This window comes from Vulpes vulpes, chromosome X, assembly GCF_048418805.1.
Source record: "Vulpes vulpes isolate BD-2025 chromosome X, VulVul3, whole genome shotgun sequence".
NCBI classification, from domain to species: Eukaryota; Metazoa; Chordata; class Mammalia; order Carnivora; family Canidae; genus Vulpes; species Vulpes vulpes.
Genome location: NC_132796.1, coordinates 39,961,624 through 40,033,712, shown reverse-complemented (window position 1 = coordinate 40,033,712; position 72,089 = coordinate 39,961,624).

Sequence of the window (72,089 nt, the reverse complement as noted above, 5' to 3'; positions counted from 1 at the left end):
ATCAATTCTTTTTTTAAATAAAGATTTTATTATTTATTCATGAGAGACACAGAGAGACATAAGCAGAGACATAAGCAGAAGGAGAAGCAGGCTCCCTGTGGGGAGCCTGATTCAGGACTCAATCCCAGGACCCTGGGATCACTACCTGAGCTGAAGGCAGATGCTCAACCACTGAGCCACCCTGGTGCCCCTTCCCTTACTAATTCTATGAAGATTTGTTATATGGTTGAGACCATAATGAATTTTCAGTTCAGTATTTTGATTTATATTTTATGTGCTTTTCCCTCCTCAATGAAAAGGAATTCTTTAGAAGGGGAAAATGTTATATATGTATAGAATGACACATCACTCTGAAAACAGAATCTATTTTCAATGCCAAAAAAATTAGCAAACAAGGTTTAAACATCAACAGGATATAAATTGGGAAATTTAGAGAGGAAGGAAATGATACCACAAAATGCCAAATATTTATGTACTGGACTCTCACAAGTGACTTTTCACATATTTATTTTTGCATCTCTCCAGCAGGAACTAGGCATGACCACTGAGAAGCTCTTTATTGAAGGACAGGAATGAGTGTGTTTTGATCCTAATTAGAAACAGAGTTTTGTCTGCCTCAGTGAGAGGAGAAGCTAAAGTAACACAGCGGTCATTGTTCCTGCTAATTTGATGTTATGATTCAACGTGGTGTTGGAAAACTGCTCCCATAGGGCCAAACCCAACTTTGGGGGAGAAAAAAATCCCACATTTTTCTCTACCCTCTTAGGTTCAGTGCTTGGAGGCCTGCAAATTAATATGACGAAAGGCAGATTATCATTGATTTACATAGGTATTCAGTAGTTCACAGAAAAATGTGACTCAGAGAGAAATTAGAATTTGGAACTTCTATGTCATCTCAGTGGGGTATGGGGAGAAGCAGGGGTCCTTAAGAGAAGAGATGGGAGATACGGTAGTGTTGTGGCAATGGCTTTTTGGGTGTGGTGTCACCTTCTCCTGTCCAAGAGAAGAGAAGATTAGAGTTGCTCCTGGGAAGGGGATTTATGACAATGGAGCTCTTTGGGAGATTGGTTTTGGCATATAAAGGATCCTCGGAACTTAAATACCTTCAACTCAAAATAATTCTTATGCCAAAGTGGCATATTTTGGTGTGATACCACGATCCCTTTCATGGCCCGCTTTTATAAACAATGCTTTATTGGAATACATCCATGCCCATTTATTTATACATTGTCCATGGCTGCTTTTGCCATAAGAGTAACAGAGATCTTATGGCTTACAAAGCTGCAAGCATTTACTATCTGGCTCTTCTCAGAAGAAGTTACTGATCTTTGATTTAATTATATATAGTATAGGGGATCCCTGGGTGGCGCAGCGGTTTAGCGCCTGCCTTTGGCCCAGGGCGCGATCCTGGAGACCCGGGATCGAATCCCACGTCGGGCTCCCGGTGCATGGAGCCTGCTTCTCCCTCTGCCTATGTCTCTGCCTCTCTCTCTCTCTCTCACTGTGTGCCTATCATAAATAAAAAAAAAAATTAAAAAAAATTATATATAGTATATAAGTAGATATACTCCACATTTTGTCCCTGAAGATAAAAAAATCTCATACAGATAAAAACATTGTGTAGAGAAATGTACTGTGTGGCCTGGCTACTGTCAATAAACTTCAGTTTAATACATAATTTTTTTTTTTTGAGCTTCTACTATGTGCCGGGCCCCATGCTCGGAATATACCCCTTACCTCTGCGCTCCAGGAGCTTTTCTAGCAGGGAGAACCAGAGACAGGAATGCTTGCAATCTGAGGTAGCTAGTGGAAATGTTAGAACAGAGAAGAGCTGAACAAGAGAAGAGAGACATAGTCAGGGGACAAGATTCTGTGAGGATCACCAGGGAGGGATGGTGAAGGAGGAGTGATTTAAATGATGCATGGAAGGAACTGATAGTACATGGACAGGTAAGGATGGGAGACCAGAACATTCCACACAGGGAGAATACCATTCATTCCCTCATTCATTTAACAGATCTTTATGGCGCACCAGATGAAATTTCTGTCTTCACAGAACTTACACGTCAGAGAGGGAGAAGTGTTTTGAAGCAAAAACTTAAAATGCTCTGACAGGGGGATCCCTGGGTGGCTCAGCAGTTTAGCACCTGTCTTCAGCCCAGGGCCTGATCCTGGAGACCCAGGATCGAGTCCCACGTCAGGCTCCCTGAATGGAGCCTGCTTTTCCCTCTGCCTGTGTCTCTGCCTCTCTCTCTCTCTCTCTCTCTCTCTGTGTGTGTGTGTGTGTCATTAATAAATAAATAAAAATCCTTTAAAAAATGCTCTGATAGGAAAATGGCAGGTGTTTTAGGGAATGATTGCCTTGTCTTCTGTGACCACAGAGGATACAGGGGGTGGGGTGTATCAGGAAACCATCTTGTCTGGAAAAATAAACAAGATCAGATCATGAAGGGCCTTTAACACCAAACTGAGAACTGTGTTTTGCTTTGCCTTTTGCTTTTCCATTTTGTTCCTGTTTCTGCCTTGGCATAAGGGCTTGAAGATGATCTGTGTGCTTTATGTTAATAGACTGATGTGCTTTGGAAGATAAACTCTGGCTAAATCACAAGGAAGAACAGGGTGGTGGTGGGGTTGAGGGGTGCAGAGAAGGAAGCCACTTCAGAGGCCAGAGTGAAGAAGTATCTGCAACAGAAAGGAAGTGGGAAGAAAAAAGATTGCAGAGCTAAAATGACAGTACTTAGCAATTAATTGACAGATCATAGGGATCATTCTGAGGATTTTTAAACCGGAGAGAGAAGTTATTGCTACTCAAAAGACTGGAAGCACAGAAAGGGAAAGTTGAGGTGCGAGTTATGATAGATTACTTCCTTCTGCCAAAGGACAGTCCAGAACTTCACGGTGCCAAGATGTGAGCCACATCTGGATAAGTCCACTAAACTTATTATTTTAAAAACACGATTCAAACTAGCTATTTCCGGGTCTGGTTTTGAGACTTCTCAGCCTGAAAACATAATTTCAAGCACCGTCATGATCTCTTTAATAGTTTTGAAACCTACATTTTCCCATTCTAATTTATTTTTTATTTTTTAAATTTGATTTTATTTAAATGTAATTAACTAGCACACAGTGTACGATTAGTTTCAGAAGTCGAGTTCAGGGATTCATCAGTTGCATATCACACCCAGGGCTCATTCCATCATGGGGCCTCCTCAATGTCCATCACCCAGTGACCCCGTATCCCCCACCCACTTCCCTCCATTCTAATTTAAAACAAAAATATCAGCTATATAACACTCTTTATAAATGGGACATATTAGCAAATAAAAATGTAGCACTGAATCCTTAAGACATGGGAATTAATATTAGACTGACAGTGAATTTTGTTTTTCATACTGATAGTTTGGCTTTCTCTAGACTAGAGGAAACTCTGTGACTTTTATAATGACATTTTCTATGAGTTAACCCTGCTCTTGTCCTTTGAATGACTGAGGAAGAACAGTCCATGGAAGCCCTGGGAGTGAATAGTCAATCCCTGACGCTGGAAGACAGAGTTGTGTAAAATGAGGCATCCGAAAGACAAGGACTGCCCCCGTCCCCAGACTTTGTCACTCTCTAGCTGCTAGCCTCTCTACACCTAGTTTGACAGATTAGTTAGTTAGCCTCTCAATGCCTCTGTCTCCTCATTTTAGGATGGATATAAAGACACTGCCATGAGAAGTAAATGATTAAAATGCAGGTAGAAAGCAGCTGGTATGTGGCCTGGCCTGTGGTCAATGTCAGCTATGATTATATTTCTATGGGAGGCAGTCATCCCTTGGTTCTTGAGCAGGGCTGATGATGCAGGCTGGTAGTCTGTGCACCTCTGCTCAGTCCACCCAAAGGATTCCCCCTTTTTTTTTTTTCTCACCTCATCAATGTATTGAAGCAGGATCTTGGTATGAACGCAGGAAATTCCTTTTATACATGTTACTTTTTGTATTCTCATTTTCTCTTTTAAGGATACTACATTTAGCTCTTCTGTCTCTTTTTGGCAAATTGCTTAGGTATGGGAAATACTTTGTTTTTCTTGAAAAGTTTGAGTTTTTACTTCCTACATTCTTCCTTAAGCTCAAGGTGAATTTGAGGCTGGATGGGATCTCTAATAGGCTGATGCTTAATGAAAGTCTGTGGTAAATTTATATGTCTTCCCTATGGAGATTTTAACAATTTGAATACGATCATCTCTTTCCACTCTTACTTTCTACCTTGGAAGTTTGGAGTTAGCCTTCTAAGTGTATTTATATCACCAGGTGATACAAAAAGTCACGCTTTCCACATTCCATAAGAACATTGTTATGTTATTCAGAATTTTCCAGAGAAACTGAACCAATACAACAGATAGATAGATACATAGATACATAGATATAAGAGATTTATTATAGGAATTGGCTTATATGATTTTGGAAGCTGAGAAGTCCCATGATCTGCATCTGCCTCCTGAGAACCAGAAAAGCTGGTGGTATAATTCTGTCTGAATCCAAAGGTCTAAGAACAAGAAGCACCCATGCCCAAGGGCAGGAGAAGATAGATGTTTTAGCTCAAGCAGAGAGTGAATTTGCCCTTCCTCCCCTCTTTTGTTCTGTTTAGGCCCTCAGTGGATGGATGATGCCCTTGTATTGATGATGCTAATTTTCTCTATTCAGTCTACTGACCCAAATGTTAATCTCTTCCAGAAACACTCACAGACAGACACACCCAGAAATCATGCTTTGCAAACTAATCCCCTAGCCCAGTCAAGTTGACTCATAAATTCAGCCATCACAACTGATCTTCCATCTGAAGGACATCCTGCTTTCAATTGTGTTTTTTGTTGGGGGTGGGAGATCCTTTAAACTAAGTAGCAGAGTCAGTATAGAAAATAATGCCTTTGCTTGTTCCTTCACCAGCACGACCAGCACAAGGAAAGTGATGGTTAAATACATAAGAAAAGGTACCTGTTTTGTTAGGTTGTTTTTTTTTTTTTAAAGATTTATTTATTAAAGAGAGAGAGAGAGAGAGATTGCAAGCAGGGACAGGGGAGATTGCAAGCAGGGACAGGGCAGAGGGAGAAGCAGACTCTCCCTTGAGCAGGGAGCTGAACACAGAACTTGATCCTAGGCCCTGGGATCACCACCCCAACTGAAGGCAGACACTCAACCAACTGAGAGCCACCCAGGCGCTCTGTTAAGTTGTTTTTAAATGCACTGCCTTCTAGTTTCTTGGCTGCTTTTGTCCTGCTTTCCATGGGATTTGGGAATCTGCAAGCAAATATGCTGGGGCTATTTGCTATGGGCAGGTACTTGTACTTTTGGCCTTGTGATATAGCAGTGTGGGAAGGCAGATAAAAGTCTTGGGTCCTGAAACTCCTTTCATTGGAAACTAGATAACTCTGGTCCATGCTAAAAAAAAAAAAAAAAAAAATCAGAAAAAAAGAGGATGCTGAGTGCTGGAATTATGCCTTCAATTAAAATATATCATCTTTTCACAATTGGAGAACTAATTGACATGGACAGTCATATAGGTGTCAGTTGACTGTCAAAGTAGTTACCCGTGTGTTTTCATCATCATGTTTTCAGAGAACTGGCAAATTCTATCATTCTGGGGAGTTTTGGGCCTTTTTGAGTAAAAGATGAAAAAAGATGTGTCTAGAGTGATATCTAGAAGGGTTTTCATGTCTCATGCCTACTTTAAATTCAAAGCACAGTATGTTTGAGGATGGTTAGCTGTGAGGCATAAGTTCTAAACTTTGCTCCCTGCCCATCTCTTATTTCTGTACTATTTTGAGCATGTTCTTCACTAGGAGTTCTTGGTACAATTAGGGACAGAAAGTGATTCTGTTAATCTCACTTATTTAATTAAAGCATGTTCAGATTTTATACAATTCTCATAACTGAGTTTTTTAAAAAGATTTTATTTATTTATTTTTAGAGAGAGAGCAAACGAGAGCAGGGGGAGGGCAGAGGGAGAGGGAGAGAGAGAGAATCTCAAGCAGACTCCATGTTCAATGCAGAACCCGATATGGAACTTGATCTCAGGACTCTGAGATCATGACCTGAGTGGAAATCAAGAGTCAGACACTTAACCAACTGAGCCACCCAGACACCCCTCATAATTGAATTTTAAGACCAACATTAGCTGGTCTATTATAGCAATTGTATGTATTAATTTTCTCTCCCAATTTGATTTCATTTGCATTTTTTCTCTCTTATGAGTATTCTTTGAGGATAACATCACTACTAAGAGTTCTTTTGTTCTCCAGGCACCTTTGTATGAATTAACTAAACTTATGTTTAACTCAACAAAACACATCTGCCCATTTGTTTAATTGTATGAAAATAGCTTTTCTTAGTGAGAAAGAATTCTTTTCTCATCTCTTTGATTTAACATCAAACTTTCTTGTTAATTTCTTTGTTATTATGTAAGGGTCTAATTAATGACTCACAAAAGGTTATTCATGGAAGTGAAAAAAAACTGACCTTGTCAAAGATGCCTTAATTGGAGGAAAATGTGACATCTTTCCCACACGCAGTCATGGTTTGGACATATTGGTTTATGTTCCCTGAGACCCAGTTTTCTTCTTTTGTTTTTAAATTTGAGTTCTATGGTCTGTGAATTGCCATCTCAACGCATGCATACATGACACATAAGCATACACACTCACACAACACAAACCAGATTACCTGGTTAATGAAATTAAGCAGCTGGACTAGTAGGTTTTTCAAAGTTGAATCAGGGTGTCTGACACTTGGGGGAAAAAAGGCTGGTATGTGATCATTTTGATGCTCAGAGCCAGGCATGAGGGAACTCGGTCCTTAATAGTGAGTCCAACTCTTCCTGCCATGTCATAGATGTCAGTAGGAGAAAGCTTTCACTCAAGGGTGCTGTGATTATGCCTCAAGCAACTGTGGAACAGTGGTACTGGGAACCAGAAATAAATATGCTCTTCTTGTAGTCATTTATTGCTTTCACAGAAACAATATATCCGATGGTTAATTGAGTACATAAGTCCTTATTTATAGAAGACATCGTGAAGCAGTCTCTCAAAAGAAGCATTTTCAAAAATTGAAAAGGTCGACACTTGTAATAAAAGGGAACTATGCTAAAATCAACTGCACATATTTTTGTAGATATTTGACTTAAATATTGACATTTTGGAACACTAAATATAAATGGAGAACAACAATTGGCAATGTTGCTGATTGAAGTTATATTTATATATTTCTTTTTTCTTTTCTGTTTTTTTTTTTTTTTTTTTTTTTAGAGAGAGAGAGAGAGAGAGAGAGCAAGCTGAGAGGGAAGGGCAGAGGAAAAGGAAGAGAGAATTTTAAGCAAGCTCCACACCCAGCACAGAGCCCAACATGAGGGTCTATCCTAAGCCATGACCTGAGCCAAAATCAAGAATTGGACACTTAAGTGACTGAGCCATCCAGGTTCCCGACAGATCATATTTCTATTTCTATTATTAAATTTCAACTATATTTTTATTTTTATTTTATTTTATTTTTTTAAAGATTTTATTTATTTATTCATGGACACAGAGAGAGAGAGAGAGGCAGAGACACAGGCAGAGGGAGAAGCAGGCTCCATGCAGGGAGCCCAATGTGGGACTTGATCCCGGGTCTCCAGGATCACACCCCAGGCTGCAGGCAGCGCCAAACTGCTGCGCCACTGGGGCTGCTCTCAACTATATTTTTAAAGATGAAGTCTCTTTAGTTTATCTTACTAATACTTAATGATAACAAGCTAATATTTCATATTTGGGAGAAATTCATGCTCTTATACTTCTGTAACACAAAGCAATCTTCTGTTTGTGTATCAAATAAATGGCAGATTATTATGTGGCAAAAATATTATTACCTTTCACAGTTCATTCAACCAATCAATAATACTTTCTGAGCACCTACTATGACAAGGCTCAGGCCCAGGAGCATTAAAGAATACAGTCCAGAGTTTTTTCTGTTTCCTTGAATGTATCATGTTTTCTATCTTGATTCATTTACTTCTGTCCTGTCCACCAAAATGCTCTCTTCTCATTCTCTAAATCCTACTCATTTCCATCAGACCTAGGTCAAGTGTCTTCTTGGAAAATCCTTTTCAAACTACTTCAGGGCTCAGTGATTTCTCCATTGTCTAAATTCTCATGCAGTTTGTTAATCGTGGGCAATGTTTCTTCTACCTTGGTATATTTTTGTTCTGATTCATTTGTCTTAATAGAAAGGAAAACCCTTGGGCAAGGTGAGCATGAGGTGAGGGAAAGAGACAATGTTTTATATTTGTGTTCCTCACAGTGACTTGCTTGAAGTGCATTGTCCCTGAGAAGTGATTTGGGAATTCAGAGAAGACAGTGATGCCTGGAATAAGGTCAAGGAAGGGTTCAAAGAGGTGAGATTTGATCTGTACTTAGAAGGGTAGGTAAGATTTAGGTAAGGGGAGAAGGTGGAGGTCATATTTCAAAGGAGAGTTGAGTGAAGGACAATTATGAGTGAAATTGAGGACTTAGCATCAAACAGAAATGTATACTCTCCAAACTGTTAAAGCCTGCCAAGGAGATGGATGAGTTATGGAGCCTACTGGTGTTTTAGCTTCCTGAAGCACACAGCAGAGTATTTAAGCCCAGAAAGTGGGGGAGAACAAGTGATGCCAAATGCAGCGATTTCTTATTGGCTGTTTTTCTTATAAGACTTTACTGGTATATACTTTTTCTCTACCTCTCTTTTTCCATCATGATTTAAAGAATTTTTTAATGTGGGCTATTAGGTAAGAGATTCAGAGGTTTCCTCTTTCATCATGGGAAAAACTAGGAATGACCCTCTTATAAAGATTAAAAAGTCCTTTGACTGAAATATCCTAGAGGAGAGGTCAGGCTTTAGTTAGGGGCACACAAACATAGAAACAATCATTGACCAGTAAACAAGCTTTCTCATTCAATCCTACTGGGAAAATTAAAGTTTTCATATCAAAGGAGAGTGTGAAGTTTTACTTTCCTCTTGACTTGAACACCACAATGAAGCATGCCTATGGGCTGTTTGGAATAGGGAAGTTGACAATTAAGTAACAGGATTAGGAGAAGCTCTGGGATTTGAGAAACTGAGGAATTAATGAATCGATATTTTTCCACTCACTAAATTAAGGAAATTGCTACATATATTTGGCAACACGAGTGGAGCTGTGAATTCCTTCATCCTGGAAAAGTTCTGAAAGTAAATAATTATGGGCTTCATCCATGTAGCATAAAATTGTATTCAGTTGGACACTACCAGTGAAAATTTTTATGATACTTGAGAGTGAGAGGTTAAATATTTAAGAAGATAAAAAGACATCTAATATTTTCAATGCTTGTCATTAGGGATGTGCAAATTACAAACATGTATTATCTCATCCTTGAAGCAGAGCCCCTAAAGATTTTTCCAACTCAACGTTTTTTAATATAGTTCAATTACATGGAAGTAATATGTTCCGTCCTTCATGTGTTTATTTATTCATTCATCCCACAAATATTTATTGAGCACTTAACTATGTGCCAGGCACTGTTCTAGCAGCTGGGGATATAGTGGTGAATAAGAAAAAGAATGTATTCTTATGAAGATTGCTTCTAATAAAGATAACCACCAAGTAGAAGAGAAAACCAATAAATATATAACATAAAGTTAGTGTTTTATGTTATTGTCTTATAAAAAAGAATAGGGAAGCCCAGGTGGCTCAGCGGTTTAGCACTACCTTCAGCCCAGGGCTTGATCCTAGAGGCCCAGAATAGAGTCCTATGTCGGGCTCTCTGCATGGAGCCTGCTTCTCCCTCTGCCTGTGTCTCTGTGCCTCTCTCTCTCTCTGTGTCTCTCATGAATAAATAAATAAATAAAATCTTTAAAAACAAACAAACAAACAAATAAATAAATAAAACAAAAGTGCCTAGGTGGCTCAGTCAGTTAAGTGTCCAACTCTTGGTTTTGGCTCAGGTTATGATCTCAGGGTCATGAGATCAAGCCCCACATTGGGCTTGGAGCTGAGAGCAGAGTCTTCTTGAGATTTTCTCTCTCCCTCTGCCCCTCCCTCCACTCTCTCGCTGTGTCTCTCAAAGAAATAAATATATCTTTAAAAAAAGAATAGAACAAATTGAGGGGGTAGAATATCATAAGACAAGAGTACAAGGATAATTTTTCGTAGAATAGTGAGGGGGAAACTCTTTGAGGAGGTTATACATGAGATGAAAAGACAGAATTATAGAAGTTCTATTGAATATTTCATAATTATGTTGGAGAAAGCCATATAATTTATAGTATTGAGTCTTAACATCTCATAATTTAGTATATCTGTTCAATCAGATTATCTTTGATGAAGTTTCATACTTTGTTTACTATAGGTCTTGTCCATTTCTTGTTAAAATTTTCTTAGGTTTGGTTGTGGCTCAGGTTGTGATATCAAGGTCCTGGGACTGAGTCCAGCGTCAGGTTCCCTGCTCAGCAGGGAGTCTGCTTCTGCCTCTCCCTCTGCTCCTATCCCTGCACATGCTCTGTCTCTCTTGTTTGCTCAAATAAATAAACAAAATCTTCTAAAAATTATTCTTAGGTTTAAAATAGGTTTGTTTCAGGGCAGCCCAGGTGGCTCAGCAGTTTAATACCACCTTTGGCCTAGGGCCTGATCCCGGAATCCTGGGATAGAGTCCCGCGTCAGGCTCCCTGCATGGAGCCTGCTTCTCCCTCTGCCTGTGTCTCTGCCTCTCTCTCTATGTCTCTCATGAATAAATAAACACAATCTTTTAAAAATTTAATTAAAAAGGTTTCCATTTTAAGTGGAATATTTTGTCATTATACTTTCTATCTGATTATAGTTAGCATAGGAAAGCCATTAATTTTTTGATATTCATCTCATATCTTGTATATCTTGTATAAGACAGTTACTCAACTTATCAGGTCTGCCTTGGGGGGAAAGAATAATATCACATTTTTGTGTTGACTATATTCTCTAGAACAAAATGGAATAATAAGTTATTATGATCACCTTTTTTTAAAAAAGATTTTATTTATTTATTCACGAGAGACACACAGAGAGAGAGGCAGAGACACAGGCAGAGGGAAAAGCAGACTCCATGCAGGGACCCGATGTGGGACTTGATCCCGGGACTCCAGGATCATGCTCTGGGCTGAAGCTGGTGCTAAACCACTGAGCCACCTGGGCTGCCCTATTATGATCATTTTTTTAAAAAAATTCTGACATTAAAAATCTATAACATTCATTTTGCCAATATGTGGGATGCTCATGGATGCTTTCTTGTATAAATCCTTTTTTTCAAGTTCAGGAAGTTTCTTTTTATTATTTGTAGGCTAAGAGGTGTTTAGCAGGAATGAGTATTGAATCTTACCATATGCTTTTTGGTGACTTTTTATGCTAGTATATGATTTTTTCTCATTTAATCTATTTATGTAAAGTATTAGATTAACTTTTCTTAATGCTGAATACCCTTATTTTTGTGGGACAAACCCTTTTGGATCAAAATGCATTAATTTTGAAATGTGATTGGTAATGTTATCTCCATTGTTATCTATATGTTTTTCAAGATTGATTGATTGATTGATTGATTTATGACACACAGAGACAGAGAGATGCAAAAACACAGGAAGAGGGAGATATTGTTATCTATATTTGTTAGTGAAATTGGTATATAAATTTTGCATGCACGCATGTGTGTGTGTGTTGTGTGCTCACTTTGATTTTGATGTCAGTCCCATTTGTGCTATCCATACAGAATGAGCTGTGCAACTTTCTGGATTTAGATTGGAACCTTAAAGTGACTGTCCTTGAAGTTTTGATAGAACTTTCTCTTAAGTCACCTTTGTGTGGTGTCTTTATTTTGGATAGGGTAGCCCTTCGAATAACTTGAAATTTTCCTATGGTCACTAGATAATTTTGGTGGTGTGCTGCATCTTCAGTCAATATTTGTGATTTGAATAGGAAAGGATATTTGGGAACATACATAACAGAAAAAAGATTAGTAGCCAGAATATATAAAGAATGTTTCCAGTGGTTATTTTCTTTAATCTGGTTTTATTAGTTTGTTACAACCCTTTTATCTTTATTTAAATATTGATGAGAGGCTGGAATTAATTATACCAAATTCACAATTATGATTTTTCTCTGTGGGGAGGAAAGAAAAGGGGGAATGGAGATATGCATCTTACCCGTTTTGACATGATGGTTTCTTTGGGTTTTATTCATAAATATTTCATAATATATTCATAAATAACTCAGTTTTTATTTCTGTTTTTTTTTTTAAGATTTTATTTATTCATTCATGAGACACACAGAGAGAGAGAGAGGGAGAGAGAGAGAGGCGGAGACATAGGCAGAGAGAGAAGCAGACTCCATGCAGGGAGCCTGATGTGGGACTTGATTCTGGGACTCCAGGATCACACCCTGAGCTGAAGGCTGACACTCAACCACTGAGCCACCCAGGTGTCCTTTCTTTCTTTCTTTCTTTCTTTTTTTTTTTTTTTTTGGTGTCCCTTATTTCTGTTTTAACTTGAGTCATTTAGTAGTTTTTTAAAAGTTATTGATAATTTCTTAGTGCATAGCTCTTTATTGGCTGTTCAAATTTTTGTACTTGAATTTTGTTGTTAATATCTAATTGTATTTCATATATGAAAGAATAGGTCTATATGATATTGATCTTTTGAATTTATTGAAATATTTTGCGCTGTAATGCATGATCTGTTTTAGTTATTGCCCCATTAGTTGAAAAAAGTAAGCGGTCTATTTGTTGGATTCTGTGTTCTACATAAGTTTGTTAAGCCAAAACAATCGGGTTCAGATCCTCCATACTGAAGTGTATTTTAAGGCAGTATCTGTCAAAATATGAGTGAGCATGTAAATTACCCACAAGGATTCACTCATTAGTTCAACAAATATTTATCAAGGACCCGCCACATATTGGTCCCTGTTTTAGGTACTGAGGGTATAGCAGTGAATTAAACCAAGATTGTACTTTCAAGGGACTTACCTTCTGGTTGGAGGAAAGACAATAAATAAACAGGGTGCACGTGGGTGCCTCAGCTGATTGTGTGTCGGATTCTTGATTTCCTCTTGGGTCATGATCTCAGCATCGTGAGATTGAGTCTCTCAGAGAGAGATTCTCTCTCTCTCTCCCTCTCCCCCTGCCACTCCCTCCCCGTGCTCTCTCTCTTTCCAAAATAGATAAATAAATCTTGAAATAAATAGACAGAAAAAAAATATCCATAGTATTTCAGGTGATAAGAAATGGGAAGAAGAAAAACAGAGCAGATACAGAGATAGAGAATGACAAGGATGGTGGAAGTGGGGGATGGATGCTCTTTTAGAGTAAAAGAGCAGGTCTCTCTGATGAGGTAACATTTGAGCAGAATGGACAAAGGGATAGGGAATCCAGCGCCAATAGCTGGGATTCAGGGATCCAGAGGGAGCCCAGGAACCAATTATGTCAAATATCAATAAGAAAATCCGAGTAAGTGCTTTTACCTCATCTGTTTGTGCAGAGCCCTGAACTTGCTCTCAGGGACCTTGCACATGAGCAGAGATTTGAATGCGGGCAAGGCATGTGGTTATCTGGAGGAGGATGTCCTAAGCCAAGGAAAGTCTGTGCAAGGGCTGAGGTGAGAATGTGTTTGTGAGATAGCAGGGGAAGTCAAAGGAGCAGTAGGCACCATAGTCAGGTAGAAGTAGTCCAAGGACTTGAATGTCAAAGTAAAGTCATAGTAAAGCTTTGGATTTGTGCTTTTGTCAATTGTTTTTCTGCATCAGTTTTTACTTTACATAGTTCAGTTCTTTAAAATATTTTTTTGATTTGTACATACAAACTCAAGACTGATATAGTTTCTTTTTCTTTTTATTTTCTTTTTCTTTTTTTTTTTTTTTTTTTTGGAGATGGATGGAAGGAGAGAGGGAGAGAGAGAGAAAGAGAGAATCTTAAGCCGACTCCACTCCCCAGACTTGGGATTCCATCTCACGACCCTGAGATCATGACCTGAGCCAAAATCAAGAGTCAGATGCTTAACCAACTGAGCCACCCAGCTGCCCCTGATATAGCCTCTTTGTATATCATTCTTTTTATTAGCACAAAATACACTTCTTTGTCGATTAAAAAAAATTCCTGGACAGCCCAGGTGGCACAGCGGTTTAGCGCCGCCTTCAGCCCAGGCGTAATCCTGGAGACCCAGGATCGAGTCCCACGTCAGGCTCCCTGCATGGAGCCTGCTTCTCCCTCTGCCTGTGTCTCTGCCTCTCTCTCTCTCTGTGTCTGTCATGAATAAATAAATAAAATCTTTTTAAAAAATCCAGTAGAATTAGCATACACTGTTATATTAGTTACTGTTTTTGTACTTGAATTTAATTTTGTCTGATATTACTATTGTTTATATTTTCATAGAAATGTCATAACATATCTTTGGAAACTCATTTATTTTCAGTATTTTTTTTGCCATTTTGCCCTTTAAATATCAAAAAGCCCAGCATTTGTTTGTTTTAATAGAAGAATTTAAGCTTTTCACTATTATTATGATTGCTGGTACACTTAGATTTTTTTTAGTCATCTTATTTCTATGTACTATAATATCCTGTTTCATGGGATGCCTAGCGGCTCAGCAGTTGAGCATCTGCCTTTGGCCCAGGATGTGATCCTGGAGTCCTGGGATCAAGTCCCACATCAGTCCCTGCATGGAGCCTGCTTCTCTCTCTGCCTATGTCTCTGCCTCTCTCTCTGTGTGTGTCTCATGAATAAATAAATAATATCTTTTAAAAAATACCCTGTTTCTTCTGATTTCCTCTTTCCTTTGCCCACCTACATAATGTAATACCATCATAATCTGGTGTCTCATTGTCTTTTTGACCCCATCACTAGTAACTCCTGCCTTGGCTCGGCTCTAGATATACCAATTTTGCCTGTGTCTCAGGGCCTTTGCATTGACTAGCGTCTGGGATACTCTTCCTCCATACATGCATTTGACTTACTTTTTCCTTCTTTAGTTGTTTCCTCCTGATATAGGAGGAAAAGGTGATATACCTTTCACTGAGGTCTTTTGTGACCACTATATTTATAACAGCACTCTCAAGACTCTTTATACCATTTCTTGCTTTATTTCTGCCCATAGCACTTTTTACTATCTAACATATGATGAAGGCACAGATGTGTAATCTGATTTATTCACTGCAGTGTAAGTTTAGCATACTGCCTGGCATGAATTTCCACACTTAGTAAATATTTGATGAATAAATGAATGATTGATTGAACAAATGAATTTTATTCAATATGCATGTTTTGAATAGCAGCTAGATATTGACAGTATTCAGAACTAGGGAAATAGAAATTACCGATGAAGGCACAGTTTCTGCCTGAAGGGCCTTGTGTTTTAATAAAGGACACCAATGTGTTTTTTTATCACTATGTGATAGAAATAACTGTACACTATGGGGTCCAATAGGGCATTAGCACTACAGGGATGGGAGAGAATTCAGGAAGCCTTCTGAAGAAGATGATATCAACATTGAGTCTTGAAATATGAAAAAAATATTAGCCAGATAGAGAAGGGAAAGGCACCACAGGCAAATGAACGTTATTGTTTTTTGCTTATGGTGTGGTGGTGGTGTGGTGTGCTGTGGTGGTAGTTTTGGTGGTAGTTACTAAAAAATGAGAGATTTATGGGGTCCCTGGGTGGCTCAGTCAATTAAGCATCTGACTTGGGCTCAGGTCCTGACTCTCCTTCTAGTATATCATTGTAAGATTAGTTGTAGCCTACCACTGCATCATGATGCCTATGTCATTCCCCTCACTTTATCTCATCATGTACACATTTTATTATCTCACATCACAAGAAGAGTGTGTACAGTAAAATAAGATATTTTGAAAGAGAGACGGCATCCACCTTTTATTACAGTATATTGTCATAATTGTTCTATTTTATTATTAGTTATTGTTGTTCATCTCCTACTATGCCTAATTTAGAAATTAAACTTTATCATAGGTGCACATGTATAGGAAAAAGTATAGTATACATAGAGTTTGCTACTATCTGCAATTTCAGGCATCTCCTGGGGGTGCTGGAACATATCCCCTTGCAGGCAAGGAGCGACTACTGTGCTCATTTGTTCAACACTAATATACATGTAAAGTATTTTTGGAATTGCTAAATCCCTGTGAGAAATTTATCAACTGGAATACAGTGTCCATGTATGGTCCTTTTTTTTATTTAGCCTTAGATTATCCAGACAAAACCCTGTTTTCACAAGTGAATCAGAAATGGTTGAACACATAGATAAATGGGGAGAAGAGACAAGTCTTGCTTACAAAAGAATTCCAAATAATGTAGATAGATACTCTCTGCTGCAGGAAGTGGAGCTTAATGCCCCATCTCCTAGGGTAGGCTAGACTTAGTGACTCATATCCAGATTAGAGAAAAGGAAGAAGAATACTTTACAGCGGGAGGACATAGGAAACACTACACTAACCAAGTGATGAAGGTTAACGTTACCAGTAATAAGTGCTGTTGATAACATATGACACCTGATGTGCTAGAAAGACACTTTATCTCTGTGGTATTCTTCCCCCAAACTCATAACACTGATATAAACCTGAGAAAACCATCAGCCAAAGCCAGATTGAGGGACGTTCTACAAGACACAAGGCCAGTATTCCTCAAGAGTGTCAAGGTCTTGAAAAACAAGGAAACACTGAAAAACTATTAAGGACTAGAAGAAGATACTGGGGAGACATAACAACAAAATGCAGGGCAGCCCAGGTGGCTCAGTGATTTAGCACCGTCTTTGGCCCGAGGTGTGATCCTGGAGAACCGGGATCAAGTCCCACGACGTGCTCCCTGCATGGAGCCTGCTTCTCCCTCTGCCTGTGTCTCTGCCTCTCTCTCTCTCTCTCTCTCTCTCATTCTATCTCTCTCTCTTTCTGTGTCTCTCATGAAGGGATAAATAAAATCTTTTTAAAAAATGCAACATGGTACCCTGGATTGGGCCTTGGAACAGAAAAAAGGATGTTAATGGGGAAACTGGTGATATCCAAGTAAAGCCTACAGTTTAGTTAATAGCAACATACTAATGTTGGTTTCTTTTTGACAAACATATTCTGGAAACAACGGGGAAAACTATGAGAGGTATACAGGAACTCTCTGTACTACTATCTTTGTAACTATTCTATAAATTTAAAGTTATTCCAAAATAAGCTATTTTTTAAAAAAGTTAATTAGGTCAGCTCCTTTTTCCCTCACAATCTTCAGTGAGGGTATGTTATACATTTGTAATATTCTGAAATTTATTTGTCACAGGTTCCATCCTATCCTGGAATGCTTTGACATCTTGGTTGATTTTTTAAAAAGTTATATATGATAAGGTTTACTTTTTGTGCTGCAAAATTCTGTTTGTTTGTTTTTTTTACAAATACATAGAATCATGTATCCACCACCCCAGTACCAGACCAAAGAGTCAGTCCCATCATACAAAAATTCTCCTGTGCAATCCATTTGTAGTTAACTAGTCCTCTACCCCAATCTCTGGCAACTACTGATCTGTTTTCCATCCTATTGTTTTACCTTTTGCAGAATGTTGTATAGATAGGATCATATAGTATGTAGCCTTGGATCTGTTTTTTTTTTTCACTTATCAAAATGCATTTATGATTCATCCACGTTGTTGCATGAATCAAGTGTGTTCCTTTTATTGACAGAATTCCATTGTATAGAGTAATGTAGTTTTGTTGTTGTTGTTGTTCGCTTATTTGCTTTTTTTGTAATCATCTGTTGACAGATATCATAGTTGTTTCCAGTTTGGAGTGATTATGAATAAAGCTGCTTGCAACATTAACATACAGATTTTTTGTGTGTGAAAGTTGTCTTTTTGTTCACTTGGGTAAATATTTAGGAGCAGGATTGCTGGGTCATATGATAAGTGTATTATGATTTTACATTTATAAGAAATGACCAAATTATCTTCCAAAGCAACTATCCCACTTTGCATTTCTACCAGCAATAAATGAGATTCCTATTACCCTGTACCCTTGACAGTATTTGGTATTGTGGTCGGGGACCCCCCAGACCACCCTTAAGTTCTATAATTCATTGTAAGGACTCACAAAACTCAAAAATGCTGTTGAACTTATGGTTATGGTTTATTATGGAGAAAGGATATGGATTAAAATCAACCAAGAGACACACATAGGGCAGGGTCTAGGAAATGAGAAGCTTTCAGTTGTCCTCTTCCGGTGGTGTCATAGACAGAGCTAACTTCTCTCAGCAGTGATGTATAATAATACACACAGAGTATTGCCAACCAGGGAAACTCACCTGATGTCCAGAGATTTTATTGGGGCTCAGTCACATAGGCACGGCTAGCTGTCTGTGTGGCTGACCCTAGTTTCCAGCTTTGGGAGGTGATACCACATGACCCAAAGTCCCCATCACAGATCACATTGTTAGATTATCTGGTGTGGCCCGAGGAACACTGCCACCCCCCTCCACCCCGTTAAACAAAGACACTTAGCATAAGGAATTAAATGTTACTTCTCAAGAGTCATGGACACAAGCCAGACCTCTCTTTGAGTGAGGTTAATTTTACACAAATATGGACTTAATATTTTCTAACCCATTATATGAGCTTATATTCATAAAACTGAAGCTTTTTCTGTAAACAAAAATAATCAACTTTTCATTTAAATTCCATAGTACTGTGGTGTGTGTATGTGTAGAAAGGGAGGGGAGGGACAGAAGAAGGGGCCAGGAGAGATTAAGATTATAGTAATGGTATATTTGGGAAAATTTCTACCTGGGTAGCTCAGTCAGTTAAGCATCTGCCTTTAGCTCAGGTCATGATCTCAGGGTCCTAGGATCCAGCCCTTGGGATCGAGCCCCATGTTATGGGGCTCCCTGCTCAGTAAGGAGTTTGCTTCTCCCTCTCCCTCTCCCCCCTGTCAAAAAAATAAATAAAATCTTTTTTAAAAATGCAAAACTTTTTTTTAAATAAAAAGGAAAATTTCCCAGATTGTATTACTGTCATTTATGTATTTGGTTTCCTGCTCCATTTTGGTTGCTAGGAAGTATGGGATGAAGCTACAGTCTTTCATCTATTCTTTCCTCTTTTGTAAAACTTCTGATACCTGTGTCACTTAGAATTTAATTAAGTTGTACATTTGTTTTTCACTTTCTTTCATTGCCGTATTTATTTATGATTTTAGGGTTAATAGGAGACATGCATGCTGGACAAGGTTTTCGAAGGTCATTGTCAGATTGCAAGTACAAGATGAGACACCGACACTTATATTTGCCTTGCCTTCCTTCCAAAATCCTAATGAAACATCCAAATAGATATTTAAAAAATAAATATCAATCTGTAAAAGCTCTAAGAAAAAAATCAGGGGACCATCAGTGGCCCAGAAATTTTAAGTAAGTGGAAAGATTTCTAGAATGGGAAAAACCAAACAGGGATAGTTGCCTAGACAGTAGCCTCCTCTTCTCCAGAGAGCCAAAGACATGCCAAGCTGTGAGTCCACGAGCATAGAAAGGAAGAGTGGGCCATTAATGTAGTAAGGAGGTACCCTAGGGAAGACATAACTTATAGATTTAGTGCGTCCTAGTTCACACAGTGCCTTTGTGCATACAAAATGAGGCCCCTTCTAGGCAAGTGAATTACGAATGGCACATCTTCCTTAGAGAAAAGAAGCAGAGAATTTACCCACCCCAGAGCACCGAAATTTTGAAGGGAATGTAACTGAATTTCAGCTTTACTCACTGCCCCAGTGGGATGCCTCAGTTCAGGGCAAAACTTCCACAACCTTAGCTGGATGTTTGGTTTGTTTGTCTTTTTCTGCTTTATTGCATCTGCAAGATAGGTAATACAGAAGTTTCTCTGCCCTTCCTAGGGAAGGTGGTTCTGCAGTGCTGTGTCGAGAGGGTTCCTGTAAGGCAGCATAAACAACATTCTATTGTTTTTAATATCCAAGCCCTCCTTAGAGGCTATCAAATCTACTACACTTCTGGTTCTCTCCCAAGTGAAGCAGCCCCGTTCCTCCTAGGTCCTTCCTCTTACAACTAAAAAACACTTTGGAAATAACACAAACAAGCATAGGAAGACTCCGGAAGGTAGAAAGAAGGAGGACTGCTTAGGGACTGTTGGATTGAGAAATGACATGGGAGTGAGTTTCTTTTTTTTTCCTTTAAAGATTTTATTTATTTATTCATGAGAGACACAGAGAGAGAGAGGCAGAGACAGAAGCAAGTTCCCTGCGGGGAGCCCAACGCAGGACTTGATCCCAGGACCCCAGGATCACGCCCTGAGCCAAAGGCAGATACTCAACCACTGAATCACCCAGGTGTCCTGGAAGTGAGTCTCCTTAGCTTTCTCATTGCCTCTCATATAGCCTGGAGGAGCTGCTGCAGAAGATGCGAGGCTCCTACCACCAGGCACAGACAGAAGAAAAGCTCCAAGAAAAGCCTGTTTCCCCTAGCCAGAGGAACAGGAAAAGGGTGGTCTTATGGGACAGCAAATCTTTTTTGATGATACCCACTCTGCTCCAGCCAAGCACATCACAGTCCCCCAGCACAGTTCCCACGGGGCCAAGCAAGGAACTGATCTGCCACCTAGTTCCTACCCCGGGGGCCTAATGGAAGCAGGCAGTGGCATGCTGCTGTCCCTGCTTGGTGGTGTCAGGAGGCTGAGCAAATCATGTTATGTAGGACATTTCAGGTAATCTTAAGGACTTGGATTTTCACTCTGAGAACTCAGTGAAGGATTTTGAGCAGGGAATGACATGATCTGACTTAGATTTAACAGGATCTGGCTGGTGGGTTGAAAATAGGAGGGAGAGAGGCAGAAGCAAGCTGTATTTTCTTTGTGGAACCGCAAGACAACTCAATGAGGTTGCCAGGGCACATTTTATCATATTACTTTTGTGGTTAAGACAGCTGAGACTCAGGTAAGAGGCATGTTCAAGGTCACACAGCCAGCTTGGCCCAGGGCTGCGTCTAGCACCCGGATCTTCAAGCTTCTGTGAAAGGAGTCGTTAAATGTACAAAACTTCAAGAAGATTTTCAAAGAGCCCCTGCTAAAATGCTGCTAAGTGTTTGTGAAAATTGCATCAGACAGGAGCAATCCGGGAGAGCAGAGACAGAAAAGACCCGGAAGAAGGATGCTAAAAATAGGCCTGCATTGTCTCCCTTCCACCATTAGATGGCGAGTTTCTATTTGTTACGGAGAAAACAGTTTCCCCAGGTGCCACAGTTTCCCCAGGATTGGACAGAAACGGTGAAATTAAGGACTAAAACGAATGAATGAGTGGATCAAGGCTTTGAAAAAAGCAAAATCCAATTGATCCAGAAAGAACAAGTGTGAGGCGGTGGGAGAGGACGATCGGGGCTCTGAGAACGGTATAGAATGAACACAAAAAAATTGACAATCACAGCTGACAGCACAAATTAGAGCATTGATTTTCAAACAGCAGGTCGTAAAAGAGAGTAGTTCCTAAAAATCAATTCAATGAGGGGGCAACTAGCAGTCTTTTAATTAAGAAGAATAGAAAATAACAATAGAAAATGTCAAAATAAAAAAAAAAGGAAAAAGAAAATGTCAAAATATGCTGCACGTGGTAAGATCGGAATTAATTTGTGTCACTTGTCCAGTTTTATAAAAATAAATATGTATGTGTTGAGCAAAATGTGTTTAAAAGATTTTTTATCGTGGGTATGGTCAAAACAAGTTTGAAAGACACTAGGTGAGATGAAATGTAAATGAACAGAAGGATTGTTCCCACTTGAAAGACAAATTATTTTGTAGAGGTGTTTCTCTGGGTTATAAACTTTCTTCCCCCACCCCAGTCTCAGGGTTCATTATGGTCTGAATTGTATCCCCCCCAATTTATGTACGGAAGCCCTGATCCCTAGGACCTCAGAATGTGACTGTATTTGGAGATAGGGCCATTAAGGAAGTGATTAGGATGGGCCTGAATTCAGTCAGACTGGTGTTCCAGGAAAACATGAAAACAAAGAAATGCCAGGGATGTGCCTGCATGGAGGAAAGACAAGGAAGAGAGGCCTCAGGAGAAACCAAACCTATAGACACCTTGATCTTGGACTTCCAGCCTCCAGATCTGTGAGAAAATAAATCTCTGTTGTTGAGCTACCCAGTTTGTGGCGTTGGTCATGGCAGCCCCAGCAAACTAATACAGGGCTGGCATCTGATACCTATTTCTGGAACCTGGGACAAGGAAAGACCTGGGCCAACTGAATGTCCTGGTGCTTTCTAAATGAGAGTTCCTGAATTCAATTCAGTTCTTCACAGAGGAAAGTGCATAAGCTCTTACACCAAACGTACCTGCATTCTTATAGCCACTCCATCATTTTAATAGACATGATTTTGGCTTAGTTAACCTCCCCAAGATTAAATTTCCTCATTTCTATAGCTGGACTACTCATACCTTTCCTGCAATGTTGATGTAAAGATTAAATGAGTCAATTATCTAGAATTCCTAGCAGTCAATAAATCACTGTCGTTTTTCCGTTGTCATTGTAGTTGATGTTTATTAGTGGTATGTATTCATTTCGTGGTTGCTGCAGGTTCTGTCTTTCCTTCGAAGGTATACTGTCTTCTGGGAACATCTGGTGAAACGGTTAAAGGGTAGAGTGGAAATAAAAGAAGCTGAGAAGACCAAAATGATTTGATCCAATGTAGAAAGGGTTGGCATCAGGGGTGGGTGTGGGAAGAGGGGTATTTGTCACATGGTTGTGTGATGCAACATCCAGTTCAAGTCATTAAGAGGTTAATTAGTAAATGGACAGGAGATCTAAATAATGATAAAAAATAAAATCATACAAATAATAGATAAAAACATGAATAAAGCTCTTTTTAAAACATTTTTGACATAATTGTGGATTCGTACACAGTTGTAAGAAATAATACAGAGAGATCATGTGTACCCTTTACCTAGTTTCTCCTGCTGACAACATCTTGCACAAATAGGTAAATTCATAGAGATAAGAAGCAGAATAGAGGTGACCAGGGGCTAGCGGGGAGAAGGGGTATGGGGATTAATTATTTCACAGTTACAGAGTTTTTATTTCGAGGGATGAAAAAGTTTTGGAAATAGCGGTGGTGGTTACACCACATTGTGAATATGTTAAATGCCACAGAATTGTACCCTCAAAAGTAGTCAGAATGGTAAACGCCATGCTAAGTATATTTTATCACAATTAAAAAATCCCACAAAATCCTGTTGTGAACTGAATGTTTGTGCCTCCCTCTCTGGTTCATACGTTGAAGCCCTACCCTCCAGTGTGATAGTATTTGGAGGTGGGGTCTGCAAGTTAATTAGTTTTAGATGAGGTCATGAGTAGGGGCCCCATGATGGGATTAGTGTCCTTTAAGAGGAAGAGACACTAGAGCTCTCTCTCTTGGCCATGTGAGGATACAGCAAGAAGGTAGCCATCTGCAAGCCAGGCCCTTAGAAGGAACCAAATCTGTGGCACCTTGATCTTGAACTTCCAGCCTCTAGAACTGTGAGAAATAAATGCTTGTTGTATCATTTGATATCAAATGTATCATAGCTACCCTGTCTATGATATTTTGTTATGGAGGCCTGAGCAGACTAACACACCTATAGGACAATATCACAACCAAGATATTGACACTGATACAGTCAAGATGCAGAGCAGTTACATCACCAACTGGGATCCTTCATGTTGCCTTTTGCAGCCACATCCTCCTCCCTTATCCCTGACTTATGGCAACTACTGACCTGTTGGGCATTTCTATTCTTTTGTCATGTCAAGAATGCTATACAGATAAAATCATATAGCATGTGACCTTGTGAGATCAGATTTTTTTTCAGTCTAATTCCCTTGAGAGCCACCCAAATTGTTGCTGTATCAATAGTTTGTTTGTTAATATTGCTAAGTGATATTTTATTGGTATGGATGTACCGCAGTTTTGTTTACCTGTTCAGCTACTGAAAGACATTAGAGTTATTTCCAGTTTTAGGCTATTATTAAGAAAGCTTATATGAACATTTATGTACAGGTGTTTGTGTGAACATTAAGTATTCATTTCTCTGGGATATATGCAGAACAGTGCAAATGCTGATTTGTATGGTAAGCTATGTTTAGACTTCTCGAAAAGTGCCTCACTCTTTATCAGAGTGGCTGCATCATTCTTCATTCTCATTAGCAATGTACCAGTGATCCAGTTTCTTCATATCTTTTAAAGCATTAGGCATTTTCACTATTTTTTTAAAATTTAGAACTATTCTGACAAGTGTGTACTGATATTTCATTGTGGTTTAAATTTGCATTTTCCTGATGGCTAATGATGTTGAATGTATTTCTTTTTTATTTATTTTTGTCAGAGAGAGAGAGAGAGCAAGAGAGAGTGTGTGAGCACAAGCAGCAGGAGCAACAGGCAGAGGGAGAAGCAGACTCCCCACTGAGCAGGGAACCTGATGTGGGGCTAGATCCCAGGACCTTGAGATCATGACCTGAGCCAAGACAGATGCTTAATGGAGTGAACCACCCAGGAGTTCCGTTGAACATATTTCTATGTGTTTATTTGCCAATCATAAATTCTTTTTGGTGAAATGTCTGTTCAGGTCTTTTGCTCATCCTCTCATGTATTGTTTATTTTCTTTACTGTTGGGTTTTGAGAGTAGTTTTTTTTTTTAAGTAGGCTCCACACCCAGTGTAGAGCCCAATGAAGGGCTTGAATTCATGATCCTGAGATCAAGAGTCAGACACTTGAGCAGCGGAGCCACCCATGTGCCCAGAGAGTTCTTTGTAATTCTGGATATTAAATTTTTGTCAGGTATGTAGTTTGCAAAGATTTTCTCTTCTCTGTTCCTTGTCTTTTTGACTTTCTTATGATGGCCTTTCACAGAGCAATAGTTTTAAACTTTGATGAAGTCTGAGTTATCAAGTTCCCTTTTATGGATCATGCTTTTGTGCTCAAGTCTAAGAACTATTTGCCTAGTCCTAGATCATGATGCCTCCTATCATTTTTTTTTAAAAAGTTTTATAGTTTTACATTTTACCTTTATGTCTATGACCCATTTTTAGCTAATTTTCTGTAAAAAGTATGAGGTTTAGGTAGAGGTGGTTTTTTTTCTACCTAGAGATGTTCAGTTGCCCCAGCAGTATTTGCTATAAAGGCTATTCTTCCTCCACTGAATGGCATTTCACCTTTGTCAAAAAGCAATAGAGCATATTTATGTGGGTCTATTTTTGGCTTCTCTATTCTGTTCCATTCATTTATGTGCCTATTCCACAGCCAATACCACGTTGTCTTGACTACGGTAGCTATATAGTAGGCCTTAATATTGAGAAAAGTGATTTCTGCCAGTTTATTCTACTTTTTTGATACTGTTTTTGCTATTACAGGGCCTGTATTTTTCCAAATAGATTTTAGAATAAGTTTGCCTATGCCTACAAAAAAACTTGTTATTTTGGATGGAATTTCAATAAACCTATAGATTAATTTAGGGGGAAATTTGGCATGTTTACTATGTTGAGTGTTCTAATCAATGAACACTGTATGTTTCTCCATTAATCTGGTTTTCTTTCTTTCCTCAGCATGTAATTTTCAGCATACAGATCTTATACAAGCTTTCTTCAGTGTATACTTAAGTATTTTGTTTTCTTTGGAGAGGCTGTAAATGGTATCATATTTGGAATATTGGCTTCTCCATGTTTGCTGTTAGTATATAGAAATGCAATTAGGGGATCCCTGGGTGGCTCAGTGGTTTAGCGCCTGCCTTCAGCCCAGAGCATGATCCTGGAAACCCAGGATCGAGTCCCAGGTCAGGCTCCCTGCATGGAGCTTGCTTCTCCCTCTGCCTGTGTCTCTGCCTCTCTCTCTCTCTGTGTTTCTCATGAATAAATAAATAAAATCTTAAAAAAAAAGAAATGCAATTAATTTTGTGTATTGATCTTGTATCCTACAACCTTGCTAAGCTCATTTATTATTTCTAGGAGTTTTTCTTGTAGATTCTTATAATCTAGCTACATAATCATGTCACCTGCAAATAGGTGGTTTCATTAATTCCTATGCAATCCATATGCCTTTTATTTCTTATTACAGTGGTTAGAACTTCTAGTGCTATGTTGAATAAGAATGTTAAGAGTGCACACTATTGCTCGTTCCCAATCTGAGGAAGAAAGCATTCAGTCTTTCACCATTAAAGTAAGATGTCAGTTGTAGGGTTTTTTTTTTTTTTAAGATTTTATTTTTAAGTAATCTCTACATCCAACATGGGGCTTGAACTCACAGGCCTGAGATCAAGAGTCATGTGTTCCACCAACTGAGCCCCCCAGGCACCTCAGCTGTAGGTTTTTTGTAGATGTTTCTTAACAAGTTGAGATGGTTTGCCTTTATGCTTATGTTGCTGAGAGTTTTTATCATGATTAGGTATTGGATTTTGTCAAAAGCCTTTTTCGTGTCAATTGATATGATCATACAATTTGCCTTCTTTAGCCTGGTAGATTACAATGGTTTATTTCAAATGTTGAACCAGCCTTTTATGCTTGAAGTAAATCCCACAAGGTTATGGTGTATAATTCTTTTTATGCATTGCTGGATTAGATTTGCTAGTATTTTAGGGAGGTGTTTTGTGTTAAAGTTTGCTAGAGATATTGTTCTGTAGTTTTTCCTTTTTTGTACTGTTTCTGTTTGGTTTTAGTATCTGGGTCATATTAGTATCATAAAATGTGTTGGGAAGTGTTCCTGTTTGTGCTATGTTCTGGAACCGATTGTGTAAAATTGGTGTTAATTCTTCTTCAAATGTTTGGTAGAATTCTCAATGAAACTATTCAGGAACTTTGTAATTACAAATTTGGGTTTTTTTTTCCAGTGGTTATAGAACTATTCAGGTTGCCTGTTATTTCCTTATGATGGTTGAATATGGTGGTTTGTGGATTTGGAGGAATTGGTCCACTTCTAAGTTTTCAAATTTATGAGCATACAGGAATTCATAGTATTCCTTTATTAACCTTTTAATGCCTTCAGGATCTGTAGTGATAGCCTACGTTTTATTTCTTATATTGGTGATTTGTGTCTTCTAGCTTTTTGATCTTTGTCAGTCTTGCTAGAGGTTTATCAGTTTTATTGATTTCTTAAAAATAACTTTCTTTTGTGTCATTGATTTTTCTGTATCATTGTCCTGTTTTTAATTTCATTGGTTTCTACTTTTATCTTTATTATTTTCTTTCTTCTGCTTCATCTGGGTTTATTTTGCTCTTCTATTTCTCATTTCTTGTTTTTAACCAATCCCTACGTTCTTCTTTCCTTTCTAAAGTTCCAAGCATCTGTTATCATTTCTCTTCTATTTAGAGAATCTCCTTTAGCCATTGTAGAAGGGTAAGTTTACTAGTAACACATTAGTTTCCTTTGACTAAGGATTTCTTTACTTCCTTTTTATTCCTGAATGATATTTTTGCTTGATAGAGAATTCACAATTCACAGGTCTTTTCTTCCAGTACTTGAAAAATGTGCTATTTCCTGCTGGCTTTCATGGTTTCATGTTGGAAATACCCTGTGATTCAAATTGGTGTTCCACTATAGGTAATGCGTTATTTGTCTCTGACTGCTTTCATTTTTTTTTTTTTTTTGTCTCTTTAGTTTTCAGAATTTTTCAGAAGTTTTGTGTCTGGGCATGAATTTCTTTAGATTTATCCTGTTTGGGGTTCACTCAGCTTTTTTTTAAGGTTTTATTTATTCATGAGAGACACACACACACAGAGAGGCAGAAACACAGGCAGAGGAAGAAGCAGGCTCCCTGCAGGGAGTCCGATGTGGGACTCGATCCCAGGACCCTGGGATCATGCCCTGAACCAAAGGCAAATGCTCAACCGCTGAGTCACCCAGGCATTCCTCCTCTTTTTTTAAAGAGAGAGAGAGCATGAGTAACAGAGAGTGGGGAGGATGGGCAGAGGGAGAGGGAGAGAGAATCTCAAGTAGGCTACATACTCAGCGTGGAGCTTGACACAGGACTCAATCTCATAACTCTGAGATCATGACCTGAGTTGAAACCAAGAGTCAGTTGCTAAACTGACTGAACCACCCAAGTGCCTTGTTCATTCAGCTTTTTGAGTCCTTTAGAGTTTACCAAACTTAGAAATTTTTTAGCCATTATATTTTAAAGACTTTTTCAGCCCCTTTCTCTCTCTCTCTCTCCTTTTTGATATCCCATGATATGAATGTTAGTTCTTTTGCTATTGTCCCATCAGTCCTTGAGACTCTGTCCACTTTTTTCTCTTATTGTTCAGATTTGGAAAATTCTATTGATGTGTTCTCAAATTCACATATTTTATCTTCTGTCATTTCAACTCTCTTGATTATTATATTTTTCAGTTTGATAATCTCTGTTTGGTTCTCATATAACTTCTATTTCTTTGCTGAAATTTTCTATATTTTTTCCTTTGTTTGGAGAGAATTTATAATTGCCTGTTGAAACATTTTAATGATGATCACTTTAAAATCCTTGTCTGGGGCACCTGGGTGTCTCGGTTAAGCATCTGCCTTCGGCTCAAATCATGATCCCAGGGTCCTGGGATGGAGCTCCACATTGGGCTTCCTCCTTGGCAGGGACCCTGCTTCTCCCTCTCCCTCTGTGTAGCACTTCCCCTACTTGTGCCCTGTCTCTCTCTTGCAAATATAAATAAAATATTTTAAAAAATTAATAAAGTCCTTGTCAGATAATTTCATCATCTGATTCATCTTCATACTGTCAATGATCTTTTCTCATTCCTGTTGTGATTTCCCTAGTTCTTGCTATGATGAGTGACTTTTGATTGTATCCTGAATGTTTTGGATATTATATTTGTAGACTATGGATCTAATTAATTCTTTTTTTATAATAGGCAGTCCCTGGTTGAGGTGTAGCAGGAGGGCTAAGTGGATATATAGGTTCAGTTTCTTCTGGTCTCCGATGATACTACCATGGCAGATGCAAGCACGGATTTTCATTGCCTTATTATAGATATATGGGATGAAAGTTTAGCTCTGTCCTTGGGTCCATTAACATGTTTCTAGTGAAAATGAGGCACTGACTCATGATACCCTCTGCCTCTTAGTGTGGATGTAAACTCAGCTCCTCACTGGTCCCCACTGACATTAATGAGAGAGAAAACCAAGGGTTGACTCACTGTTTTTTTTTGCTACAGGGTAGGGGCAGTACTTTAGCTTTGTGCTGGGTCCCTCCAACACCGAAGGAGAGAAAGAAGAAAATGGAGGGCTACCAAACCCCATCTATTACTACCTCCTTTTGCCTTGTTGATGCCTGGTGAAGATGGAGGCTCATTTCCCAATGGGGCCCTGATAATACTTGGGTAGAAGGGTAGCAAAGTTTGGATTGACCCACCTCATTCTGCCTTATTAATTTTGGACGGTGCTGGAGGCCCACCTCTACACTGGGCCCTGCTGATGGGGGATAGTTATAGAGGAAGAGGGAGTGGTTACTAGCCCTGTTTCATCCCATCTTTTTCAATATTGTAACTGGCTTGGCATGGAGGAGATTCAGCTTCCTCCTGGGCCCTGCCTAGAGCAGAGGAATAGTGAATAGTGAAGCACTGACTAGACCTTACTGGCACCACTTTGTTCAGTGTGGTTGATGCAGATAGGGTTGGACACTTAGCTCCCCACTGTTAAGCTCTGCTAGCACTTGGGATGAGGGGAGATTAGAGTACTGAGCATCAGTACTCCTGCAGGGGAATCCAAGCACCACTTGCTTCTGCCAGTGAGAGTTGAAAGATCCCACAGGGTAGGGGAGTGGTGCAGTTTTTCTCTTGGTTGGTTGGGGTAGTAGTGATAATACCCCAAACTTTTCTGTTGTTATTTCATCCTTTTCCTGGTCCTTTGGCTAAGAATATCAAGCTTTTTGTGGAGCTTGTTTTTTTATCTGTGCTTGTTGGCAGTTCTGGTTTGGAGGGTTTTGCAGGGCTTTGTCTGGGATATATAAGGGAGGCAATGAAGAAACCCACAGAGTTCTCTTGTTGCTGTCAAGTTTGCCACCCCTAAGAAGTTGGTTTTCTTCTTTCCACCCTTTCTCAGAGTCTTCTTATGCTCGTTTGTTGTGTTATGTCCAGGGTTTCTTAGTTGCAAGAGGAAGGCCTTAGGAGGAATGGGGCAGTTCCTCTTAGCCAGAACCAAAAGTTCCTTGTATTTCCTTTTAACCTAAGAGTATAGAAAGCTTTTTGAACTATGACTCAATATTTAGAATCAATAAATAGAAGATTAATACATTCTATTTACATTAAAGACACATAATCATAATCAAATGTAAAGGGACAAATATGGAAAAAATATTTGACATATATATGACTGACAAAAGGTTAATCTCTGACTCAATGAAGAGATCTTAACAATTAAGAAGGGAAAGACTAAAATTTTCATAGAAAAAAATTGGCAAATGGCAGAGTTCACAGAGAAATGCAAATGACATTTGGAAAGATGTTTACTTTCACTCACAATAATAGAAATGCCAATTAAAACTACACTGTTACCATTTTACCCAAATCACATTGGCTCAAGTCCCAAAGTTTGACAAAACACACTGTCAACAGGCCTGTGGAGAAACGAACATTCTCATGTGTTGCTGGTGGGAGTGTAATGGTACAATTCCCAAGGAGGGAAATTTGGCAATATCTATCAAAATTACATTTACCCCTTGACCTAGAAGTTCCACATCTGGGAATTTACCCTGTAAGTATGCCTGTATAGTTATGAAATAATAAATGAACAAGGTTATTTATTATGGCATTTTTTATTGAAGTATAGTGGACATACAGTGTTACATTCATTTCAGGTGTACAACAGTGATTCAACAATTCTATACATTAGTGTTCATCACGATAATTGTAGTCACCATACATTATTGTGGTATTATTGAATGTATTCCCGATACTGTATTTTCATCCCAGTGGCATTCTTTTTAATAGTGAGGACTGGAACTATCTGAAATGTCCACCAGTAAGGGATCTCTTAAATAAATGAAGGTATAACCTCATAATGAAGTATTACACACTTGTATAAAAAGAATGAGAGGATGTCTGTGTACTGATATGAAGGCTGTTTTGCTAAGAAAATGTGCAGACCATGTATATAGTGCTTTATCTTTTGTATATGAAAGGGAAGAAATAAGAATATGTATATGGATTTCTTTCTTTCTTTCTTTCTTTCTTTCTTTCTTTCTTTCTTTCTTTTTTTTGGCAAAAAATACTGGAGGGGGTGGCTGCAGCCACTGGGTGACTCAGTCTGTTGAGGGACATACATTTGATATCGGCTCAGGTCTCCATCTCAGGCATGAGTCTGAGCCCCTCACTGAGCTCCATGCTGGGTGTGGAGCATACTTCATAAAAAAAATACTGGAAGTAAACCAGAAACTAATAGAAATGGTGACCTATAGAGGGCTTACAGAGGGACTGAGGAGGAGAGAAGAGGAATTGGAGAGAGATTTCTCTGAGTATGCCTTTTTACGTAGAACTCTTTGGAAATACATAAATGTTTAGCATCCAAAGAGTACAGTGAAATGAAAAAGAAGACAATGCAAAGCCTAAAATTGGAAACAAACAAAGAACTTAATGGTGACAGAATCACACAGAGACAAGAATTATTTCAAATAACTTATGAACATAGTACTTAGACTGTGCTGAAGTCAAAAAGAAAGGAAAAGAAATCTTGAACGTTATTTGGTAGTTTTATTGTTAGTAGCAACCTTGGTTTTGAAAATTTAAAACTTATGTAGGTATATGTATGTATTATAGATAGAGCAAATAACTAATTATGTTAATTATATCTGAACCAAAATTTCCAGTGTAATAGAAATTATATGCATGTATAAAATAAATATTTGGGAAATCCTATGATGTTAAATTTGAATAAAAAATATCAACACCATCTCTTTTTTAAAATTTCTATTTATTTATTAATGAGAGACACAGAGAGAGAGAGAGGCAGAGACACAGGCAGAGGAAGAAGCAGGCTCATGCAGGGAGCCCACAGTGGGACTCGATCCCGGGTCTCCAGGATCACGCCCTGGGCCGAAGGCGGTGCTAAACCACTGAGTCACCTGGGCTGCCCCTCAACACCATCTCTTGATTAACATATCTGTATGTCTGTATCATATATATATTTATCTCATGATTACTATACAAAAGTATATAATATATTGTAAATGTAAATATATATTACATATATATGTGTGTGTGTATGTGTGTGTGTATGTGTATATATATATATATATATATATATATATATATATATGGCTTATATATATATGGCTTTTTCAAAGACCAGCGACATAATTTTTGGCCCAGTGCAAAATAAAAATGTGGAGCCTCTTGTTTAAAACAGCAGGAATAGGGGTGCCTGGGTGGTTTGTTTAAAACAGCAGGAATAGGGGTGCCTGGGTGGTTTGTTCGGTTAAGTGTCTGCCTTCAGCTCAGGTCACGGTCTCAGGGTCCTAGGATCGAGCCCTACATCGGGCTCCCTACTCAGTGAGGAGTCTGCTTCTCCCTCTGCCTCTGCCCCCTGCCCCCTGCTTTTGCTCTCTCTCAAATAAATAAATAAAATCTTTTTAAAAAAGCAGGAATAAAGTGCCATTAAAGTACTAAAATATAAAGTATTTTCCTTTCTTCCATAGTCTCTTACTCATTCAACTTGTCATGATACTTTTTATTTGCTATTTTATGTTGTTTTAAGTAAAGAAACATTAAAATCTTAAATTAATAGCATGAATTTTACCCTTCATCTTTATATTGTGCAATGTTAGTTTTAAAAGCAAATGTAAGAGCATTTAATTCCCATGTGGAATAACTGAAATTTCACAATTTTTATTTTGTGACTTGTCCTGGAGACTGCCTTGAGCTGGCCAGAAGAGGCTAACACAAACCAGATTCTGGAAGTGAGAAGGAAGAAGAAAGGGTCTCCGTAGGCCCAAGATACTCCCTTTGCACGGGATACTCATGGCAAGTGGAGATGCTCGCAAGCCCTCTCCATGGGGCATGTGGGACCTCCAGCCTGATGGTTGCTGGGTTCTTCCTTCTAACAGTCTCTAGACTAAGACTGGGGGCAGAGAAGCCAAGTCAGGCCTCTCCTCTTCCCATGGGGCCTGCTGCCCCACCCCAATAGTTAATGGGAAACCTCCAAATATATTGCAACCTCTGTACTGGGATGCACTATTGACGGGGATTGGTAGTGGGTGAGAGGCTACCCTTGGCTAGTCACCTGCTGAATGTGACATGGGTGTTGCCAGCCTGCCGTGAGGATGCCACCACCGCACCTTGTCTTGAGATCTTGTGGGGTAAACATACTCAACCCTGATCTTTCCTGCGCTCTCACCTAGGCTTTCACTGGGGACAAAGGACAACAATGGCTGTGGAGATGGAGAGGCTGGGCAAGACCCAGAACACCAGCACATGGGGGAACGGCCCCCAAGAACCTGTCTCAGGGAGCGATGCTTGAACCAAGGCTCCAAGTCCCTGGTGCATGCTCCATTATCACTTGGCTCCATTTACCAACATAGATCTAGAGATAAAATTGCAAAGAATTTCAAGACAGTGATTACAGAGCATTAAACTCCAAACACAAGGTTCTTTTGCACATGAGCACTTGTGTGACTGTACAGGTAGCTCACCCCTGTAGCTGGCTCTTCCATTCTGTAGTGTTGTTCACTGACCTGGCCTAGAAGCAGTGATATCCCAGTAGCAATAAGCTTATATTGAAACCAGACTGTGATTTCTAAATACCATTCTCTAATAAAAGGAAGCAGTGCTTCTTGGGGAAATGGTCTATTCTTGGCTTGGTCCAGGCAGAGTTTAAGGTGAGGCTGGGGCTTCTTATGTCAGAAATCAAGAAAGCACTGAGACTCCAATGGGATTGTGTCAAAGGGACACAGAAGCCAGCTTAAAGGGGCTCTCACTGGCCACATGTGGGACAATTGAGTATAAAGAAGAATAATGACTGTACTTGCTTATGATTGAATTAAAACTATGAGTTCATCATGATACTCAAATGAGAGCGAGAACTCATTAGTGCTTGGTGATGACTATAATGTCACCACTTTGTTCTGAAAATTGGTAACTAAAAGAAAGAGTTAAACATTTACCCTGACTTTGTAGGAAAGGCTTTAGTTCATTTCTATTTGATTCTCTATAGGTGAATGCCAACTATCAATTGCAAATGAACTTTTACAGTAGCATCATTTTGCCACCTTGCAAGAATATTCTCCACTTAGGCAAACTTATCAAAGAACGCTAAAACTATTGGGTGACAGATTGGTGGAAGCAGCATACTCTCGTGTGGTGCCTAAGCACCTCCCCCTCAATATATTTTCTAGGGGAGCCTGGGTGGCTCAGTCGGTTAAGGGTCTGCCTTTGGTTCAGGTCATGATCTTGAGGTCCTGGGATCGAGCTCCGCATTGGGCTCCCTGCTCTGCAAGGAGTCTGCTTCTCCCTTTCTTTCCTACTGTGTGTATGTGTATGTGCTCTCTCTCTCTCAAATAAATAAATAAAATATTTTTAAAAAATTACTTTCTAATTGCAAAAGGAAAGACTCAGCTTGGTTGTCATGACCTTAACCCAATGATCATGCTTAACATCAGTTTCAGTGAGACAGCTTGATGTTACGTAACGCAATATGAAGTGCACAGCATCACTTATGTTGTACTCTTGCTAAAAATGTTCAGAGATGCCTGGATGTCTCAGTGGTTGGGCATTTGCCTTCAGCTCAGAGTGTGACTCCAGGGTCCTGGGATCTAGTTCCACATCAGGCTCCCCACGGGGAGCCTGCTTCTCCCTCTGCCTATGTCTCTGCCTCTCTTTCTTTCTCTCTCTCTCTCTCTGTCTGTGTCTCTTTCTGTGTGTGTGTCTCTCATGAGTAAATACATAAAATCTTTAAAAAATAAAAAATAAATAAAAATGTTCAACCTGAATCTAATCTCTAGGTCTAACATCTGATTTGTGGGTATATGTATTTGCCAGGGCCTCCATAACAAAGCACCACATACTGAGTGGCTTAAACAACAGAAATATATTGTCTCATAGTTCTGGCATGTGAGGTGCAAGTGTCAGCAAAGTTGATTCCTTCTCAAGGTTGTGAGGGAGAATCTGTTCCAGGCCTCTTGCCTAGCTTCTGGTGGTTCACTGGCAGTCTTTCATGCTTCTCGATGTGTGGAAACATCACCCATCACTGCCTTCATGTTCATATCGCATTCTCCTTGTGTACATATCTGTCTTTACATTTCCCCTTTGATGAGGACACCAGTCATTTCGATTAGGGACCCACCCTACTCCAGTAGGACCTCACCAAAACTCATTACACTTGACCCTTGAACAACACAAGTTTGAACTGTATGGGTCCACTTATACGTGGATTGTTTTTACAGAACTATAAATGTATCTTCTCTTACTTATGATTTTCTTAATAACATTTTATTTTCTTTAGCTTATTTTACTATAAGAATGCAGTATATAATACATAGAACATACAAAATATGTGTTCATCAATTTTATGTTATCTGTAAGGCTCCAGTCAACAGTAGGCTCCTAGCAGTTAAGTTTGGGGACAAGTCAAAAGTTACACATGGATTTTCAACTGTGTGGGAGGTGTGCCCCTAACCCCTGTGCTGTTCAAAGGTTGACTGTACATCTGCTACAACCTTATTTCCAAGGAAGGTCACACCTGAAGTACTGAGAGTTAGGGCTTTAAAAGATGATTTCGGGTGACACACATAACATAACCACAGGAAATCTAGAGAGAGAAGAACAAGTTAAATACCACCACAAGGAAATAATCAAAGACAAATCCAGAATGTGAGACTTTCTACAGTCTTTTCAAAAAGAGAATGCCATTTATAAAAAAGAAGTAGGGGGACTATTTTAAAAGAGACTAAAGAAACCAAATGCATGAGCTGTGATTGAATCCTGGTTGAAAAAAGAAACTGCTATAAGACATGGTGGGGACGCCTGGGTGGCTCAGTGGTTGAGCATCTGCCTTTCGTTTGGGGCGTGATCCTGGGGTCCTGGAATGGAGTTCCACATCGGGCTCCCTGCAGGGAGCCTGCTTCTCCCTCTGCCTATGTCTCTGCCTCTCTCTGTGTGTCTCTCATGAATACATAAGTAAAATATTTTTTTAAAATAGCTCAGCAAAAAAGAAAGTAAAGAAAAAATATATATATACATGAAGCAAACCTATATACACAGTATATATATATATATATACACACATATATATATATAGTTGTGTACATAGGTAAAGAAAATATAACAAAAGGTTCATATTGGCTGTATTTAAATGATGGAGCTATATAGGATGTTCATCGTATTCATCAACTTTCTGTTTGTTTCAAGGTTTTCATAGTAAAAAAAATAGCAAATGAAAAAAGGTTTTTGGGAGTTTTTTGGTCCATTTGTTTTTTATTTTTTTAATTATTTTATTTTATTATTATTATTTTTTGGTCCATTTGTTTTTTAAAGAGAAAAGTCTCTGCCCCCCTTTCTATTGAAAATGGAGCATAGGGGGAGAAAAATTCAACAGGCTCAAGGTATAGAAGATAAAAATTCAGTCAGTGAGAAAGAGAAATTTGCTGTCAGAGTTGTTCAGCAGTTGGGCTGGTTTCCAAGGGATTCCCCCTCAAAGTCTTTATTACTGTGAGCTGGAAGCTGGAGCACAGACTGTCAATCAAGAATGATTTGAAGGCCCCCAAAAGACCTGCTGACCTCTAAATATCTCCCCTGCCAGCTTCCCATGTGGCCTGAAATCCCTGTAACCTGGGTCAGTTCTTAGGAATCAAGTCTTTTTCTCACTATTCGGGGGCTCCCTTTTAAAATGCAAAGCTCGGAGGGTGCCAGGGCCCTATTAAGTGGGGACAATTGTCTGAGGAGCCAGCACCGGCCCATAGGCCTCAATTCTAATGGCTCCTTCCCAACCCCCTACCACCGCTGAGATTGGACAATGCGTGCTCCAGGAAACTGAAATTGGACAATGTGGGCTCTAAGAAACTTCTTAGGTGAAGATACCATTTCAAGAAAGCTTATTTTCCGTGAATAAAATGGGGTGCATGAGGTCATTGCTGTTTTTACTTTGTAAACTGGGTGGCATCTGAAAGCTCCTTAGAACACTTCAAAGAAGCCTCCTAAACTCTTCGGGCCTCCCACCCCTTCCCTTTGTGACTGAATTCTTACTGACCCCAAAGCTTTTCAATGAATGAAGAGTTTCCAAGGGGTCTAAAAAATACCTGAGACAATTAGGGAAATGAAAACCAGGGGGTCAAGATGAATTGACCCTTGGCGGAGGATTTACATAAATAGGTCCTAACCTCTGGCTGTGAATAAAAGATAAATGCCCTATTAGGGTCAGAACCACAGTTCAAGGGCATTTGCAGGGCCAAGCCTGGCTTCTCTGCTATGGCAGGAATTTCAGGAATGCCACTGATCATTGTGTGTTGGCAGAGCGCTGGGGGTTGCAGCCAGGCTAACAGAAACCCAGCCCTGCCCACTGGGTGAAACTGTAGCTCTCCCACACAGTGATCTGCATGTCGAGAGCGTGGGAAACCTGGATGGAGAGCCCGAACCCAGAAGTAATAATGCCTTTACACATGGGAAGGATGCCGGCTCCTGCAAGGTGACCGGATTCGCACTTTAGGTGGTGGTAGGGACCTGTGAGCTGAGACGCAGAAAGGGAATATCCCCCGTGATGAGCCAATTTGCTCCCTCCGTGGGGGCACAGCTCTATGAGGCATCTGCCCCTTCCCTGTAGATCGGATGACCCCGGACCTGGAGGGCCTCCACCACGGTGCCCTCAGCTGCTCCCTAAGAAAGAAGCCGTCCGAGCCTGGTACCAGTGAATGTGTAGGCAAAAAAAAAAAAAAAAAAAAAAAGGTAAAATTGTGACCCTCATACAGAGCAAAAAACTACCATGTGTTGGAGATGATATTGTACTCGCGATGGCCGAGGGAACAAGGCACATTTTTCTAACCGATTTCTAACAGAAATCCGCAGCAGCCCGGATTTCTGCGGGGGTAAAGAATGTTGAAATGAATTGCAAATGGAGGCAGAGTGAGTCTGAGGACCTCCCCCCTCCTCCCTTCCCCTTACTCGAGGGAGAAAGAAGTCAATTGAACCAGACAGCACATAATTTGCATCTCTATCCCTTACCTACCACTTAGAGCATAATAAAATGGCTCCTGGAGGAAGCAAGTGCTGTAGGCAGTGAGGAGTCTTCCACTGAAGTATGAATTTTCTCTACAGGGGTGAGGCAGTTTGCTTTTAAAATATTGCCCCAGAAAAGCATCCCCTCCATCTGCTTACCTCTCACCCCTGCCCCAGGCCACCCGCCCCCTCAATCCAAACACATACAGACTTTTAAAACCCAGGAGTGAGGTGGGCTCGAGAATCCTTGGCCAAACTTCATTTTCAACCTCCACAGTTTTCTACCTTACTTTATTTCCCTGTCCCAGAAAAAGGCACCCAATCCTGGTTGAGTTGTTCCCCCCAGGAGGCTGAGGACTTGGGACAGGGAATCTGCTTGCTCTGCAGCTGTTTCGATCAGCAGATGCCCTCCTCTTGATGGCCATCCTTGGGCTCATTTTGCGGAGAGTCTCCAAAGTGACCCATTGCATCACGGAAACAAAAGGCAAGGCGGTCTTGCAGTTTACTGCACCGAGAGTCTATCTTTTTTTTCCTATTGCATCAGAGAAGGTTGTTAAGCTTTCTGGAAGTGCTAACTCTGACTTGATATTTAAAGTAACAGATGGAAATGTGGGGCCCTGAAAATGGAGCTCTTTCCTCTATACCTGCATCGAAGTGAAGAGGCAGAGATTCAAAGCAAAATTATGTTGGAGAATTACTTCTCATTCCTGGATTGAATTTCTTATTTTTATATTGTTGCATAAGAAATCCACGGCAAAAAAGCATCTGCCTTCCAATCCGGGAAATCTTGTTCTAGGCTCATTTATTTAAAGACAAACAAATAAAAACACCAAACCCACTAGCCTAGGCTTTGGCTGACCACTCCCCACCCTCACCCCCCATTTTCCTTTGGAACAGTGATTATGGAGGCACTACATTAATTTTATTCTATTATCAAATGAACAAAGCCAAGGCTGGTGATGTTGAGAAAGCATGAGAGAAAAAAAAAGATATCACGGTGACAGCACACTTCTGCAGAGTTCCATCCAAAAGCAAATAAATGACCTACTTATGGTTCTGTAAAGAACCATGCAGACTCTCACATGGAAAAACTGCCCTCAGAAGTGTGCATAAGACCCTGGTCTGTGAAAAGGAATTTATGCAGGGCTCTCTTCACATTGGCATGCAGGTATGTGAGTGTGGGTTAGTAGACATTCCTTTCTGACTCATTACCCATTTGGACCCTGCACACCCCCTCTTTAGTGCTTGAGGTACTTTTTTCCAGCTTTCCCTGGGCTGGGACAGAGATTGATGGCATCTTGGTGCTCTCTGAAGGGAAGCTGCCCCTGCCCCTTTGCACTTTCCTTTTGTGGCTAGTTAAGTCTTGCTGGCAAGCTTTGTCAAATTAGGATGGCAGAGCTATCTCTGAGCTGAGAGCTCTTACCTGTCATGGGCTGTGGTATGTGTAGACTTTTCTGGCAGTCTGCCAGTCAATACATATTTATCAACCAGACAGACAGTAATGTAGGGGAAGAGACACTTTACCCTCTTTGTTCTGTACCTGGGGCCTGTGAATTAAACTGACAAATTCTAGATTAACAGGAGGGATTGATGTTAATATTTTTTACACTCAAGAGGACTTCACAGAAGAGAAGTGAAAACTCAAGAAGTAATTAGGCTTGGGTGCTTAAATATCATTTTGACAAAGGGTGATAAATTGTGGAGAAGTGACCATATAAAGGCTTGGGATTCCAGGGGCAAGAAAGGTGGGAAGGTGACTAAGAAATATATGGGAGAATTTAATGGCAGATCAGGGTTGTTTACTAAGGTTTGTTTAGGCAGACTCCTCTTGGTACTTTCTCTGCCTTCAGTGATAAACGTTGTTTCCCTCTTCGTAGCATGGGACAGGGGAACTCCTCCACAAGGGAAACTTTTACCTTGCTTTTAGGCAAAGCACTTTTTGTGTTTGATTTTTTTTCAATAATCACACCCAGACACCCTGTGATTATTATTTGGCATAAATAATCCTTATGCCAAAGTGGCGTAATGGGGGCTGTCATGTTCTGATCCCTTTCAGTGAGAAAGCATCAAAATGATTTGCAGGGCTTTGAAATACTTGTGCCACTAGAATAAGAAAGTGAACGTTTAGCATGGCCTAGAGAGTCGGAGGCCATGGCAGATAAAGACAACTTCCCCCATCCGAGTAGAGGGCTCAGAGGGAACCAAAAGCAGGAATGAGAGCCAAGGAGGAGAAGGAGTTCTGAGATGGGCCTGAAAAAGAGGGTCTTTGACCAAGAGTTACCCTGGGGTCACAGCTGCCCCTCCTGCCTCAAAGCTACATCTTGGAGGTGGGATGAAGAAAGAGTTGATGTTTAGCATCTCATGCGTGAAAAGAGGCCGAGGGAGAGAAAATGATGGAGAAAGGAGTAGCATGCTGTGAATCTGCTCCTGTGTCACAAGTTCCTGGAAGTTTCTTGTTGGATCCTGTGACCTGTTGTTCTGCAGTCTCTGCAAAGGAAAGATGAAATCTATTGCCTTATAGGTATAGACACAATCACCAATGAAGGGGATCAGAGTATACCATCCCAAAATGTGCCGCTTTGGCACAAAGCTCATTTGGAGTTGAAGGCAACTGGAAAGCAGTGATCATGGGAATTCTCCCTTTCTGCCTAAAAGCAGGGTGTAAATTTCCCTTTGTAAAAGTGATATATATCTTCATTTGTAAAAACGTCCCCTTCTCCCATACCAGGAAGAGGACAAGACTCTTATCGGAGAATACCTTGTGTCTGCATAGGTATTCTCTTACTTCTCTCCTTACCTACCATACACTTCCTAGTCACCTTCCCACAGTTTACTGCCCCGAAGAGCCCAAACCTGTTTTCCTCTGCATGGTCACTTCTTCACAATTTCTTGCCTTTGGTTAAAAATCTTACTGCCTTTGAGTTTCATGTCTGTTCTGTGAAGCCCCTGTGCACATAAAAATATTAGCATCAATAAAGACATGTAAATCTCTCTCCTGTTGGTCTTTGCCAGATTAATTTACCGGCCTCAGGAACTGAACATAAGAGTATAGGGGACATTTTTCCTCTACTCACTTCGCTTGACTTCGTTTGACTGCTCAGGAAAAGAGTTATTGGATTTCTTCCCTACTGTTTCTATTAAACATGTGGTTTAACATTGTGCTGGATGATCACCAATTAGAGATCTCTGTAGAGGCTCCTCTAACACATTGCTTATTCTGGGAGGGAGGACAGTAAATAAGACCCTCATGACCATCTGTTCAAGTGGTGCTTCCCTGAAGGCCACAGCTTTATACCTTTGCAAAGCTGCTGTACTGAATCATAGCAGTCCAGGAAAATTTCCTGGATTCAGACTGTCCTATTATTCTAGAAAGTTCATTTTTCCTTTCCCCCACATGGAGCTGCTTAGACAGAGTGACCATAGATCATGGACTATAAAGTCATAGTCAATTAAAGAAAATGACTCTTCCATTCCATGTCTTCGGGGCTAGTCATGGAGGCCCAGGGACTTCTGAGCTGTCAGACCAAGGCACTAGGCCAGTTTCCCAGTGAAACCAAGCAGAAAAAAGCAAAGAGAGCCATCATCAGGGGGAGCCATAATTATTGTTTAAATTTTATGTTTGTAATTTAATTCTATGAATCAAAAAAGGGAAGTTCCCACTGGTTCTGTGTAACACGTGGTAAGACCACATCATTGTGATCAACAGCTTTTCCCCCCCAAATTTTATTTATTTATTCATGAGAGACACAGAGAGGCAGGGACATAGGCAGAGGGAGAAGCAGGCTCCCCAAAGAAGGGTTGATGTCAGACTTGATCGCAGAACCCCAGGATCATGACCTGAGCCAAAGGCAGATGCTCAACCACTGAGCCACCCAGACGCCCTGTGAGCAACAGCTCTTTGCTCTCTTCAGGATCAGTGGCCTCTTAGTAAAAGTGTGTATTTTGAGTTTTGCAATACCTGACACATTATTGTAAGGAAGAGGGGTTTTTCACAGGCTAAAGAGATCAGAGAAAAGCAGCAAAACTTATCTGGAGCATATATGTTTGTTAGAGTGTACAGTTATTCTATGACCAACTTCATTTCTATGGTTTTCTAAAGAAAAGATTTGTGAAGATATCCCATTATTAACACAAATGGTCGCCTGTGAATTATCCATGATGTCCACATAGTTTTTCCTTGAATATTTATACAGCCAGGATGTTTGAGAGCTTGGGTGTCATCTTCTCTAACATAAATAATTTCCTGTGAAACCTTTCCATGTTAACTTGGAGTACCTGATTCTCAAACCTGATATAAATTTAATGCATTCCCTTTTCCCACCAAATGTCTTTGATGCTAACTGTTTTGCTATTATTCTCAAAATATACACTGTATTCTCCCAACCCTGGGCCCCAAATCCCACAGAATGAGGGTAAACCACAGAGTAGCAGAGAGAAAACACCTCTCTGTTCTGTGGATGCTATTTTGTGTTGGGGGGAATAGTAGCATTCACAATTTAGTCTTCTGGATTTAATTTAGAACTCCTTCAATTGGTGCCTTTTTTTAAAAAAACCTCAAAAAAGCAAAATGGCAAGCCCTAAATGCCTGTTTTTCTACTCCTTTGGCCCAAGGAGTTACCCAAGGCTCAGAGCACGTACATCATTACCAAAATACTGCCTTGTATGTATTTTTGAGAGACAGGGATGAGTTTTTAATGTTTTACAGCCCTGCTTTGGAGCTCTGTGGTGCTTTTCTTTTTGGCAGCCAATCTGTCCTACGTGTGACAAAAACAGTTGCTGCGTGTAGGTAAGTTCAGAAGCAGAAATCGACCCAAAAAACCCTGAAGATTCCAATAACTGGGGAGAACCCACTAGATTCTGACCATCTAACGCTCTCATCTCTCCTCCTCCCAGTCTCCAGTGATCATAAAGGTGATTGGAAGCTTTTGAGCTCCTGATTTAATCCCAGAGTCATTTTTCTCTGTGGGTGACTTGGATCTGGAGATAGAGAACCATGCTGTCAGACAAAGCCACGTGGAAGGCTGGAAGTTGGCTGGAATGACACTCAAAGCACAGTTTATGCTGCTGGAGTACTTCCTGTGTGCCCTTTGAAACCCAGCTCTTCAAAGTGAGAGCTAACTCAGTCTGTCTTTCCGCTGAACAAATATATTTGCTGCTTATCATCTTTTTTTTTTTGCCACCCCCACCCTAATTGACTTAGCTAACATTGATTTATCAAAGCAACAGCATTGCTCTGACTGAGTCATAAGTTACACTTTTACCTGACATTATCAGGGCCTTTAGAAATGAAGGCATAAAAATAATGGAGGTTTTGTGCACAGACCTACGCACACACACACATGTCTGTGCCTTTCTGTTTGCTTCATTCATCGTATTTTCTCATTTCCACTGTCCACCTCCCCGCCATGTCTCGCTCACAGTGGTTTATGAGAGAGCTAGGTTTTCTCATGAGCCAGTGGGTGATTTTTCAAGTTGAACCCTATTAACATCGGTTACTAATGTTTATTTTTCAAAAGTTCGTCTTCGCAAGACTTTGTTTTTAGGTCAGAAAGTTTATTTCTCTCCAGAGAGCTGGTGTGGCAAGAGGAAACCGAAGCTGGTCTGTGGGTGTGTGTTTGTGCTAATTTGCTGTACAATCAAATACGGATATAGGTCAATAAAAGCTGTTCTTTGATCTATTGCTACAAAGAATTCATTGTAAATACATTACTGGATAAGAGGGTTACAACTGCGTAACTGCCCTCTGGGAACAGTGCCCTGTGCCACCCTTGAGCTCGTGCAAGAAGTGAGACATCTGGATTCAGCCTGCCTGGGTTGTTGTTGTTGTTTTTTTTTTTTTTCCACTGTGGCAAAAAACACATAACATAAAATTTACCATCTTAACCATTCTTAAGTGTACAGTTCAGTAGTTTTAAGTATAGTCTTGAATTTTACTTTGCTGAATTATTATTATTATTATTTTAAGGAGAGAGAGAAGGGAGTGGGGGGAGGGAGAGGGACAGAGAATCTTAAGCAGGCTCCCCACCCAGAGTGCAGCCGGATGCAGGGGCTCAATCTCATGACCCTGAGATTACGGCCTGAGCGGAGATCAAGAGTCGGACGCTTAACTGACTGAGCCACCCTGGTGCCCTCTAAATTATTTTTAATAGGTAGCCACAGTATCATTTCATTTGGGGGCATCCCTGAAACAGGAGAATGTTTAGGCAGAGAAATAGCTTTTTGAAAGAACAACAGTAATAACAGCAACAAAAAATTTGGCAAGCAAGGCCAATATTTCTATAGGTAACTATTTTGAGTTAATACCTGTTATCATTATGTGCCTAGCACCGGCCAAGGCATCATAAAGAATGCAACCAGACGTGACCAATGACCTCAAGATATTTACACTCCTGTTAGGGGATGAAGGTATCCGAGTCAATCACACTCACTAAAAAGAGAATCAAGACTTCTAACGCATCTACCTCATTCGGTGTTTATATGTAGAGGCACGTTTCCTTTTACCCGTAAAGGTATAGTCTGTGTAATCAAGTTCCAGAACAGAGCAGCCAGTTGAAAAGGTCATTGTTTGAAGTCACAGGACCTATTTAGGTGTGACAAACAACCCTTGGTGGCAGGGGATTTGGAACCAACCTCTGCCGAGTGCCAGTGTGGGGCTGGTATGGGACTGGTGTGGGGCCAGTGTGGCCTGTAAGAGTCTCAGTGAGAGAGCAGGGAAAAGGTCCTGGGTCTGGAAAGAAAGCGATATGACCTTGACCATGTACTCTAGGTTTCCATGGTCAGCATCCTAGCCCTCTTCCTCTTACCCACCTTGTAAGGCTGGAGGGCAAACTGGAAATCCAAAGGTATAACCCTGTCCCCCAAATTGTTTGATCATCAGGACAAATAAAAGAAAAACATTCTCCTTCCTTCCTTCCCTCCTTCCTTCCTTCCTTCCTTCCTTCCTTCCTTCCTTCCTTCCTTCCTCTTTCCTTCCCTCCCTCCATTCCTCTCTCCTTGCATTCCTCTTTGCCTTCCTTCCTTCCCTCCATCCCTACCTCTCTCCCTCCTTCCTTCCTTGTTGTTTGGAGATGTGTCTGGGTATAGGATGAGCTGTTGGGAAGATATGAACACGAGATCCCTGACACAGAGCTGGCACATATTCTATGGAAAAAGACTCCCCGTCTCTGCTCCCATCTAGAACTCTGCAGAGTCACTCAGTCAGCCTTCAGCTATAGCCCATTAACTTACAGCCAAGTTGGTCATCTAACAAGTGATAAGACATGAAAACCATTTATAATCTCTAAAGTGCCAGGCAAATAGGAATGATATGATTTCAGTGTTTATATTGTTAAAATCAACTTTTCAAAAGTAACTTCTCTGCCATTTCCTATAAAGGCAGCATCTTTTGCCCCTGGCCCTGGAGGCAAAGTGAAGGAAAGGAACTGACTTTTTCTGGTTCACACTGGAAATCCAACTGGGCACACCTCTCCTCTAGTCTTAGTCAGGGACTCATTTGTTTTTATGTTTTGTTGTTTGCCTTGACCTATGGGGCAATCAGCATGCACGCCTGTGTGACGTCCCCACAAGCAAACACGCTCGACAAAGCATATTAGACTACACCACAATTGCTGTAGTGAATGTCTTGGATCTGTTCTAATCGGTGAAAGAGTGCATCATTCAGAAACTTCTATACCTTATCACTATTAACAAATTATACATGACTCACCTCATAAATGACCCCAACAACACCCTTGCTCGTGACTAAATGTTACCAGCCTCAGTCTAGAGCTCCAGGAACTGAATTGTTCTGCTTTTGCTTGCATTGACTCTAGTTCTCAGAGGCTCTCAGATCCTTTTGGTTCAATGATTTCTATGCAATTCCACAGACGTTGAGCACCTGCTACGCCCAGGCACTCAGATGGACTCATAGGATGCAGACCTGAGGCAAACCTGGTTTCCACCTTCCTGATGCTCACAGTCTAGTGGCAAGCTGCTTCCATAATACTCTCCCTGGCTGCCTCTCGTTTTTTTGTTAGTGCCTCCTGGCCCCAGGTGTCTCTTTCCTCCCTGCACCTGAAGTCCTAGCAAGGCTTGTAGGAGACCTTTCAGGGGTGTCGGAGATTCCTCTCTGCTCTTATAGATTCTTTACTCTCTGGATTTATATTTACCGAGGTACATTTTATTGCATCTTAGCCTACATGCCAAGTGCTGTGTGCTTTACCGTATTTGATCCTTGCCACCCTAAGAAGTAGGCACAGATAAGGAAACTAAAGCTAAATAAGACAAGTGTCTTGTCCGGGGTCCCATAAGCAGTAGCAGGAGAGCCCTGGCCTGAATGAGGGGCAGTCTGATTCCAGAATCATTGTGCTATTCTAAGAGTTAAGTGAATCTTGGTGCCCATGATCTATAACCATTGATTGTGAAGCATTGAAGCAAATACCCTGACCATGATTATTTGAAGACGCATTTCCGTATATTCTTGATTCATGCCCTGGGTCTTAAGATTCCTTTAAGACAGCTATGTCCACCAGAATCTTTATACATTTATGACAAGGAGTGAAAAAAGTCCAAACAACTTTTAAAAGACCTTACCAGTCTCCCCAGCAAGGTATACTATGATTCTACCTATTGGCAAGTACATTTTCCATGAGGTCCAGCAACCTGTTGATGACATAGGGCCCCATGCCAGAGCCCACAGCGGATTCAAGCATGGCAGAGAGCTCTGGAATCTGAGGAAAAAACACAGCTTCTATTGTCTATGTTGAAGAGTCTTGGCTTTTTGTTTTGTTCCTGTTGTGAGAAATGGCCAGAGACCTGCCTGATATACCAAGTAAGATAGAGTCAATGAGAAAGACATTTCAGGAATGGAGACACCACTATTAGTCACATGGTTAGTCTGTAGCACCTATCACCTTGTGACCTTTCGTGAAGCTTTGATCCTATAAATGCAAATGGGTTTTTTGACCCAGTTTGCATTTAAAATCTGCCCAGCTCTGGAAGAAATTTGTCGTTACCATGGTAGCCAGGCTCCATAACAGAAAGTTTTCTAATGTATTATTTTCTCTGCATGGGTTTCAATTAATAACTCATGGGGGAGCTTCTATAGACCTTAAGTATGCTGAGATCCACATTGTAAGAACTAATCATGTGTCTCTCCCGCCTATGAAAGGTTAAGGACAAGGATTAGACTGGCCATACAGGGAACCTGAAAGGTTCCTGGACCTCTACACATTTCTTATCAGTGCTGTTGAGAGGCAACAAGAGCTGGCAAAAAAAACCCCCAAAGGAATACAAACTTGTTATGTGCTCAAGGATACTCACGCACGCTCAGAAAGATAGGCCCAGGGTTGAAAGGCCCAGTGCTTGCCTTCCTGTTCAAAAACCCTCTGATGAAGCAGGATGCCTTGCCCCAGGTCAGTGAAGAGTATATTATTTCATCCTACTCTGCACAGAGCCAAACAGATGAAGAAATGGGGCTAGGTACTCCTACACGTTCCCCCAGCACCCTCTTTATTGTGATTGCCTATTGACCTGTGCACCAAAATCAACTGCTAATTTCAGATGGGCCAGGGCTATGCCTCTCTCATCCATCCCATAGCAAAGGTTCAATAAATGTGTGCTTCTGATGAAATGAATGAAGCTTTAACAATGCTAATTTGATGAAGAAATGCTAACAGACAATGGTCTCTATGTGACTCAGTGATGTGATCGGAGCCAGAATGGAAAGTGCAGGAAGCTGTAAAAAGAAATGGAGGCTCAGAGGCCATGTCCACTTACTCAAAGATAGAAGAGCTGTGGTGAGTGTGGGAAAGGCACGTCTGGGCTGACCAGAGGCAAATCAGTAAGAAAGGCAGGATGGGGTTTAGACCCCCCCCCCAAAAAAAAGAAGAGCACTCTATGAAGGGGGATTTTGTAATTTGAGGAGCACATAAGCACAATGGGAAAGAGTGGGAGGATATTGTCCAGACTGAAATGAGGTCCTAGAGAATCAGAAAACGATCTCCTTCAGGGAGTGAGGGGGGCTGGCCTGCCACCAGAGCAAGGCCAGCGAGAGAGGAAATGGGCTAGGGACCAGAGTTGTAGATGTACAGAACAGCGTCCAGCTGGTTCCAGGAGCAGCCAGGTATTGCTTGCACCTGAGCCAACCCTGAGATAACTCCACAGCCAAGCAATTTGGCACCAAGGGCCTGGCTATTTGGTGGTCGGAGTCCTGGAGCGGTTGCCTACATCCTAAGGGGGTAGACCCAGGGTAGGCGAACCTCGTGCCAAATCCAGTCTGCCACCTGTTTCTGTAAATAAAGTTTTATTGGAACACAGCCACTCCCATTTTTTGCCATATTGTCTGTGGCAGCTTCCCTGCTACGATGGCAGAGTAGTTGCAATAGAGACCAGATAGCCCACAAGACCTCAACTATTCATGAATTGGCTCTTTACAGAAAAAGTTTGCTGATGATGGTATAGAGAGCCAGACAGGGGGGTGGGTGCTCTCTCTGTCTACTGTGATGACCAAACATCAGTGTGTGGCATGGAAGTGGCCTTGTCCTTGGCTCCAGTCTTAGTTCACTGCAGACAAGTCACTTCATTTCCCTGAAGCATGTTTTGCCAATCATGATGTGGTTGGTAATTACCACCTTTTCTACTTCACATGGGCCTGTGAGAAGTAAAGGAGAGAAGCTGTGGGAAAATATTCCGCAAAGTCCTCCAGTAAGTTGTCCCCTGAGATGGCTAGCCCAGGCATCAAGGAGTTGTTTGGCCAGCATGGAATTTTTGTGTTACCTTTTCTTTAAAAATCTGTGCCCAAACCTCTATCTCATGATTTGTTTTCCAATTTTTTTTTTATTGTGGTACGCACAACATAAAATGTACCATCCTAGCCATTTTTAAAAAGATTTTAAAAGTTTATTTATTTGAGAGACACAGAGATAGTGAGAGAGAAAGAGACAGCATGAGTGGGGTAAGGGGCAGAGGTAGAAGCAGACTCCCACTGAGCATGAAGCCCAGTGCAGGACTCGATCGATCCCAGAACTCTGGAATTATGACCTGAGCCGAAGGCAGACGTTTAACCAACTAAGTCACCCAGGCACCCCCAACCATTTTTAAATGTACAGTTTGATGGTATTAAATGCATTCATAATGTTACATAGCCATCACCATCCATTTCCAGAACTCTATCTTGTAAAACTGGAAGTCTGTACTCAAACACTAACACTAACTCCCTCATTCTCCCTTCCCCCTACCCTGGCACCCACCATTCTACTTTCTGTCTCTATGATTTTTTTTAAAGATTTTATTTATTTATTTATTTATTTATTTATTTATTTATTTGAGAGAGAGAGAGAGAGAGAGAGAGAGATAATGCAGGGAGAGGGGCAGAGGAAGAGGGAGAGAGAGAATCTCAAGCAGACTCTACTGAGCTCAGAGCCAGACATGGGGCTTGATCCCTCAACCCCAAGATCACGATCTGAGTGAGGATCAAGAGTTGGATGCTTAACCAACTAAGCCACACAGGTGCCCCTGTCTCTACGAGTCTGACTACTCTAAGTATCTCATATAAGTGGAATCACACAGTATTTGTCCTTTTCTGTCTGGTGTATTTCACTTAGCATGATGTCCTCAAGGTGCACCTGCTGTTGGGGCATGTGTCAGAATGTCCTTCCTTTTTAAAGCTGAATAGAATTCCATAGTATGAATAGAACACATTTTGCATATCCATTCATCTACTGATGGACACTGGGTTGCTTCCATGTTTTGGCCGTTGTGAGTCATGCTGCAATGAACACAGGCATATGCATGTCTCAAGACACTGCATTCACTTCTTTGAGGTATACATTGATTTTCTTGATTGAGTTTCATTACTTAAAATGGAATGTTTTTCATAAAACCTGGGAAGTTGTCAGCCATTATTGAAGTATATTGTCTGCCCGGTCCTGCCCCCCTTTCTTTCCAGCACTCCCACAGTGCGTATATTGGTGTGTTGAGCAGTGTCTCTACTGTCTCTGAGACTCTGTTCGTTTTCTTCATTCTCTTCTTCAGGTTGTGTAATCCCCTTTTGATTTATCTTCAACCTTCCGGATTCTTTCTTCTGCCAGCTTAAATCTATTGAGCCCCCCAGTGACTTTTTCATTTCATTTATTGTACTTTTCAATGCTATACTTTCTCTTTGGTTCATTGGTTCATTCGTTCATTTGTTTGCTTATTTATTAAAAAAAATTTTTTTTTAAGATTTTATTTATTTATTCATGAGAGATACAGAGAGGGGGGTGCAGAGACACAGGCAGAGGGAGAAGCAGGCTCCATGTAGGGAGCCCGATGTGTGACTTGATCCCGGGACCCCAGGATCACACCTTGGGCCGAAGGCAGATACTCAACCACTGAGCCACACAGACGTCCCTAAAATTTATTTATTTATTTTTCGAAGTATAATTGACATACGATGTTACATTTCCTTCAGAGGTACAGCATAGTGATTCAACATCTTTATATGTTATGCTGTGGTCACCACAAGGCTGGTTCTTTGAGAAAATGTGTCTCCCTGGATCGATATTTTTTTATTTCATGAGCCATGTCATCATACCTTTCTTTATTTCTTTACACATGCTTTCCTTTGGTTTTTTGAACATATTTATGACAGCTGCTTTGCAGTCTTTTTCTACTAATCTACTATCTTGGCTTCCTCAATGGCAGTTCTATTGCCTGATCTGCCCTGCTCATGGATCACCATTTCCTGTTTTTTTGACTATCTTATCTTTTTTTTTTAAATGGGACATTTTATAGACTATGTTGTATGAACTCTGGATTCTGATTACCTTGTTCAACTTCCCTCCTGTCCCCCTCTTCCCAGGCTTCTTGTTGTTGCTGTTGATTTAATGATGTTTATTTGTTTGCTTACTTCTTTAGTGGACCTGCCTGGGCTAATTCTGTGAAAGCTACTTCTCTTGTAGTATGCAGCTTGTGATATGACTGCTTAGAATTTTTCCTATTCTCACTTTAAGCCTGTCACCTTAAGGGCCACGCCTGGTCTGTAGAGTTTATTGGTCAGTTGATGATTGGCCAGAGGCTGTGTTTATGCTCCTCCCTCAACCAGTAAGCCCTCTGGCCCTTCACTGTTGGATCTGTGTGCCACTTGGGGACTGTTTGCAAAGTTCAGAGACTTTGCAAGTATGTTCCACATTCAGTCAGGGACTAAAAGCTCAGGAGTACCTTCTTTGGATGCTCCTAAGAGGGCACAGTCTTGCATATGCACACATCTTTCTGGAGTACCAGGGATGAGTCTGATCTTAGCAGGGCTCTCTTTGACTGTCTCTTTTCCTGGATCCCCGTGTTACATTTCTGGCTGGTCTGCCATTTTGTTTGCCTGTCTAGTATCATGGAGCTGTTAGACTTCTCTTATTGCCTATATGATCTCTATTGTTTTCAACAGTACTCCCAAGCATAGATTTCTCTACACTGTTCCAAATAAAGTCCTCTCTCTAAGAAAGGACTCAGTTCTGCCAGTCTTTATCACAGTTTCTCATTCCTCCTCCAACACGCCAACCCCAGGAAACATTGGAGCCATAGAGACATATAGAAACTAACTGTTCTACATGGCCTGCTTTTCCTTCCCAGAGTCAACCCTCTGCTACAGATCTGGAGCTGTAGGGAGTATGTGCATGTGGACAGGGGCAGGGAGTAGGGAGAGAGTGGGGCATCAGCTTTCATATGGTGCCCCACATAGAGTAGAACCTTCACACTATGGAACCAGAGCTGAAGGAGGATGGGAACTGCTCATCTTGGGCTGCCCCACCTTCCCAGAACAGATCTTCCACAACACAGACCTGGGGGAGATGGAGCAGCCCCTCCCAGCTCAAAAGTCCAAGGCTTCTATTGTCAATTTTCTTGAATAAAAGCTTCTGATTTAATTGCTGTTTCTGACAGTTTCCCCAAGTTTTATCATTGTTTCTCTGAGGAGAGGATTTACTGAACTCTGTTCAGCCACTCTGGAAGTCTCAATCCTACCCCATGATGTCCTTACAGCAACGTGCTGAATGTTTTTTTGTTCTGTGAAAGTGTCAGATTCATGGAATTTGGGGAAAGAATCATCCAAGTTCATATGGAAACTCACAGGTTCTTTCCCTCCAGCTGTACACCCTGGTGAGGCACGTTGTTTGCACCCTTTATTGAGGTGGATGGTTTTTGCTGTGCCCCATGGGGCCCCAGAAGATCCCTTGCCTCTCTGTTAAAAGTGTCTGGCAGAGTGGAGGGAATTTGTGCATCTCTAGCTCAGGAAAGATTGACAACCTGATAACAAAAGACTGTTCAAATCCTTTTATGGGGCCTGGTTAGGCTCTCCTGACCTCTGCATACATCTCTCACCAGGTCCAGTGAGCATACATCCAGGTCATCTGTGGCCCAATCCCGTATGTCTGGCTCTCCTTCTTGCCTAGATTAATTAACCCAGACACCTTTGGTCCAGCAGACATCACACAATAGATATTGCTGTTAATTGTTTATGCCTCTGCCTTGCTCTTGCCGGACTTATAGCCCCTTTGAAGCAGAGTCTCATCTTGCTCCAGGAGAGTACCTAATACATTCTCGAGGGAGTAGTATTTATAATAATAATAACTAAATATAATAATAATAATGATATCTAACATAAAGCTCTTACTATGGCCCCACAACTGTTCTAGACACATTTATTAACTCACTCAAGCCTCACGGCAACCCTTCAAGAGACGCATTATTAATACCTGCATCTTGCAAATGAGGAAACTGAGGCACAGAGCATGAAAGTGATCTTGCAGTAGAGCTGGGCTATACTATACCCGCTAAGAGAATAATACTTTGAAGGAGAAAAAAAATGTTGACTGCAGAGAAGAGGGCCAAGCCCCCTTGGGTCTCTGATAGAATAAAGCCCAGGGATGCCAGGGAGACAATGGAGTTTTCTGATCACGCTCTGATGCTGGGGAAACAATGATTTTGAGGCCCTCAGGCTTTGAAGCAATACCATCTCTCACTTGAGTCGGTCTGTGGCTCCTTTATCCAGAGGCTCTGGGTGCTAATGGGGTGGGGGTTTTGAGGCTTTCCTGCGCTGCCTCCTCCCAGAATTTCCAGGGCAACCTCTTGAGGGTGGGCTGTCCCCATCGCCAACTGGCTCCTCCCAAGGGGCACGTGTGCTCTCAAGCCTGAAATCTTTTGTCATTTAAATGTCCTTCTTGGTGGTGGAGCAGTCCTGTTATTTCTGAGACTGCAGCCAGAACCAGCTAGAAACCTGTAACTTCCCTGGGGCCCTTTCCTTTATAACTTCTGGCTTTTTTGCAAAAAGTATAGGACGAGTTGAGCCTCAGTCAGACAGACCTGGAGGGAGGCAGGGCTGGGCAACCTCGCCACTGTAATTGTTGTGTATGCTGGGTCAGAGCCCTGACGTTACGACAACTTTGTATAGTTCACTTTATCCATTATTATACATTACCTTTGCCATGGTAACTCCACAGCTTTCCCAGAGATAATGTGCAAGAGCCTGCAGGAAAACGCTGTTCTTTCCTTGCAGCTGTGACCATTTTATTGACTAATTTCCAGGCTCAAAGGACACGCGGCCCAGGGGCCTTCCCTCTGCCTTTCTTCCCGGAGGCCAGAGACCAAAATGCTTGTGACAGCTTAAGAATTTTCCTAGCAGTTAGTGAGTACGGCTCATTCCACCCATAGAAAGAAAAACAAGAAAGGATTTTACCCTTTTTGGGGGGGTCACAGCGGCTTTTTGGACAGGGGCGACTGCAAAAGTGAACTGAGTCAAGGAACTGCCTCTGGCTTGATAAAAATGCTGTGGGCCAGTGTAATGGGTGCCCTGAAGCTTCCCCTTCTACCCCACACCTCCTCTCCTCCAAAGCCCTTTTTTAAAAAATTTATTTTATTTAAATTCAATTAATTAACATAGAGCAAGTGTAGAGGTCAGTGATTGGTCAGTCGCACACAACACCCCAGGCTCATCACATCACGCTCCCTCCTTAATGCCCATCACCCAGTGACCCCACCCTCCACCCCCTCTACACTAGCAACCCTCAGTTTGTTTCCTAGAGTGAAGCATCTCTTATGGTTCGTTCGTCTCCTTCTCTGATTCCATCTTATTTTAGTTTTCCTTCCCCAAGCCCTCCTTTTGAAATATCTGCCCTGTATTTTCAGCTCCCTCCTCTCAAAAGCCCCTTTCCTTATATAACGGATTGTTCCATTTCATTAGGCTGAACCTTATGAAATGGCTGATATTTGATCATGTTTTAACCACAAAATGGTTCAGCCTAATGTTAGAGGTTTTCTTTTGAGCAGGAAAGAGAAACATGACAGTGAATGAGAACCCGGGACAGTGTTACTTCCTGGAGGAGGTGCAGTGGGGCTGGAGGGAAGGGGCAGACAGGCCTTCCCAGCCCAGTTCCCAGGTGTGGGCATTGTGGCTGGGACACCTATGCCTCGACTCGAGCCTCAGTGGGGGGGGAGCAGTGGCTGGTCGGAATGGGAGGACAAATATCAGGCTCCAAGAACATCAGCTTCACTGATGAGTCATGCAACTCTACAAAGTCAAAGCAGGTTGTTGTGGTTGAAAAATGCAAAACAACCATGTCCTCATCAGAGTTACAAAACCTTGGCCATATGCACATGCAAAGAAGCACTTTCAACCTGCTGTATTTCACTTGCTGGGGCAAATGCTGAGCTTTGATTCCACCCCCCCTCATGTTCTTTGTGTTAGTTGCTTTCCTAGATTAGAAAGGTTTGCAGTTCCTCACATCTTTGTCTCAGGCTGAGCATGGCTATTACATCACTTGAATCGAAGAAATAGTGAAACCAAACCCCAATGGCTCTGATAAAACATGTAGAAACAAGCTAGTTGGGGGAATGAATGTAACCTTTTAATCTACTAAGGAATGGGTTCTCAGGTGATTCATGCCAATGAATAAATAGGAAAGTGAAGATCACAGTTAGAAATGGTGGGCCTGGGATCCCTGGGTGGCGCAGCGGTTTGGCGCCTGCCTTTGGCCCAGGGCGCGATCCTGGAAACCCGGGATCGAATCCCACATCGGGCTCCCGGTGCATGGAGCCTGCTTCTCCCTCTACCTGTGTCTCTGCCTCTCTCTCTCTCTCTCTGTATGACTATCATAAATAAATAAAAAAAAAAAAAAAAAAAAAAAGAAATGGTGGGCCTTTGGGCAGCCTGGGTGGCCCAGCAGTTTAATGCCGCCTTCAGCCCAGGGCCTGATCCTGGAGACCCGGGATCGGGTCCTGCGTCGGGCTCCCTGCGTGGAGGGCTCCCTGCGTGCTTCTCCCTCTGCCTGTGTCTCTGCTTCTCTCTTTCTGTGTCTCTCATGAATAAATAAATAAAATCTTAAAAAAAAAAAGAAGAAGAAATGGTGGGCCTTTGCTTTTCTTCCTCGGCATCATGTGATTTGTCTTCTTGTGGATTATGGCATAGGACACCCAGGCTTTTATTGGCTTTTGTTTAGCTAGAGGCAACCGATTGATGGAATTCTTGAGATATTGTATCTTCTTTAGCAACCAACATCTTAAAAAAGGATAGATTCTCTTCTCTTTGTGTCCTCATGAAATTTGCCAGAGAAGGCATTCAATTCTTGGGCAGGGGTCCCATCAACCGCTGTGCCCAAGGCCTGTCTGTAGTGCCTCAGAAGTCTGATCTTTCTCTGGTTCTGGCTCTTTTTTATGCAAACCACAAATCATCCAGTGCCACATGAGTGATCCCAATCCCGATCCTGGTTCTGCTTTATAAAACATTATGTTACTTGAACCCAGCCTCCCAGAGCACTCCTAGACACAGTTTACTAGACGGGGTAACCCAATGGTCTTGACTCATCTCTTTTAGAATTCTTGTTGCCCGAGTAGTAGTGGTAGTGTTTGTTGTAGTTCAGCTAATCTCTCGATTATGGTAGATACCCTCCATCCTTATCTGCGGTTTTGCTTTCTGTGGCTTCAGTTACTCACGGTCAATGGCAGTCCAGAAGCAGATGATCCCTCCTTCTGACTATAAGTCGTAGCCTACCACTGTGACAAAGCCTACATCACTCACCTCATTTCGTCCTATCATGTAGGCATTTTGTCATCTCACATCATCACAAGAGGAAGAGTGAGTACAATAGAGTGTATTCTGAAAGAGAGAGAGACCATATTCATGTAACTTCTATTCCAGTATATTGTCAGGCTTGTTCTATTTTATAATTAGTTATTGTTGTTAATCTCTTACAGTGTCTAATTTAGAAATTAAACTTTATCACAGGTATGCATGTGTAGGAAAAAAACATAATACACATAGGGTTCAGTACTACCTGAGGTGTCAGGCATTCACTGGTGGGGGGGGGGCGCGTCTTGAAACATATTCCCTGAGGAGAAGGGGATCTACTGTAATTAATTAACCAGTTTCCTCCTGTGTAAAACTGCTGTAATAGTAGTACCTTATAAAGTTGTTGCTATGAGAATTAAGATTCATTAGATAAAGAACCTGAAGCAGGGGCTAACACGTAACAGATGCTCAAGAAATATTTATTCTAGTCCACTAAAAAAAAAAAAAAAGCAACCTCCAATATAAAGCATTTACTTCACTATAACACATGGAAACTGAAATCCAGAGAGACTCCACTTCACTTTGCTGCTGGTTCAACCATCCCAGGACCTAGACACCCCACATCAGCCCCTCTGGGCCCCAAGCTTAGGCTCACAACCTCACATTTCCCTAGCTGGGGCCCAGGTTGTTTTGGGCCTTTCAGCAGCTCTCCTGTAGAGCAGTTGTTCTAAAAAAAATGTGGCCAGGACCAACAGCTGCAGCACCTGGGAACTTGTTAGAAAAGCCAATTCTTGGGTCCCCTCCAGACCTACTGAGTCAGACACGCTGGGGTGGGGACCCAGCGGGTTTTGACAAGCTCCGCAGGTGGCTCTGGTGCATTGTGAGAAACCCAGTGCTTTAAAGTATGGGCCATGGAGGGAGGTGAAGATGTGGGGTGGGGTGGGGGAGTGGGGGGATGGTAACTCTTGGCTTCTTTCCTCAGGGGGTCCTTTCTCTTTCCTTATCAGGAGGAACAAAAGAGAAAAATGTTTTCCCTCTCCTCTGGGGACCTTGAGCGGCAGCTCCAGTGGGTCCCTTTGCTGTGTGTTCTGGGCCGCAGCAGTTGGTCTCTGGATATTGGGCTCGAGGCAAGACTTCACTTTTTCTCTCCCTTTGCTTGCTGTTATCAGAAACAGGCATAGTTCCCCTCAAAGGCTTAACTTCCCAACCCTCTCAAGATGCCTAGCCCTGTTCTTTTCTTCCTTGGTGCTTGGAGTCCTAGCCCCAAGGCGGAAGGGAAAATGGGGTGGATTGGAGGTGGGGGAGGGGATGCCTAGGCAAATGGGGCCAACCCGGTTTGGGTGGTAAGTGGTGGATAGCAATTTTCGGTCAAATTTCTTTGATGATGATGATGTTACTTGAGCATAGTTGACACAATGTTATGGTAGTTTCAGGTATACAACACAGTGCTTTGACAACTATGTACATCATGCTTTGCTTACCACAAGGGTAGCTACCACCACAAGGGTAGCTACCACAAGGGTTGCATGTCTCCATGCAACACTATTTTTTAAACGATTTTATTTATTTATTTGAGAGAGAGAGAGAGAGAGAATGAGAGAGAGAGAGAGAGAGAGAATGAGTAGGGGCAGGGCAGAGGGAGAGGGAGAAACAGACTGAGCAGGGAACTGGACTCGGGGTTTGATCCTGGGACCCTGAGATCATGAACTGAGCCAAAGGCAGACACTCAACTGACTGAGCCACCCAGGTGCCCCACCCTGCAACACTATTACAATACCATTGACTCTATTCCTTATGCTATACCTTTCATCCCTCAGTCCAATGTCTTGTCCTGGATTTTCTTTCAGGTGGTTTTATCTGAAGCACCTCTGAAGCCCCCCTACTACTCCCTCCCCATCCAAATTCCAAAAGACACTCCTTCAAAGTCTCTTTAGTAGTCTATCTGTGGCTTAGAAGATTAAATATATGGAAAATACAAAGCACACCTGAAAAAATTAGGTGTCCTCTAGGAAAGGAGTGAAAAAGGCCCAAGATGCTTTTCCCTGGAGTGGAGTTTTCATTCTGATGAAGGCTAAAAAAACCAAAACAAAACCCCAAAACCACAACACAAATATTAAACCAAAAATGAAAAAAGCTTGCCTTGTTCTGTGTCATCTCCTGCTCCAAAGTCAGAGCAACTGTCTACATTCCTGAGAAGTGATTGCATTTAAATATTAGCCCAGTGAATGAAGGAGATAATGAAAATAGGATGTGTAAAGGATCATAGGGAATATGCATATTTTTAGCATTTATTTTTTAAAAACTCTATGTGTCATCACCTAGCTTCAACAACTATTAATTTGTGGCCAATTTTGTTTTCTTTGGGTCCCCACCCACATCCTTCTTCCTATATTTTTTGGAACAAATCTCAAATGTCATATTATTTTACCCATCACTATTTTAGAAGGTAAAACCTTAAAAAAATACAGCCACAATACCACGATCATATTTTAAAAAGGTAACAAAAATTCCTAATGTCATCAAGTATCCACTAAGTGTTCAAATGTATAATTTTTCATAAGTAGCATAAATTATTCGTTTTAATCAGGATCCAAATAAGGTCCACACATTGTGATTGGTTATTCAACTTTCAGGTCTCTTTAAATCTATTAATCTCTCTCTTCTTCCAATTGATTTATCATTTGATGTGTTCTCCTGCCCTCCATATTCCCTGTAAAATGTTATTTGAACTAGACCTGATCATATTCATGTTTGATTCCTTTTTTTCAAGAATACTTTATGTGGTATTGTATATAGTATATTTCACTATTATTAAGGATTATGGGCTTATTAGCTATTTTGCGTTTCATGAATCACTATTTTATCTCCACCAGCAGATTCTTGAGAATCTGTAGTATCTCTTGATATATTTTAAATAAATTTTAATTCTTCAGAAATTCGTGATTTTTTTTGGAATCTGGAAGAATTCTGGAATCTGGAAGAATTCTGCGTGTCTGACTGTGTGGGATGGGAGGACATTAGGCTCTAAATCAGACTAAAGGCTCTTTTAGTAAACAATCAAGGCTTTCATTCCTTGATTTTTTAAAATGATTTTATTTATTTATTCATGAGAGACACAAAGACAGGCAGAAACATAGGCAGAGGGAGAAGCAGGTTCCCTATTGGGAGCCTGATGCAGGACTTGATCTCAAGACCTGGGAATCTTGCCCTGAGCTGAAGGCAGACACTCAACCACTCAGCCACCCAGGCGTGCCGATTTTTTTTTTTTTTTTTTTTTTTGCAAATGTCTCTGGAAAGATTTTACAGAGGTAAAATCTAAAATAAGTCAAACAAACAAAGTTATGTGATTTTTATTGGGATTCTCATTCAGAATGTCTAAAACTATTTGCAAAAGCAATAAGATACTCATCTATGACTTTAGTGAATTCATTTATCAGTTTTAGAAGTTTATAGTGGAGTCTCTTAGGTTTTCTATATACAGTATCTTGCCATCTGCAAATAGTGAAAGTTTGACTTCTTCCTTGCCAATTTGGATGCCTTTTATGTCTTTTTGTTGTCTGATTGCTATGACTAGGACTTTCAGTATTGTTGAATAGAAGTGGTGAGGGTAGGCATCCTTACCTTGTTCCTGACCATAGAGGAAAAGCTTTCAGATTTACTGGATTGAGCATGATGTTAGCTGTGGGTTTTTCATAGATGGCCTTTATTATGTTGAGGTATGTTCCCTCTAAACCTACTTTGTTGAGGGTTTTTATCATGAATGGATGTTGTACTTTGTCAAATGCTTTCTCTGCATTTATTGAAAGGATCATATGATTCTTATCCTTTCTTTTATTAATGTGGTGTATTATGTTGATTGATTTATGAATATTGAACACCCTTGCAGCCCAGGAATAAATTCCACTTGATTGTGGTGAATGATTCTTTGAATGTGTTGTTGGATTTGGTTTGCTAGTATTTTATTGGGAATTTTTAAAAAGATTTATTTATTTATTTATTTATTTGAGAGAGAGAGAGAGAGAGAGAGAGATACGAGTGCAAGGGGAGGGGCAGAGGGAGAAGGAGAGAATCTCAGGCAGACTTTTGCCAAGCAGGGAGCCTGATATGGGCCCAATCCCATGATTCCATGATCATGACCCAAGCCAAAACCAAGAATCAGATGCCAAACCGACTGAGCCACTCAAGTACTCCTTTCTTGGGAATTTTTGCATCTTTGTTCATCAGGGATATTGGTCTTTAGTTCTCTTTGTTAGTGGACTCTTTATCTGGTTTTGGTACTAGTGTAATGCTGGCCTCATAAAATGAATTTGAAAGTTTTCCTTCCTTTTCTATTTTTTTGGAATAGTATGAAAAGAATAGATATTAATTCTTTATTTTATTTTATTTTTTTTAAATCTTCTTTTTTTTAAATTTTTTTTATTTATTCATGAAAGAGAGAGAGGCAGAGACACAGGCAGAGGGAGAAGCAGGCTCCATGTGGGGAGCCTGACACGGGACTCAATCCTGGGACTTGATCATCGAGCCCTGGGCCAAAGGCAGGCGTTAAACCGCCGAGCCACCCAGGGATCCCCAATATTAATTCTTTAAATGTTTGGTAAAATTTGAGTGTGAAGCTATCTGGCCCTGGATTTTTGTTTGTTGGGAGTTTTTTGATTACTAATTCAGTAAAGTCACAGAATATAAGATCAATGTGTTGAAGTCTGTTGTATTTCTATACAACAATGATAAAGTAGCAGAAAGAGAAATTAAGGAATCAATCCCATTTACACCTGTACCCAAAACAATAAAATACCTAGGAATAAATTAAACCAAAGAGGTGAAAGACCTGCACTCTGAAAACTGTAAAACTCTGATGAAAGAAATTGAAGAGGACACAAAGAAATGGAAAGACATCCTATACTCATGGATTGGAAGAACAAATATTGTTAAAATGTCTATGCTACCAGGGTGCCTAGGTGGCTCAGTCAGCTGAGCGTCAGACTTTTGATTTTGGCTGAGGTCATGGTCTCTGGGTTGTGATGTCAATCCCTACATCGGGCTCTGTACTCAGGGTGGAGTCTGCTTGTGTCTCTCCCTCCTCCTTTGCCCATGCCCCCACTTGTGCCTACTTGCATGAGTGCTCTTTCTTTCTCAAATAAATAAAATATTTAACAAAAAATAAAATGTCTATTCTACCCAAAGCAATCTACACATTTAATATGATCCCTTCAAAATACCAATGGCATTTTTCATAGAGCTAGAACAAACAATTCTAAAATTTGTATGGAAACATTAAAGGTAAATAGATTATCTCTGAATTTCCAATTTAAAACACATTCTTTAGCAAATGTTTTCATTGTCTTCAGTTTTCAGAAATTTGATTTAAGTATGTCTGGATATGGATATGTGTTTATCCTCTTTACAATATTTGTTCTTTTGTGTCTGGCTTTTTTCACTTAGCATAATGTTTTCAAGGTTTGTCCATGTTGGAGCACCATGAGTTTTTATATATTCTATTTTGCTTTTTCATTTTAGTTTAAAATATTTATTTTTTTTTTTTAATTTTTTTTTTTTTTTTTTTTTTTATGTTAGTCACAGAGAGAGAGAGAGAGGCAGAGACAGGCAGAGGAAGAAGCAGGCTCCATGCACCGGGAGCCTGATGTGGGATTCGATCCCGGGTCTCCAGGATCGAGCCCTGGGCCAAAGGCAGGCACCAAACCGCTGCGCCACCCAGGGATCCCCGAGTTTAAAATATTTAAAACTTCCACCTGGGTGGCTCAGTTGTTTAAGTGTCTGACTCTTGATTTCAACTCAGGTCATGATCTCAGGGTCGTGAGATGGAGCCCTGTATTGGGCTCCACACTGGGTATGCATTCTGCTCAAGATTCTTTCTCTTCCTCTGGACTCTGCCCTACTCTGTCTCTGTCTCTCTCTTTCTCTTTTTTATTTTTTAAAGATTTTATTTATTTATTTATTCATGAGAGACACAGAGTGAGAGGGGCAGAGACATAGGCAGAGAGAGAAGCAGGCTCCATGCAGGGAGATCGACATGGGAATCGATCCCAGGACTCCAGGATCACGCCCTGGGCAAAAGGCAGGCACTTAACCGCTGAGCCACCCAGGTGTCCCAAAGAACCAAGTATTTTTTTTAAAGATTTTATTTATTTACTCATGAGAGACACACACAGGGAGAGAGAGAGGCATAGATACAAGGCAGAGGGAGAAGCAGGCTCCATGTAGGGAGCCCGACATGGGAGTCAATCCCTGGTCTCCAGGATCATCCCCTGGGCTGAAGGTAGAGCTAAACCGCTGAGCCACCCGGCTGTCCCTCTCTCTCTCAAAGAAGATTATATATTAAAAAGAATTCCCCTTGAGATGCCTTCCTTTGATCTATGGATTACTTAAAAGTGTATTGTTTAATTTACAAATATTTGGTAATTTTCCAGATATCTTTCTTTTAAAAAAAAAGATTTTATTTATTCATGAGAGACAGAGAGAGGCAGAGACATAGGCAGAGGGAGAAGCAGGCTCCCTGCGGGGATCCCGATGTGGGACTCTATCCCAAGACCCTGGGATCATGACCTGAGCCAAAGGCAGGCACTCAACCACTGAGCCACCCAGGCGTCCCTCCAGATATCTTTCTATTATTGATTTCTCTTGTAATTTTGTTATGGTTTGAGAATATACTTTGTATGAGTTCTATTCTTTTTAATTTGTTAATATTCATTATATGTCCCAGAATATGGTCTTTCTTGGCGAATGTGCACTTGGGAATAATGTGTATTTTGCTCTTGTGGGGTGGAGTGTTCTATAAGTTGTCAGTTTGGTCAAATTGTTTGATAGGGCTGTCCATATCATCTACATCCTTACTAATTTTCTGTCTACTTGTTCTATCAGTTACTGAAAGAGGGTTGAAGCTTCCAAGTATAATTGTGGATTTATTTGTTGCTTCTTTCAGATGTATAGGTTTTTGACACTGTTGTTAAGATGTTTATGAAGTCTTTTTCATTTATTTGGAAAAGTTGATTCTTATTTGGATGAGATAGGGCATGATGAACTAAAACCATGGGGAAAACAATCTCTTAAACTAAAACTAAGATCACAATGTCTTGAACTTATAGTTTTTTAGTCATTTTGGTGAACCATCTTATTGTTTTACTAAGTCCCTCTAGTATTAAAAGGAATCCAGAAATTGCCTGTCTCATGGAGTTGTCACATGCACAGCTGGCCTTCAAGGTCATCACGTAGCCAAAGTTAAATTTAGGGCTAGTAGGGCCAGTTCAGTGGTACACATTTGCCACACTAAGACTCTGAAATATTTTAAGGTTCTAGCAACCAGTTAATGTCCCAGAAAGGGGACACAGAGAAGGTGGCTTCCCTGGGATCAGGAACATCATAGAGGTGACAATTTTTCTGTTGTTTGGTATGTAGGTTTGGGATGCGTCTTCTGCTGACTGCAATCAATAGATAAAGCACTCACTATCTCTCCTCCAGCTAGTCCCATAAACTGTATGCCTCTTACAAATAAAGCAGAGCTATGTGGTTTGTCTTTGGCCTCAATTCTCCTGCAGTCCTGAGGACAAGAACAGGACCCAGAGTGTAAGCTCTCCTTCCCTCCAGCTGTGTTGTTCCAAGCGTTCCCAGTGCATCTTCAGAGCAGTGTCACTGGAGTTTGGAGAAGGAAATTCCAGTCCCTTTGAAGGAAACATATCTGCTGTTCTATGCATTTAAGTATTGCTCTAAATTCTTTTCCACTCCCCCCATTAAGAAGCAGAGTTGTTTTATCCTCCTTTTGAATTTGGCCAAGTCTGTGACTAGCTTTGACCAGTAGAATGCAGTAGAAGTGACACTTTGCAACTTCCAAGGCTGGGCCTTAAGAGATCTATAGCTTCAGTTTTTGTATACTTGGAATGCTCCCTCTTATAACCCATCTGCCATATGATGAGAAGGCCAAGTTATATGGAGAGGCCATGTATAAGATGTTCTAGTTAACAGCTTCAGCTGAGCTCTCAGCCGGTAGCCAGCACCAACTGCCACCATGTGAGTGAGCCATTTTGGAAATTTCAGTGTAATCAAGTCTCCACATGTCTGGAGCCCTGGCAGACACTGTATGGATATGCAACAAAAGATTAACCTTACCCAAAGAAACAGTTGATCCGTACCCTTCTTTTAAGAGGTAACCTCTAAGGCCTTAAAATATCCTGTCTGATAAGATTGTCTTTGCTTACCTGGGGGCCGTGTGCCATACCAGATAGTTTTGGTTAATGGTATGACTTACAGTAAAGGTCTTAAGCCACATGGTATTAGCTAGATCTCTGAAGAGTCTGGAGACTAAGGTCAACCATGTAAGAGGTCAGCCGAACACACATGATGGAGCACCATTAAAATCTCTGGACACAGACTCAGGTTAGCTTCCCTGGTTAGCAATATTCTGTGCACATTTCTAGAAGAAGTAAGTTCTTTTTTTTAGATTTTATTTATGTATTTATTCATGAGAGACACAGAGAGAGAGGCAGAGACATAGGCAGGGGGAGAAGCAGGCTCCCCGCTGGGAGACCAATGCGGAACTTGATCCTGGACCCCAGGATCACGACCTGAGCCAAAGGCAGACGCTCAACCACTGAGCCACCCAGGTGCCCCAGAGAAGTAAGTTCTGTCTGTATAATTCCACTGGGAGAGGACAACTGGAAGCTCATGCCTGGTATCTCCTGGACCCCTCCCTATGTGTCTTTTCCCTTTGCTGACCGTAAGGTGTATCCTTTCACTGTTATAAACTGTTAACTGTGAATGTAATGGCTTTTCTGAGTTCTGTGAGTCCTTCTCATTAAACCTGAGGGTGGTCTTGGGGACCCCCAAATGGCAGTGGAGGAGAAGTGATGGCCAGCTGAGCCTCACCAACCCCAGAATCATGAGCAATAGTAAATGGTTGTTGTTTTCTTAAGCCATTACATTTTGGGGTGGTTTGTTATCTATTGTTATCTATTGCTATAGATAACAGAAACACCTGTCTTCTCTACTAGATGGTGAGATTTTTGAGAGCCAAGGTAGTTCTGTAATTTCCACTCTGTTAGCATATTGCATTATGCATTGCAGGTATACACTAAACATTTGTTAAATTGCTAAATTGGAGTAGAGGCATCTTCAGGGACTAACTGAGATGAGGGACTTGCAGAATGACATTTTTTCATCTGGATATAAAGGAAGGGAGTCCCTACCTTTTTTATATGAAATCTAAAGGTAATTATAGTTTTTCAAGATTACTGTGCTAGTAATGATTTGTTCTTCTTTTAGGATAATTGTACCATGGTGTAAAGAATACATATCCTAAGAATATGACAGTTCAAGTCCAAATTCTGCCTTTGTTCACTACTTTTATGGACTTGGGCAAGTCTTCCCTTACCAAATATCATCTTGAAGCAGAGATAATAATGGCAGTCCTACAAGATTGTCATGAGTTTTTTTGTTTTTAAAGATTTTATTTATTTATTTGAGAGAGAGAGAGAGAGAGAGAGAGAGCACAAGTGGTTGGAGGGGCAGAGGGAGAAGGAAAAACAGATTCTTTGCTGAGCAGGGAGCCTGACATGGGCTTGATCCCAGCAGCTGGGATCCTGACCTGAGCTGAGGGCAGACACTTAACCAACTGAGCCATCCAGGTGCCCCTGTCCTGAGGTTTTTTAAAAAGATTTTATTTATTTATTAGACAGAGAGAGAGAGAGAGAGAGAGAGAGGCAGAGACACAGGTAGAGGGAGAAGCAGGCTCCATGCAGGGAGCCCAACGTGGGACTCGATCCTGGATCTCCAGGATCACGCCCTGGGCCGAAGGTGGTGCTAAACCACTAAGCCACCGGGGCTGCACCCTGAGTTTTTTTTTAACTGAATTTGAAAAACTTCAGCTGATGCACAATGTTACATTAATTTTGAGTGTACAACATAGTGATTGGACAAGTCTCCACATTATGCTCACTGTAAGTGTAGCTACCATCTGTCACCATACAGAGCTATTATGATACCATTGACTATATTCTCTATGCTTTTATTCTTGTGACTTATTCCTTCCATAACTATAAGTCTATACTTCCCACTCTCTGTCATGAGGTTTTAATGCATGCAAAAGTGCTGTTAGAGATGTCAAGTGCTATGTAGGTATAACATATCATTGAGTGCAGACTTTTGATCAATGGTACTTGCTTAATTTTGATAATCTAGCCCTTTCTAGCCCATTATATGTTATAAATACTTTTAAATATGACTGGCATCTCAATAGCATCAGGAATATGAAAATGTATAAAATAACAATAAAAACTACTTACTTTTATTATTTTATTTTATTATTTTTGAGAGAGAGACAGTGTGGGGGGGGGGGGGGCGCGGTGGGCAGGAGAGGAAGAGAGAGAAAATCTTAAGCAGGCTCCAAACTCAGTGTGGAGCCTGACACAGGGCTCGAAATCACAACCACCCTGAGATCATGACCTGAGCTGAAATCATGAGTTGGATGCTTAACTTAATGAGCCACCCAGGCGCCCCCCAAAATAACTTTTAAATAGCAGTTCTCCCTTTATTTTTCTTATGTTACCTCTTCACCCCCACAAACCACTCTACTTCAGTTTTCTTGGGAAATAAATGGAAAAAAACAATCAGAAAAGGCAGCATTGATGCAGGATTTCTTTTCTCCAAAGTCACGTGTGCATGAGCATGTCACGTGTCCCTGCCTCACATTTCACCTCTCTTACTACTGGGGCTTTTAGCCAAATAAAGAGAAACTGCCAGGTATTGACAAGATACCATGTGCTATGCCCTGACAGGCTTTGTGAACTTGGGCCCTTCTTACTGAATCAGTTTTGATAGTGTCAAGTGGTGGTGCTTCTAGCACTTTGGAACTGGTCCACAGGCCTCTGAGAGCCACTTCTGGGTTCTTCAGGTTCATACCCGCAGCTCAGAGGATAGAATCCAAAAGGGCTGCCAAAGCCTTGTCATGAACCTTCTTAAAAATGCTGTAAGTCCTCGGGGTCTTTCCCCATATTGTTGCTTTGATGCCATTTATAAAATATCAGTTGTCTTCCTGGGTCTCATAAGGTACTAGCTGCCTCCTGCATTTACATGCACCTTATCAAGCTGAATAATTTTGAATATTTACTCAGTTTCTTTTTTTTTATTTTTTATTTTTTATTTATGATAGTCACAGAGAGAGAGAGAGAGAGAGAGAGGCAGAGACACAGGCAGAGGGAGAAGCAGGCTCCATGCACCAGGAGCCCGACGTGGGATTCGATCCCCGGTCTCCAGGATCGCGCCCTGGGCCAAAGGCAGGCGCCAAACCACTGCGCCACCCAGGGATCCCTATTTACTCAGTTTCTAACAGAGTAGAATGAAAGATCAGAGATGGATGGAGCCTCAGAGATTGGAGGCTCGGAAATTGGTTGTCAAGACTTGACAAGAGTTCAGAGCAAAGAGTGATGGCCTATAAATGGGAATATGTGAGCAGGTTCTAAGAGTCCAGCAAGGAAGGGTTTAGACCAGAGCCTGGAGACAGAGTGTTAAGCTCCAGGGATGGGTAGCATGGGAATGAGAGTCAGCCAAAGCAAGTTGATATGCCTGGATCTCATCAAGAGATGAGAAATCAGGATTGAAAGATATTTTGATAGCCTAGGAAAATGAGCTGAAACAAAAAGAGAGGCCGTTTCTGGAAGTCAATAAAAAATATTTCCCATGGATCCAACCAAAATCAGCCATATAGGCATATAGGGGAAACCAGGTTTAACAGAAATTCAGTAAAACACTTAGGTTTCAGCTGTCAAAAAGGCCAGAATGGGTCAATCATAGGACACCATTCTCTAATGTGAATGCAGTCTTTGGATGCATGAATTAAGCCCAGAACAAAGGAGGTGATGGTCCCACTATCCTCTGCCTGAGTTATGTGTGAATTGCATTCTGTTCTCAGTGCCATATTTTAAATTGTATGGATAAATGAGACTGTATTGAGAGAAAGAATGTAATACTGTGGAAGGTTTAGGAAAAGCACTTCACCTGAGGAATGGTAAGCTGAACTGGGCCAGTTGCCAGGAAGAAAAGATAGATGGGGGAAACATCAGGTGCTTTAACAGTTCGAGGGGTGGTTATACAAAAGCAGAACCAGGGATCCCTGGGTGGCGCAGCGGTTTGGCGCCTGCCTTTGGCCCAGGGCGCGATCCTGGAGACCCGGGATTGAATCCCACGTCGGGCTCCTGGTGCATGGAGCCTGCTTCTCCCTCTGCCTATGTCTCTGCCTCTCTCTCTCTCTGTGTGACTATCATAAATAAATAAAAATTAAAAAAAAAAAAAGCAGAACCAGGTCTATTCATGTGGGTCTGGAAGATAGGATTTTGATAACTGGGTGAAAGCCAGAATGGGCAAATTAGAGCCAAGAGAAGGTGAGAACTGTGTAGTGAAAGTTGTGCATACAAGAGGAGGGATATGGTATGAAAGGGGCATTGCCACTCATTGGAATAGTGCTTAAGAAGAGGTTGAATGACCACTGACCAGGTAGATTGGAAAGTGGATTTCTGCACTGGGGGGAAGCTGAATCAAATGGTCTTCAGGATCCCTAGAATCTCTCAAGTTTCTTGATTCCCTGTCTGAAGGCACATAGACATTCAGAGATTTCTATTGGCAGCCTGGCACTCCAGTTGGCCGCAGAATTGTGCAGCGGGCTGGGCAGCAAAGTGGCCAGTAGGTCCAGTGTCGGTATAGAATGCCCACACAACCCAGGCCTAAGGTTCTGAACTTAAGTGGACTGTAAACTTCATGAAGACAGAGATAGCATCTTATCTGCTTGTGTGGCAGTGCCTGGCATATAGTGAGAGACGCTTGTCAAGTGTTTGAAGAATGAATGAATGGACAAATGAATGTTAGATCTTATATTGGTCTCCTGGGTCTGCTACAACAAATTTCTACATATTCGGTGGCCTAAATCAACCGAAATTTGTGCTCTCACAATTCTGGAAGCCAGAAGTCCGAAATCAAAGTGTCATCAGGGCTGTACTCTCTCAGAAGGTTCTAGGCAAGAACCTGTTCTTGGCTCTTCCAGCTTCTGGTGACTCCAAGCCTTCCCTGGCTTGTGGCTTAATCATTATGATCTCTGCCTCGGTGGTCACATTGCCCTCCCCTCTTCTGTGTGCCCCTTGTAAAGATACTTGTCATTGGATTTAGAGTCCACTTGGATAATCTAGAATGATCTCCTCATCTTAAGATCCTTAACTTAATTACATCTGCAAAGATTCTTTTTCCAATAGTGTCACATTCATAGGTCCTGGGGATTAGGACATGGACATATCATTTTGGGGACCACCATTCAACCCACTACACTCATTTTTAATGGTCATTAAACTATTACCATTCTTCAACCAATAATTCTTGGCCTATGATTGTGCTTTCTATGTGCAAAACAGCAGTATTGAGAAATTCAGTGTAGTGCTTCACGAGCTAACTCTTAGAGTTAGGTCAGAATTTGACACCAGTTTTGCTACTTAGGAGCAGCGAATCTTTGGCCGAAGTCTTAAACTCCTGTACATTTCATGTTCCCCATCTCTAAAATGAGAATAGCAGTACCTATCTCATAGGTAAATACAAATGCCCGGTGGAATAAAGCTTGAAAATTACTTAACATAGGACCAGGCATATAGCTGACACACTAAAAGTGTTGAGTATTGTTATTATTTTAAAAGATTGTATTTATTTATTTGAGAGAGGAAGCAAGCACAAGCAGGGGGAGGGGTAGTGGGAGAGGGAGAAGCAGACTCCTGGCCAAGCAGGGAGCCCGATATGGGACTCGATCCTAGGATGCTGGGATCATGACCTGAGCCCAAGGCAGACACTTAACTTACTGAGCCACCCAGACACCCAAGTGGTGAGTATGATTATGAGCTTCTTCCTTTCCCCTGGTTTCAGGCTGCCTGGGGTGTCAGGCTTTCATCCTTCCTTGGAAATTTAGTTGAAAGCAACATATGCTTATTGAGGATTTACTCTGTGCCATTCAGTATCATATGTTATGGGTATAAATGATAAGTAAGACAGGCACAATCCTTGCCCTCACAGACAGTACAGTGTGGTGGAATCAATGGTTAATAAAATATGGATTATAATAAGCATTGCCATTATGACAACTGGGAAAATATAGAAACTGGAGAGGAGTATATAGGATGGGGACCTAACCCAGGCACCATTCTGGATAGAGGAAGAAGAAAGTATATGGGAGGATACTTACCACTGAGCCATCCAGGTGTCCCTGGATAGTCTTCAAAAACACGATTAAGGGAGTGGGGAAGTGACACATGTCAGAAAAGACCCACTATTCTTGGCCTTATCAAGCCAGTTTGCACTGTTATTCACTGGAACTTCGTTGTATCAGGGAACTCTAGAAACCAAAGTAGAATATAAGCGTCATGGGCAGCCCTGGTGGCTTAGTGGTTTAGGGACGCCTTTAGCCCAGGGCTTGATCTTGGAGACCCGGGATCCAGTCCCATGTCGGGCTCCCTGCATAGAGCCTGCTTCTCCCTCTGCCTGTGGCTCTCTCTCTCTCTCTCTTTCTGTGTCTCTCATGAATGAATAAATAAAATCTTTCTTTAAAAAAAAAAAAGAATATAAGCCTCAGAGTTATCTATACCTACTCCTATCAGGAGTTGGTTGAGGGGCTCCTGGGTGGCTCAGCTGGTTAAGCGTCTGCCTTTGGCTCAGGTCAAGATCCCAGGGTCCTGGGATCAAGCCCCATGCGGGGCTCTTTGCTCGGCAGGGAGCCTGCTTCTCCCTCTGCCTCTGCTACTCCCCCTGCTTGTGCTCTCTCGCTCTCTCACTCTCTCGCTCTCTCACTCTGTCAAATAAATAACATCTTACAAAAAGAAGTTGGCTGAGGATCGTACCCACGTTTAGCCACAGGCAGGCTACTAAGGAAGCCCTCAGGCAATGGACACAGACAGCTTGTGATACAGGAGGGGAGCATGGTACGTACCCCAGCTTGTTGCCAGGGATGAGGTCTGAGGCCCATGAACAGAGGGCTTCCAGCAAGAGCAAAAGAAGGTTTTCTCACGAGGTTCCCCAAGATACCCGGGAAACAAAAAATGCTTCTTAAGGGCCAGGTGACAAAATGCCCCACAGAGCTGGGAGCAGAGGCCTTTTCTCTATTCATGCCGAGAGCACAGTGTGACCCATCAGCATAAAGGACTGAAAATGAACAGATTCTGTTCAAACACCGCATACTCCACAGCCTGGAGGCAAAGCAAAAGTTACTTCCCTGGCATGGAAAATGATGCTTTCCTTGGGGAGAGGGGCGAAAGCAACAAAGCTGTGAGGGCAGGCCTGTTCTGGGTCCCTGGGGGACTGGGGACCCCTGAAACCAAGACTACAGAAGAAGAAGACTGCAGAACACATATAAAATTCTTACAGGAATTCTCAGAAATCAGTGGGGGAGACTTTGGGAGAAAGGTGTCCTGGTGCAGGTGAGGCTAATGGATTGGTGGGGTTTGAGTTTCCACCTTTGACACACAAAGATGAGAGAAACCTTGTGGAAATTTTCGTTTATACGTGATTCCCTGCCTCTACTTCCCCTATAAGAGGCTGCTGATGTGTTTGGACCACCTATTACCATGTCAGCCATTCTATCTCTTCTCTCATTTATTTGTTGTCATAAACCCAATGTACAGGCAAGGGCACTGAGTCTCAACAAAGGTAAATAGTTTGCTTACTGTGCACAGCTAGTCAGCGGCAGACCTGGTATCTGAACCTTAACTCGTCTGACCTGAGAACCCATGATTATTTACACCACTGCATTATGCTAGCTCTTGTGTTTATGTTTTCAAGGCTAAAAATTCTCTGTCTGACATGGCTACCCTGACCAGAGAACTAACCAAAACCAAACACTAACGTTGGGATCTCGTTCTTGTGCTAGAAGTTCTAGCGGTGCCTCTCTGATTGCT